Source organism: Muscardinus avellanarius, assembly GCF_963383645.1.
Source record: "Muscardinus avellanarius genome assembly, chromosome: 7".
NCBI classification, from domain to species: Eukaryota; Metazoa; Chordata; class Mammalia; order Rodentia; family Gliridae; genus Muscardinus; species Muscardinus avellanarius.
In genome coordinates, this window is record NC_137793.1 from 116,565,396 (window position 1) to 116,636,253 (window position 70,858).

The following is a 70,858-nucleotide window of genomic DNA, read 5'->3' on the forward strand; positions in this document are numbered from 1 at the left end:
GAAAGGCACACGGGTTACACGATGGCCGTTCTACAAAATGGAGCCTCAGTCAAGCTATTCCCTTCATAGAAAACATCTGATTGTATCCTCTCAGCCCTCTTCTATCACTGCGCATTCTGGGTGGTGCTTCCTACACTGTGTCTTCTACATCTCATTAGCTGCAGTGGTTTTTACCAGTGTCTCCCAGGGGTCCCTGTGCTAAAAGGCTTGACCACCCATAGCACTCTCAGGAGGTGGTGGGACCTCGAAGAGGTTGGGCCTACTTGGAAGACTTCCGTCAGCTGAGGGTGTGCCTTTGAGGCCACTGGCTCCTCCGCGCCCTCTCTTTCATTTCTTACACAAGGTAGGCAACTTTGTCCTCCATGAGCTCCCACCAGGGTGAGCTTCCACATCACAAGAGCAGAAGCAATGGATGAAGGACTATGGGATGAAACCTACAAAACTGGGAGCCCAGACAAACCTTTCCTCTTTTTATGTTGATTACCTCCGGGAATTTGTTACAGTAATGGAAAGCTGATTAATACATTAGCTCTTTTGACATTCACTGAGTGATTCCTGTATGCCAGGCACGGTGTCAGGTACCAGGGATAGCAGGAGAAGAAAACACCACCCTGCTCGTGAGGGTCACAGAGGATAGGGTGAAACAGACCTCTTAAAGAATATGTGTGTAAAAAATATGGGGTGAGCTTCACTGCCCTGTCTCCGTGGGACTGGGACACATCAATGTGTTCACAAAGCTGGGTGTACCACTGGGCTTCGGAGTCCTCATTTTATCAGTGTTCCCTTACATAGGCATGGTTAAGCCTTTGGCCCATGAGGAGACTGGATCTCCAGTTCCTGGAGGCTGAGAGGCTCAAGCCCCAGCCTTCCAGCCACAGGGGCCGACTTCCCAGCCTCAAGCCAACAAGGTGCATCCCGGAGTCACTCCACTCTTACAACAGACCCAGGGGCTCAGGAATAAGCAGACACTCCTGCCCACGGAAAGCTACGGTGTGAGGTGCTGCATGCCAAGACCCACCAAGGACAAGACCAGCTGCTCACAGTTCAGGATAAGTCATGCTGGGCAGGAAGCGCCATCCGCCACTGAGGACTCAGCGCTGGAGGAATAGATGTTCTCACTCTTTGGTTCTCAGTTTCCGCATCTGCATCCTCTTCTTCCTTCTCCCTTCTCACTTCTACTTTTTTTCTCCTTTTTCTTCCCTTATTGTTTTCCTCTTGATTTATCAGCCGTTCTAAAGACCATTTTAGACTAAACCCAGAAAATGCCAAATTTTAAGAGAGTGGGAGACGTTGGGGGGGATGGCGCGTCTCAGCGGAGGACGCCCGACCTACCGCAGCGTCCACGTGCCCACGATCGCCAGGTCTCCATGCCGCCTGCGGCGCGGGGCTCGGCTTTTCAAACCTTGGTGCTCCATTCTGTCAGCGTCTGTTGCCAGCCCCAGAGAACGCCGCAGCTGGACGTAGGAGGGAGGGGGACCTAGAAAGCACATTTCTCTGTCAGCAGCCGGCTGAAAACTCACCAGGATCTGCCAGAAAGATTGCCTAGTTCATGAATTAACATCAGAAAGTTAGCTCTGTGCAGCTACTTCTGGGATAGAAGAAATACAAGCTGTCTGGCTTGTATACACTCTCAGAAAATGCGTCGCAGCTTATAAAACAACGTGGAAAACCTCTTAGCAATGGCATGGCTTCCACGTTGTTCTTTTTATTTTTTAACTTTATGCCAAAAGATGTGCAATGATTAAGGCCTTTGGCTCTTGATAAAAAGCTCTCATTCATCAAAGAGTGTGAGCCTGACTTGATGTCACAGGCCTGGAATCCCAGTACTTGGGAAGCTGAGACTGGAGAATCAAAGGTTTGAGGCCAGCCTCAGCAACTTGGTGAGACCCTGTTTCAGAATAAAAACTAAAAGGGCTGGAGGTAGAATGCCCCTGGGTTGAATCCACGGTGCAAGAAAGAGTGTGTGTGTGTGTGTGTGTGTGTGTGTGTGTGTGTGTGTGAGAGAGAGAGAGAGAGAGAGAGAGAGAGAGGAGGAAGAAACTGAGGTGTCACTCGCTGATAAGGCACCTGTCTAGAAGACACAGGGCATTGGGTCTCATCTCAGCTCTGCAAAAGAAAGAAAAGATAAAAAGAAAACTCTGGTGCAAAGTGCTGAGTTCAGCATTGTCACGATCCCCAAGGTCTGGGTGTCCCGGGTGCCTTGAGGAGGGAGTGCGTGGTCCACCCACACAGAGACCAAGTCTCTGGCTCCTCTTCTCCAGTCCTTGAGTTCCCCTCCCCATCCTGTCTCCACTCCAGGAAGCCCAGGCCATCCTGCCCGGCTCTCTCAGGGAGGACACCGGCCCTGTGTGCACTCTGGCTACCTCCGCCTCCCTCCGGGCCAGCCCGGGCTCCTCAGTCGCCTTGCAGGCTTTCAGTGAGTGCATGAGCTGGGCTGACTGCAAAGGAGGCTTACCACCCTGCCCGGGTTCACATCTGACCCTGTGGAGTCTCTGAGACAGCTGTGTGTGTGTGTGTGTGTGTGTGTGTGTGTGTGTGTGTGTGTGTGTTAGAGGGGGCTGTGATACGGGCGCCGTCGTGCCCGGCTGGCGGTGGCTCTTTCTGCAGCAGGTCTCAGCCTAGCTGCGTTCCTCCACCCTGTCACATCGCCATCCCCTCCTTCTGCTTTGTCCTGGAGAGCACTTGGCCCATTTCAAACATCGTGAAAGCCTGTTCTGAGCCGGTGCGGGCAAGAGCAGGCTGCTGACTCCCAGTGCATGTAGACTCCTCTGTCAGAGCTGCACCGGTGCCCTGGAAGTCTTTGATTACTGGTATGGGAGCGGTGATGTGACCCTGCCATAATCCCAGTACCTGGGAGGCTGAAACTGGAGGATCGCAGGTTCGCGGCCAGCCTCAGCAAAAGCAGTCCTTCATCAACTTTGTTTCAAAACAAAACTAAAACAGGGCTGGGAGTGCAGGTTGGGCTCAATGTCCAGTATAAAAAAAAAGGGCGGGAGAGGAAAAGAAGGCTCACATCGAGGGAACACCTGGAAATGACTCAGCTCCTCATTCGCTCACGTAGTCATCAGGAGGAAAATTTGCTGCCTTCGAGGTAGAATACTGAGCCCCAACATCCAGCCCCCCAGTGCCAGGGTCAGCCCTCCCCGGGAGGCTGGGTAATGGAGTGGCCCAGGTCACATAGCTGGAATACTTCCCTGTCCCTCCTCCATTGCCATGGCGACCCCAGAGACCCCAGAGCCAGCAGGAGGGAAGCCCTTCCAGGGGCTCAACAGCGTCCACTGTCCTTTATCTTGGCCTGGGCAGCAGCCCTTTCTCCAGCTCCAAAGGCCTCCGGCGCTGGGGCTCTGGAAAGGTAAAAGGGGCAGCTGGCCTCACTGGGGCTGAGGGTCACACAAGCAGAGCTGCCATGAAGAAAATTACGAGCTGAATTAAACTTTAATTTGATTTTTATTTGGTTTCAGCAGCCAGTAGAGGCACAGCCATTTCCCAAGCCCCTCACTGGTTGGAGGGATGCTTTGAGAACATCTGATGATTCGCAACAGCAACAATAAAAGCCGACCTTTGCAGCGGAGCTGACTCCAGCAACCTGGAAGCACTGTCCCTGTCCCCACCGCCTGCTCTGCCCTCCCACAGAAGCACCCAGAATCCCACGGGCTCCCAATGAAGCTGCAGCCCTCCCACCAGGCTTGCTCCCCCAAGATCAGCGCGTGGGGCGGGGCCGTGAGAGGAGGTCAGAGGGACAGAGAAAGAGCAGGTGTGTTTCCTGTGTGAGGCGCTGGGGACTGAACCCAGGGGTGTTCCACCTCAGAGCCACACCCCTAGCCATTTATTAATTTTTATTTTTTTGAGACAGCGTCTTGCTAGGTTGCTGAGGCTATCCTCAATCCTGCAATGCTCCTATCTCAGCCTCTCAAATACTGGGACTACAAGCATGTGCCACCATGTCTGGTTTATTTGTCATTTTGAAATAGTGTCTAAGTGGCTGGGGCTCCATGCTGCTGAGGCTGACTTCCATCTGTGATCCTCCTGTCTCAGCCTCCCAGTATGAGGACTTACTTAGGGGTACGCTACTGGGCCCAGTGACTTTTTTAAAGGCACAGCCATACCATATCTCGTTCCTGTTACCCACTTTTAGTTCACGTTGTGTAAAACATTTGCTCATGTGATTACACATCTTAAAGACCTTGTTAGTCAGGCGACTTTTTGAGTATGTGTATTGTTTGAGGGGAACAGATTCAAACTGGTTCCCTCTTAATGCTCAAAGAACCCTCAGCCAGGCATGGTGGTGCAAGCCTGGGTCCAGTACCGGGGAGGTTGACACAGGAGAATTGCAAGTTCTGAGCCAGCCAATGCAGTAAAGCCAGGCTCTCAGCCACTTAGTGAGATCTTGTTTCAAAATAAAAAATAAGGGCCAAGGTGGTGGCAGCTGCCGAAAAGGACATGCATTCCTCAGAGAAGCCCTGGACACCAGATATTGGTTTAATATCTGATCGGGACAACTTAAGGAGACATTTCCAGCCGTGACTTCCTATCTAGAATACGGAGAGAGAGTGGATAATGGCGGAATTAGAAGCAAGATGACAAGGAGGAGCACGCCATGCAAGAAAACTGATTTTTGGAAGAACATCCCAGAAGGTATTAGAGAAAAGACCACTTCAGCCGCGCATGCTGGGGACTCTTAACAACATACCTTGTAAGAAAAATGATCCGGCCGGGCATGGTGGCGCACGCTTGTAATCCCCGCGCTTGGGAGGCAGAGACAGGAGGATCGTCCAGGTTCGAAGCCAGCCGCGCGCGCTGGTTTAGGAGACCCTGTTTCCAAATGAAAATGTAAAAATAGGTCTGGGAGTGTAGCCCGGAGGTAGAAGGGCTTCCAGGAACCCCAGTACCACCACCAAAAAAAAAAAAAAAAAAAAAAAAAAAAATTATCCGGACGTGGTGGAAGGAGCACTGCAGCACTGGGCGGGAAGCTGAGCCGCACATCCCGGGGAGCTCAGTGTGCTTGGCCGCCGCACTCCTCTGTTCTGTGCTGGGGTTTGTGTTGCGCTCAGAAGAGCAGATCCTGCTCTACGTGGTGAGGATGTGGCCTCCAATCTTGGAGGGGAGATAAAATTCATTGCTGCTGAGTGCTCGATCCCACAACCTCTTCAAAACACACATACTCTCTTCTCTTATTAAAAAAAAAAAATACTGGAGAGGGGCCAAGATAGTGGCAGCTGCAGCCAGGATTCAGGAGATGTAGACAAATCCCCTCCAATTCACCTGGAACTTTTGGAAAAAAATCCCCAGGAAGGGGACTGCTCCTGACACACATGCTTAAGAATTCTGGACAACATGTAAGGAAGAAGCTCAGCGGAGAACCAGGAGGAAGGCGGTGGCGGTGGCGGTGGAGGCCTGTATTTGGGAGAGGCAGAGATCTGATCCAACCCACCCTGCTGTTCTGAAGAAATTGCCCCAAAGGTAGAATGCTATCACCATGCATGCTCAGGAATTCTGGACAACATGCAGTGTGGGAAAAGTGTTTGGGAGAGAATTGAGATGGTGGAGGCAGTGGCCAGTATTCAGGAGAGGCAGAGATCTGATTCAATCCACCTTGATCTTTTGAAGAAATCACCCCAAAGGTAGAATGCTACCACCGTGCACGCTTGGGAATTTGGGACAACATGCTGTGAGAATAAGGTGCTCAGAAGAGAACTGAGGGCTGTGCGTGGTGGCGCACGCTTGTAATCTTGCGCTTGAGAGGCAGAGACAGGAGGATCGCGCAGGTTCGAAGCCAGCTGCGCACGCTGGTTTAGGAGACCCTGTTTCCAAATAAAAATAAAATAGGTCTGGGAGTGTAGCCCGGAGGGAGAAGGGCTTCCAGGAACCCCAGTACTACCAAAAAAATAAAAAAAATAAAAAATAAAAAAAGAAGAGAACTGAGATGGCTGTGGCAGCAGCAGCGGTGGTCAGCGTTTGGTAGAGGCAGAGATTCAATCCAATCCACCTCTTAATTTTAAAGAAATATCCTCAAAGGTATACTGCTACTGCCACACATTCTTGGGAATTCTGCAAAACAAACTGTATGGGAAAGGTATTCAGGAGAGAACCGAGATGGCAGTGGCGGTAGCGGCCGGTGGTGGTGACAAGAATTTGGAGGGGCAGACAGATCCAGTCCAGTCCACCTTGAACTTCTGAGGCAATCTCCCCAAAAGTAGACTGCTGCTGTCACACATGCTCAGGAATTCTGGACAACATGCTAAGTGGTAAAAGGGTTTGGGGGGTTTCAGAGGGAGCCCTGCATAGCTGGGATGGGCCGCCAAGCTGCGTGTTCTGGGAGTCATCAGCCCTCATGGCCACCGCGCTCCTCTGCGCAGAGCGGGAGGCCAGGGTGCACGTGGAGCAGCAGAGCCTGCTTTCTGAAGAGAAGCTGTGGACCTCTGCCTTTGGAGGGAAGACAAAATTCACTGCCACTAGGTATTTGGGGTCCCAGCTTTCGCAAAAGACATGTGCTGCTCTCTCACATTAAAAAAAAAAAAATCAAAGAATGCCGGGCGTGGTGGCAAACGCAGCGCTTGGGAGGAGGAGACAGGAGGATCACATAGGTTCGAGTTCAGCCTTGCTGGCTTAAGAGACCCTGTTTCCAAATAAAAATATATTAAAAAAAAAAAAGGTCTCCAGGAGTATAGCCCAGAGGTAGAAGGGTTTCCAGGAACCCCAGTACCACCAAAAAAAAAAAAAAAAAAAAAGGAAGAAAAAAGGGAACATCTGTAGAGGACCTGCTCATAGTGACACAGCAAGGCCAGTGCCGGGGCCTCTGAGGCCGGGATAGGAGCCTGCCGGGCGGCCAGGCCGGTGCCAGGGAGCAAGGCCGGGATCAGGGCTTGCAATGCTGCATACACAGAGAAGTATCACAGAAAATAAAAAATCAGATGCTTTCCCTAATATGCAAAAACTAGGAAGAAATGGGTTAATAGGAGGGAATCTGGCTGAAGACAGGGCCCTATGGAGGAGCAATTAAGGTGACCAGAGGGGATGGGAGCGGGGAGGATGGAATCTCTTTAAAACACATGATGTCCGTTAATCACTAAATCAAGCATGGAATGGAGGGAGGGGGAGGGAGTGCTATGGGGATTGGATAAAGGCTAATTGGATGATGTGTGCTTAGATATCCTCACAAGTCTTGTATTCCATTGTGATGTTTGACTACAATGCACCAATAAAAATATATTAAAAATAAAAAATAAAATAGGACTGGGGGTATAGTTCAGAATTGGAACACCCCAGTACCACAAAGCAAAAAATAAAAGAATTTTTATAATAAACTTAATAAACTTAAGTAAAAATAATTTTTAAAAATAAACTTCTATCTTAAAAACCATGCACTGAGCCAGATAAGGTGACCCTCACCTATAATCTGTTTCAAAAACAAAAAAAAGTGCTGGGGTGTAGCAATGTAGTTTAATTCCCAGTACCTTAAAGCAAAGAAATACACCAACAAAGCAAAACAAAACACCCTCCCCCAAACCATGCCTGATCTAACCAGGGAAAGAGGAAATACAACTTAAAGGCTGCAGAGAGAAAAAGCAGGTTTTTATCTTCCTCTCCAGTCCCCCAGCAATGATTTTTTTTCTTTTTAAAGGCTGTTTTCAGGATAAGGACAGACACTTTTTGGAACGAAGGAGTCAACTGAATTGTTAAATGAGGTGGTTTTAACTCGTGGCTGAAACAACTGTCTTGGAAGACAAAGTGCCAGAGAGTGGAAAGGTTTTATAAACTCCCAGAGCCGGTTTTGAACCTCAAACGCCAAAGGCAGGAAGGAAGCTGGGCATAAATGCACCCACCAAGGCCAGGGTGGGCAGGAATGCCTGGCCAACGGTGACCTCCAGAGATGGCTTCTGAGCGAGATAGGTTGCTCAGCCAGGATGTAAATCAGCGTTATCACTGCCGGCTTTGCAGCTCACTGGGCCCTGGGTTCTCGGTTTGTTTTGGTAGCTAGGTTCTTGGTGAAGGAAGCCGGGCATTGATTGATAGGCCGGCACCAGAGAGTGCAGACCTGAAAGCCAGAGGTGGGCACTGCTGAGCTCCCGGGAGCCACAGTCCTGCCCCCTCCAGGCGAAACCCTGGCCCGGGGCTGCCAGGGCCGAAGAAATGAAAGGAATAGGCGGGAAGGAGACTGGGGAAGGGGACAAGGTGCCTAACCTGAAAGCCTCGTGCTGAAGTTCCTTACTCCCCAAGCCAGGCGCCACTCCCAAGTTTCTGGGAGATTTACATCTTCACTCAACTGCTTGTGATAAACACTTGAGAAACTGACTTATCCCACCTAGAAACTGTTAAGCAGGAGAGAGGCCAGAGTCATTAACAAGACAACAGAAGCTGTTCAGAAGATCCTGCCAGACCAGGGCTACCCACTTACACGATAATTACCTCCAGCACCATAGCCAACACATGTGTGAATGGTTTAAGTGAAATGATAACAACCTGTGGATTAGACAACAAAGGCCCTCCATGCCCAGCCCTTGGCCAGCCCCCAGCCCTCAGCAGGAGTCCCTTAAAGAGCCCTGAACCCCAAGGTCTCACATTTCAGGTGGCCCACATTCTCCCCGGAAGGTGTATTTTTAAAATAAGTCTTGGTCGATGTCTCGGGTTAGTTTATAGTGAAATTCTTTTCCCTCCTTTAAGCCCCAGACCCTGTCTTCCTGCTCCTGAGTTGAGTTCCCTACCTCCCTCTGGTACCAAACCTTGTCTGTGTCCTGCCGCTTCTAACCTGGTGGGGGCAGAGCTTGGAATTGATCAACTACCCCCACCATCAAAGAATGGCTGTCAGAGAGTGAGGGGCGTGGTGGAGCACGCTTGTAATCCCAGCATCGGGAGGGGGACCGGAGGACTGCAGTTCCTGGACAGCCTCAGCGACTTAGCCAGGCAATCCACAACTCAGTGAGACCCTGTGTCAAAAGTAAAAAGACGGCTGGGCGTGGTGACGCACGCTTGTAAGCCCCGCTCTTAGGAGGGGAGACAGGAGGATCGCACAGGTTGGAAGCCAGCCTCAGCTACTCAGTGAGGCTCTCAGCAGCTTAGTGACACCTATAAAATAGGTCTTGAGAGAATAGCCCGGAGGTAGAAAGCACCTGGGTTCCACTCCCCAGTACCAACAACAACAAAGGTAAAAAAGACTTAAAAAAGAAAGTGAGTTGAATAGGCAGGACTACCTTTCCCATTTGGTAGAAGTGAGAGTTAAATTCAGTTGAGGGAAAACAGATACACTTTGCATCCTGCAGTAGGGCCGTGTGAATCGGAATCGGCGAGGGCCCCTGTGGCCCAGCTTGATGCAACCTGGCCTTCACCGCAGCGGAGGCCAGGTTCTGTGTTCCTGGAAGCTACGCAGGGTCTCCCAGGGCTTCAACATGCCCCAGACGGGATGCCCCAGCACACCAAGGGCCTGAGTCGATCACAGGACTCACAGGTCCCCCCAGCCCGGCCAGGGGGACTGTCCTTGTCTGTGTCCAGAAGGTGGCGATCTGAAGATATCTTGAGAATAAAAACAAAAGCAAAGCAAGGTAAATAGGGCAAAGCTGTTAGGAGCACAGACACTCAGAACCCGGGATCTTTAGCTCTGCCCCTGTAAGTGAACTACTCTGACGCATGGGAGTTCTTAAACAACTTCTGCTACGTAGCAGTGAGACACCGTGATCTTCTGTGTTACTGTTTTCTTTATAGTTTATAATCCTAAAAAAGTAAGAAAGTTAGACTCCAGCTCAAGGTTTTCCCTTCCTTCCTTCCTTTCTTCTTTCTTCCCCCCTCTTTTCTTTCTTTTCTTTCTTTTTTTTGGGGGGGGATATTGGGATGGAACCAAGGGGCATTCTACCTCCAAGCTACACCCTCAGCCCTATTTTTTATTTTTTTCAGGTGGTACTGGGATTCCTGGAAGCCCTTCTACCTCCGGGCTACACTCCCAGACCTATTTTATATTTTTATTTGGAAACAGGGTCTCTTAAACCAGTGCGGCTGGCTTCGAACCTGTGCGATCCTCCTGTCTCCACCTCCCAAGTGCGGGAATTGCAAGCGTGCGCCACCATGCCCGGCTATTCTTTATTTTGAAATAGGGTCTCACTGAGTTGCGGAGGGCCTCACTGAGTAGCTGAGGCTGTCCATGAACCATGATCCTCCTGTCTCAGCCTCCTGAATGCTGGGATGACAAGTGCGCGCCACCGCGCCCGGATGTTTCCGTCTTACTTTCTCTCTTTCTCCCTTCCTTCCTTCTTTCTTTCTTCTTTCTCTTATTGGGGATTGAACCCAAGGATACACTTTCAGCTCTTTTTATTTTTATTTTGGAACAAGTCTCACTAAGTTGCCAAGGCTGTCCTTGGATTTGTGATCCTCTTGTCTCAGCCTCCCAAGTACTGGGATTATAGGCTGTGCCACCAAGCCTAGCTCTCTGGGTTTTTTTGTTTTGTTGTTGTTGTTTTTGGTACTGCGGATGGAGCCCAGTGGCATTCTACCTCTGAGCTACACCCCCAGCCCTATTATTTATTCTTTATTTTGAAACAGAGTCTCACTGAGTTGCAAAGGGCCTCATAAGTAGTAGCTGAGGCTGTCCGCGAACCAGGATCCTCCTGTCTCAGCCTCCCAAATGGTGGGATTATAAGCGTGCGCCACCATACCTGCTCTGTGTTCTTTTGAACAAAGTACTGAAGTGTGTGTGCCCAGGATGCCCATGGAGGTGAGCAGGTTTAGCTGGAGGCTCAAGAAGGTTTTCTGTGGAAAATGTAGCTGCAGCTTCTGGATATTCCTGTTAAATTCATTATGGGGTGTGTGTGTGTGTGTGTGTGTGTGTGTGTGTGTAGGGGGTGGGTACTGGAGGTTGAACCGAGGGGCATTCTACTTCTGAGCTATACCCCTGGTTCTTTTTATGTTTTATTTGAAAACAGGGTCTCACTAGGCTGCCCGAGGCTGGCTTTGCTGAGGCTGTCCTTGAACCGCTGATCTTCCTCTTTTAGCCTCCCAAGTGCTGGGACTATGGCACTGTCCCAGATCTCACCCCTTGTGCTGTAACTTGGACTCTAGAAAGAGGAAGCTCCAGCTCATTAGCCGTATCCCCAAGCCACCCTCGCCTCAGACACCCAGGAATAAAGCAAAACAGGCACAGAAGGCTGCTTTTTAAAAATACACTCATCCCCAGCGTATATTCTACAGAGGAAATAAAAAATGTCCTTCAAGAAAGGACAGCCTCAGAAATTGCGTTCTGTCTGAAAATTAATTTTAAGATCCAGTGGCAGGGGTGGGAGAAGTCCTTTAGCATGCCTCACAAAAGCACAGGATAAGGTCAGCAGCTGGCAGAGACCCCCTCCTAGTGAGTTTGAGGCCAGGTGATGCTGAGGGGAGGCAGGGAGGCCCGCGGTTGCAGGAGAGATGTCACAGGAGGGCAGCAGGATGCAATAGCAAAGGGGCCCAGGGTGGAGCTGGGGCCTCCTGCTGGACGGGGCCCTCCACGCAGGGGTCGGGCAAGGGCCAGAGCTCTGAGGATCCCGGCCAGGGCAATGGGGAGCGAGTGAGCAGGCACTTATCAGGACGCCGGCACCACCGGCGGTCCGAAGCCTTGGACACCACCTGGCAGAGGGCAAACTGTGTGTGCACCTGGCCACTGGTAGACGTGAGGAGCAGGGAAGGGATTAAAAGTCCTTGATAGGCCGGGCATGGTGGCGCACGCTTGTAATCCCCGCGCTTGGGAGGCGAAGACAGGAGGATCACTCAGGTTCGAAGCCAGCCTAGCTGGCTTAAGAGACCCTGTTTCCAAAAAAAAAAACAAACAAAAAAGTGGGTCTGGTGTCGCGGACCAGTTCAGTCTAATTGGGGCGCGAGTCCACTCGCGGTCGAAAACCTCAGCAGAGATGGGGAAGGATGAGAGTGAAGTACTGCAGCCTCGTATCTGCAGCGATTCTTTCCCTTCTGGGAACTAAGAGTTCCTAGTGACGGCGCTCTCTAGAAAGAATCTGATGTGGACAAAGGCTTCTTGAGCCAATGACACTTTATTACAAGAACCCCGAAAAATTTATACCCTTCACCAGTAAAGTTAATAGTAAGAGAAAAGGAAGCGAATGCAATCACTGTGAAACAATAGTGAATGACACGTAAACAAAGGTAAAAAAAAAACTAGTCCGGCTTTCAGCTGGCTTTTGGCTTTCAAGAGATTAACTCCGGACCTTCTCCCTGATCTTGCAGACAAGCAGTTCCAAAGGGCAATCTTCCAGAGGAAACGGGCACGCCCAAGGCTTGGAGGCTTCTCGGGGAATCTTCTTTAACTTTCTTGGAACTTTCCATCTTTTGGGCTCAGTTCATATAGCAAGTGTGGGGAGATGTGGTGATTCAGGTGGATGTGATAGAGTTTCTTCAGGTGTTGGCATCTTACCTTCTAAATCTGAAAGCTTAAGCAAACTCACAACACAGTTTGGCAGACAAAACACCACAAACAACACCATGAAGTTCTTGGATTTAGTTGTCAGATGTATTTCCTTAACTGCTGAACACTCTTCTTTAGACAACAAGTCTGTTAAAAGCCTATTCATCTTTAATAATCCATTTCCCTGTCACAAACCCTCTGCAACCTGCTTCTAACTTTCTAATTCCTTTCTTTCCCAGTTGGGACGTTCTTATGATAAGCTCTTCCTCATGCAAAAATGCTTTTCTTACTCTTACGGTATTTCCTTTCCTTCATACATATATATATTTAGAACATCTGTCCTTTATTTTGTCATATTCATTTCTAACCATGCGGCCAGTCTCTCTGTCTCAAGGAATGCTCATACTGGGCGTAAAAGTCAACAATCTTTTTCCTTCGGCTCTATTGTATTTGGGCGACTAAGTTGTTCATCAACTAAATTGCTTTGAAGTCACACACAAAGTTTTATCTTCTCTGTCTCTAGGCAGGATCTCAAGGGTAAACAGAGTTACCTTAAACTGAGTTACCGGAGTTAATGGCTTAACCTAAGTTAGTGATAGGAATGAGGGTCGGAGACCATTTGTGATTGCTGCAGCTGGAATGCTTATCACAGCATCTGAGTTCTGGCCAGTTTTTTCATTACTATTGAGCAGAGCCAAGGGCGTTTAGACAAATTATTAGAGAATTTATTTCCACGGACTCAATTTCTTTCATAGTCCTGATCTCACATCACCGGAGCAATTCATATAGAGAGTTAAAAGAATACTAGAAGAATAAGAGTTATGAAAGAACATCTAAAAGTGGAGAGTACTTTTGGCCAGCGACCACACCTTCTCTCAGGGCTGTTTCTCACTTTGAGATTCTGCCTATGGACTGTATGAATAATAATAATGCAGATGCCGAGAGGGCGTGGCTTTTGCTGGTATCTGCAGTCTGGGAGTGTAGCCTGGAGGTAGAAGGGTTCCATCCCCAGTACCACCAAAAAAAAAAAGTCCTCGATAGGCGGGGGATGCGGATGCCTGCCTGTGATCCCAGTTCTTGGGAGGCTGAGGCAGGAGGATCACAGGTTTGAGGACAGCCTCAGCAACCTAGAGAGACCCTGTTTCAAAACAGGAACATAGGAAGGGCTGAGGGTGTAGCTCAGAGGTAGAAGGCCCTAGTTCAATCCACAGAGCCACAGAGAGGAAAGTCCTCGGACAGCCTCAGCTACCTAGTGAGGCCTCCGCCACTCAGCGAGGCCCTGATTCAAAATAAAGAATTAAAGAATAGGACTGGGGGTGTAGCTCTGAGGTAGAGTGCCCCTGGGTTCCATCCCCAGACCTAGAAAAAAAGAAAAAAGAAAAGTCCTTGATACCAGAAAGGAACCTGGGGCAGGCCAGGCAGAACTAGGCCTCGAGCTCCACTTGAACAGGGGGTAGAGGAAGTGATTTTCCTGACCTGTGCACTCAGGGCAAATGATGGGGGATACAGCTTAATTTGGGGACAGTCACGTCTAGCATTTCTCCCTGAGCTGCTGCAGGGTTCTGCTCACCTGTGATGTCATGGACAGTGGCTGTTCCCACATCGTGGGACCTGGGACTTCAGGGCAGTTTGTATATGTGACTATAAACATTGAATTAAACAAGTGAACATATTCTCTTACTATAGGAATGGTTTAGATGCCACATCTTTCTTTTCTTTTCTGTTTTTCCAGTACTGGGGATGGAACCCAGGGGCATTCTACGTCCGAGCTCCACCCCCAGCCCTATTTTTTATTCTTTATTTTGAAACAGGGTCTCACTGAGTTGCGGAAGCCCTCACTAAGTAGCTGAGGCTAGTCGTGAACCATGATCCTCCTGTCTCAGCCTCCCGCATGCTGGGATTACAAGCGTGTGCCACCACACCCAGCTGCCACCTTTTTCTTTCTGACCATGAGAGTAGCCCAGGTTCTTCTGTGTAGCGTGATGGAACCTCCACTCTCCCATCCCCCCAGAGGAGCGGCACAAGTCGGGGTGACCGAGGGCCCCTGCCTTCCTGGGCCGGCTGGTTCTGCATCTTCTCCCACCCCACCACACCTGAGCTTACCTCTATCTGTCTGCACAGCAATGGACGCCCCCTCCCCTAGACGCTTAGTGGAGTCCCCATGTCTGAGAGCTCACCAGATATGCAGAAGCAGCAAGTGGGGTGAGCGTCTGCTGAGATACAGTTAGGAAAAGTAACCGTAGGGCCAGGACGGCCCAGGCCAGGGGTGAGGCCAGGGGCAGGGCCAGGGCGGGCCTGAGGGCCAGGAGCAGTGCCCCACGCCAGAGGCTGCCTTAGCTGCGGGGGGGGGGGGCAGCGGCACCCCAGCCCCTGCCCGGCACAGGGTGGAACTGAAGGGAGTCGCTATGATCTGAATGTCTGTGTCCCGCCAAAATGCTACCCGGGTCCTAACACAAGAGCAGTACTGTTTACATCTGTTAACATGGCCTTAGGGCTCCAGGCCAGGGCGGCCTTGGATACCCAGGCTATCACTTCAGAGCTTTTATGTAGAATATGCGATACGTACATTGTATTCTCTCTGCCCCCTTTATTATTTATTTAGTTAGTTATTTTTGTACGGGGACTGAATCTGGGGTGCTCTACCTCTGAGCTATGCTCCCAGCCCCCCTTTTTATTGGAAGCACGGTCTCAATAAGTTCTGGGGACCTTGCTAAATTGCTGAGGCTCACCTTGATTCTGTGATCCTCCCACCTCAGCCTCCTAAGCACTGGGATTACAGGTGTGCACTAACATGCCCAGACAGGTTTACTTTGGGGTGTGTGTGTGTGTGTGGTGCTAGGGATTGAGCCCAGGAGCGTTCTACCTCTGAGTTATACCCTCAGTCCTATTTTATTATATTTTTTTAGTTGGAAGTAGGGCGTGCTATGTGGATACTAGCGTCACTAATTGTTGAAGCTGGCTGAGAACCTGCGATCCTCCTGTTTTAGCCTCCCTAGTTCTGGGATTACAGACATGCACCACAGCTAATGCTAGCACTAGGGAGGCCGAAACAGGAGGATCGCAGGTTTGTGAACAGCCTCACAATTTGGTGAGACCTTTGGCAACTTAGTATGACCATGTTTCAAAATAAAAATTAATTTTTTTTGCGGTTCTGGGGGTGGAACCCAGGGTCATTCTACTTCTGAGCGACACCCCCAGCCCTAATTTTTTAAATTCTTTTTATTATTGAAACATGGTCTCACTGAGTTGCAAAGGGGCTCACTAAGTAGCTGAGGTTGTCCATGAATCATAATCCTCCTATTGCCTCCCGAATGCTGGGGTTACAAGCAGGTGCCACTGCGCCCGGCCTCAAAAATTTAAAGAGAAAAAAATTGGGGGTGACTTGGAATGTAGCTCAGAGGTTCCCTGGCTTCAATCCCCCACCCCCCAAAAAAAAAGAAAGAAAGAAAGAAAGAAAGAAAGAAAGAAAAGGAAAAAAAAGTAGAGTCTTCTTGAACTGTGTTTTTAAGCAGTGTAGAAGGTGTACTGTAAAGGTGCTGAGCCAACCGGCTGATTTCAGAATAGACCTTCATTCGGCCATTACTCACGAGTGCTGAGAAAAATTAATTTCACTGGGGTCCTGGGGGTGAGCAGGCCTGGCGGCACTGACCCGCACTTATGAGGCTCATAAAATACTGATGTAAAAACAAAGGTGCCCATTTATTAATGCACATTGAGATTTATATCTACCAAGGTGGCCAGGTGCTCCTGACCCTTGCCCTACAGATTTTCTCTCTGAAGGGAAATGACCAGGGAAGCTCATTTGTAATCAGAAGTGTTCCAGGTGAGCGGGGGCAGACCGGGGGCAGAGCGGGAGCGGGCTTCGTCCTGGGAGTCACCTGCTCCCAGCAGCTGGCTCAGCGGCCGCGTCTCCACAGAGGGGACAAAGTGCAGGCAGGACGAGGACAGACCCATCTCTGACGGCCTGTCCTCCGATTTCCAACTCCCCTCCACTTAGCACCCACCTTTGAACTACAACCCCATCCCTTTTTTATTTTTATTTGTTTTTAAATTTTTGGTGCTGGGGATGGAACCCGGAGCATTTTTGTCTCTGAGCTCCACCTCCAGCCCTTGTTATTTTTGGAGCAGTGCCTCACTAGTTTGCTGACAGTCTAGCTACATTGCCGAGGCTGGCCTTGAACCTATGATCTTCCCATCTCAGCCTCGCAAGAATTGAGATGACCAGCGTGTGCTACTATGCCTGACTCCCCTTTTAATTTATTTTTGTGGGTCTGGGGATGGAACCCAGGAGAATTCTACCTCCGAGCTACACCCCCAGCCCTATTTTTTATTCTTTATTTTGAAACAGGGTCTCACTGAATTGCGAAGGGGCTCGCTAAGTAGCTGAGGCTGTCCATGAACCGCGATCTTCCCGTCTCTGTCTTGAATACTGGGATTACAAGCGTGCGCCACCACTCCCAGACCCTTTTTATATTTTGTTTTGAAACAGGGTCTCACTGAGCTGCTGAGGGCCTTACTAAGTTGCTGAGGCTGGCCGTCAACCTGCAATCCTCCCGTCTCAGCCTCCCAAGTATTGGGATCGCAGGCATACACCACTGTGCCAGGCCTACCTTATTTTGAAGGGTCCTTGACATTGGAGATGTGTGCAACCATGACATTTGAAATCCACAACACCCTTTCATTACTTCATGCCATACTCCTAATACCACATATGCTAGGTTATGGCCAGCTACACACAGCGGTAACAAACTGGCTTATTGTGAAATCGCTGCAGAAAACTGGTTTTTTTTTTTTTTTTTTTTGGTGTGTGTGTGTGTGTGTGTGTGTGTGTGTGTGTTACTGGGGATGGAACCCAGGGGCCTTCTACCTATGGGCTATACTCCCAGACCTATTTTATATTTTACTTGGAAACAGTGTCTCTTAAACTGGCTGAGGCTGGCTTCAAACCTGCACGATCCTCCTGTCTCAGCCTCCCCAGTGCAGGGATTACAAGCATGAGCCGCCACGTCTGGCTGCAGAGAACTGTTTAAACGTGGCTTAAGGTACCAGTTTGGGGTGAATCAATCTTTCTCGTTTAGCAGATTAGCTTTTGATAAACTGGCTTTCAATGAATTGGTCATTTGCTGACTTGCTTTCTGGAGACGTGATCTCTGATCAATTTTTTCTAATATTTATTTATGACTTAAAGGGTCTAAGTTGCTGCAGGTCTTCCCTGGCCTCGGTCCTCCCAAGCCTAGGGTGACAGGCATGTGTCACTGTGCCGAGATGATTTCTGATAAACTGATAGTCAACATTTCCTTAAGACCCTTTAGTTCGCCTTTGGTGAGGCTCCTGTCAACTCTTCCCTCACCTTGGGCACCCTTGGTCCTTAGGATGCGCCGACAGATCCCCAACAGCACCCTGCTCTGCTGCTCCCTCCGGCCAGCATCCCTTTTGGCGTCCTGAGAGCCGGTCCTTGCCTGAATGTTTCTTATCCATACTTAGCTCTCGGCTTCCTTCATGTTGCTGGCTTTCTCGTGCCATAGGCAGAGCTACACATGCAGCCCTCCCACAATGGGGCCGAGTTGCTTGGAGGTCACACTGCGGGGAGATGTTGTGGATGTGTGGGGACATTTTCACTTGTCACAATGACTGGAGGACCAAGGGACGTCCTGCTTCCTGAAAGGCACTGGGTGATCCCCACGGCTCCTCTGTGTCACAGGTGCCTTTGGAAACTTGTGTTGGTGAAAATCCTACAGATAATTATCAATTATCCAAGCCTAGCATGTAACTGTTTCACTTATAAACATCAGGGATTTCTTTTTTCTGGTGGTGCCGGGGATTGAACCCAGGGCCCCGCACATGCCAGGCGAGTGCTTTGCCACTGAGCTACGGCCCCAGCCTGAACATCAGGAATTTTTTGCACGGTCTTAGTATACACTGAATTTTCTAGGACTGTAATTGATGTGTGAATCAAGGGAGGGTGGTATTTTATTTTGTTTAAAACCTTATAAAGAGTTGTTCGGTTTTGGAAAAAACACGACTGTGACAGCTATACGTCTCCTCACACGGAATCGCCTCTATCAGCCAGTGTTTGCAGCTGTTGCGTTCACGAGGATGTGAGTATAGGCCAAGCACTAGACTCTACTCTGCCTCTAGGGTGCTCCTGCACTAGTGTTCACAAACTTTAAGATATTTTATTCTCTATGATTTTTCTTTATATTACAGTAGCACATATATAAAGTTATATGCATAACCCATATGTATATAATTAAAATTACATGCATAGGCAGGTTACACATCTCATAATGGCATTTCTACATAGTAACATGGCCGCAGGTGTGCACCACCATGCCTGGTCCTTGTGGGCGGTCCTTAGGTCTTTGGGGGCTGTCCTCTGGAAGGTGGTTCTATGACCCCCGAGCTCCTCCAGAGGACTGTACAAGAGGAGGCAGCCTGGCTGCTCATCCACGCCCCTCTCCTGGTTTGAGATACAACCAGGTGCGTGTGCCCACACACCTCTCGCCCTCTGGTCTGCACTAGGAGGTACGGAGCACATAAAGCTGTCTTTGCCATGCATGATATATGCAGTTGAATTGTGACCCTCCAGAACAGTGGGCTAAATAAACTTCTTTTCATTATATGTAGCCTGAGTTAGCCGGTCATGGTGGTACATGCCTGTAATCCCAGTACTTGGGAGGCTGAGACAGGAGGATCATGGGTTCAAGGCTGGCACTCAGCAACTTAGCAAGACCCTATTTGAGAATAAAAATAAGAAGCCTGGAGGGTGTAGATTACAGGTAGAATGCTTATGCTTCTGGATTCAATCCCTGGTAACTAACACTCTCTCTCTCTCTCTCTCTCTCTCTCTCTCTCTCTCTCTCTCCTTAGGTACTTTATTTTGGTCACCAAAAGCAGACTAAAACAAGGTGGTAAGTATACGCTGCAATGATAACCAAGAAGAAATAGCTAGAGAAACACACAAGGGACAGAGAGAAGCACCTGAGCGTTTCACTACAAAAAACCTACTAAACACACACACAAGAATATAAGAAATAAGAGACAAAATGCTATATAGAAAACGGCAAAATCACAGAAGTCAGTCCCTCCTCATCAGCCGGGGATTGTGGTGCACACCTGTAATCCCAGCACTCGGGAGGCTGAGACAGGAGCGTCTCAGGCTTGAGGGCCAGCCTCAGCAATTTGGCAAGACCCTTTTTCTTTTCTTATTTTTCCCCTCTTTTTCTTTCCTTTCTTTCTCTATCTCTTCCTTTCTTTGTTCCTTTCTTTTTCTCTTTTCTTTCTTTCTGTATAGGGATTGAGCCCATGGCCATTCGACCCTAGAACTACACCCCCAGCTCTTTTTATTTTTCATTTTGAAACAGGATCTCACTAAGTTGCTGAGGCCTCAAACCTGTGATTCTTCTGTTTCAGCCTCCAAAGTGCTTGATTACTTGCCCCCCCGCCTGGCAAAACTTTACAATTCTGTATGCATGAGAAATATCGGCAGTGACCGCCAGCGGTGTGAGTGCGGCTGGTCTTCATTTAATCTCGTTTTGTTCTGTTCTGTGCGCTCTGTCTTTGCTCTGGTGAACCTTTCTTTTTTCTTTTTTGTTAATGGAGGGGAGAGAAGTCAATGTTATTGAACGAGGCGTTATGGTCTATAGAACCCAGTTCACATTTCATTACCCACTTTTTCAATATCCTCTAATTGATTCTCCAATTGATTGTCAAGTGTTAGTTTCTTTTTTTTTTCCAACCTAGAAACTGTGTGTCTTACAGGAAACCCTTTGGAGACGAGCAGTTTCCTATTATTGTTCTCAGTGGGGTTTTCAGACCCACAAATCACCCTCTTTGAACAGTGGCCCCGCTCTCCACGGCAGAACACTGCAGACGCTACCAAGCATGCCAACATCCTTTGGCTGCGGCCTCCTGAAATTCAGTGATGGATCACCTCTTTTCTGGGCACTGGAGGCAGAGTACCTCAGCTAAAGAACAGCATTAGTGTGGGCCCACGTCGTGTGAGTGTGTGTGTGTGTGTGTGTGTGTGTGTGTGTGTGCTTTATTGGAAGTTGAACCCAGGGGCTTTCTAACTCTGAGTTACACCCCCAGCCCTATTTTATTTATCTTGAAACAGGGTCTCACTAAATTGCTGAGGCTGGTCTCAAACTTGCAATCCTCCTGTCTCAGCCTCCCAAATATCAGAATTACAGGCATGTACCACCACATCTGGCTTCTTCTGCCTCTTTTAAAGACCCTAGACCAGCGGGGCGTGGTGGTCCACACTTGTAATCCCAGCATTCGGGAGGCTGAGACAGGAGGATCGCTGTTTGTTGCTGAGGCTGGCTTCGAACTTGCTATCCTCCTGTCTCAACCTTTCAAGTCCTGGGATTCCAGGCACATAGGCTGTACTTCTTACTGGCATTTTCTATTGCATTAGGGACCAGGTTTCAGTACATGAGCTTTGGGGCGGGGGCACTGAGGAAAGGACAACTGACCCTAGCCGCCCTGGAGCCGGAGTTCTCCCACCTGTAAAGTTGAGATGCTGGTACCTGCTTTGCAGAGTTCTCATCCAGCAGCAGGGCTGTCTGGAACTTTTCTGAGTTGGCGTTCATTCAGGCTTTCCAAATGCGATTCCAAAAGGAATTCCAGGGCCCCTTCTTGGGACCCTGGGGCCAGAGGCCAGAAGCAACTCTCCTCTAAGACATGTTAATGAGCCAGTGATCCTTTGAGCCTGGGACTCTCAGTGCCATGGAGAGTCATGGCTGCTGCGCCCCTTCTGCCCATGCAGGGGGTGAGGTCAGCGGTGGGCAGCTGGCCTGGCACAGAGCAGGGCCTGGCCAGTGCTTACTCATGGGCTCTGAGCAGAGCTGCTCTCTCTCCCCTCCCTCAGACTCCACCAGCCTCTGCTCTGCCTGGAAGGGCAAGACGCAGGCAAGTGTGGCCACGCTGGAGCCCTGCAGCATCCCGTGGCCCCGTGGTCCAGGGAGAATGCTGTCTAACTTGGGCCCTGCAGTCGGGCACTGTGCAGAAGCGGGGCTGCTTCCCAAGCAGCTGTCCGAACGCTGCACCCCAACCTGGAGCTGCTACCGACCTGGAATTCCTCCCTGCTGGGAGTATCCTGTGCCTACCCCCTCATTACACCCTGGCCACCTTGCTTGCAGAGAAACAAGATTTTCCATCCAACAGACAACTAAGATTGGTTATCTGTGGAGATTCATTATTTATATTAGTCTTTTACCTATCTCTAAAGGGTATTGTTTGCCTTTATTGTTGTTAATTTTTAGGATTTCTAGTTGGAATATTAATATACCTTCAGATATAGCATTTGGAAATATTTTATCCCATTCTATTAGTAACTGTTAACTCTGTTTACATTGTCTTTGGATATACGTTTTTTATTTTTTAGGGAGTTTGTATACTCTTCTGTTGCCTGTGCCATTGAAATCATAACCAAGAAATCACTGCCAATTTCAATGTTGTGAGGTTTTATGACCCAGATTTTCTCCTAAATGTTTATAGTCTTCAGATTTATATTTAGGTCTTTTATCTATTTTGAGTTAATATTTGTATATGGGATTAGGTAAGGGTCCAATTTTATTCTTTTCCATGTAATTATTATTTTTCAACAATATTTAGTTAAAAGATTATTATTTCCACCACCAAATGTTCGTGGAAACCTTGTCAAAAATAACTTGACAATATAGGGAAGAATTAGCTCTAGGCTTTTATTTAACTCCAATGGTTTATATATCTGCCTTTAGAATAGTACTACACTGTTTCAATTATTGTAGCTTTATATTGTTTGAAATCAGAAAATATATATCTTCTAGCTTTGTTCTTTTTCAAGATCGTTGTGGGTACCTAGAGTCCATATTCCATATTAGGATAGATTTTTTTCTGAAAAATAAATATATAAATATAGGATAGTTTCACCTAAAAAATAGAAAAAAAATATTCTCTGGTAAGAAAGAAAGCAAAAAGAAATATTGAAATGTTATCTTTAAGTCATCAAAAGCTTGGTATCAGACAAATGAAACTGTTATGTGAGATTATCATTTTTAATTTTGGATAAATTGCTATAATACTAGATGTCAATCACTAAACCAAGCATAGGAGGGAGGGATAGGGAGAGAATGGGGTGGGGATCGGGTGGGGGCTGACTGGGCGATGTGTGCATGTATGTCTACAAAAGTATGTATCCCACTATGATGTATGAATACAGTGCACCAATTAAAAAAATAAATAAAAATTAAAAAAAAAAGAAAATGAAGAAAAAGAAGAAGGGGGGAGGGGGAGGGGAGGGAGAGCGGGAGGAGGGCAATTAATGTTCTAACCCTTAATTCTGTGTTCTCAAAACAAGACCAATTAACAAGCTTACAATACAGTCAGAGATGGCCCCCTGAGCAATTGCTCTGACATTCTGTCGGCGGGAGCGTGGGCTGTCACGGGACACAGGGCGTCCTCCACCTCTCAAAGCCTCCCTGCTACCTCATTCCCACGAGGAGCAGTGCGCTCCTGGCCCTGGCCCAGCAGTTTCCAGAATGCCCCCCCCCCCCCCCGGTGTCTCGCCAGCCATCCCATGCGGCCCTTGTGCGCCACAGTAGGGACAAACTGGCAGGAGAGGGGCTGTTATTAAGAAGTCAGCTTTGAAAGAAGAGAGAGAAACTTCCTAGTTCCAAATCTCCATCTTCAGAGAACTCGAAGGCAAGAGAAGCTTTTATAAGAGAAAAGGCAAATGGGGCATAGTGGCATACCCAACCCCAATCCCCGTACTTGGGAGGCCGAGACAGGAGGGTCACAGGTTCAAGACCAGCCTTTGCAACTTAGCAAGACTCTCGGCAACCTAGTGAGACCCATTTCAAAAGAAGAAATAATATAGGGTTAGGGTGTAGCTTGGAGGCAGAATGCCCCTGTATTCAATCCTCAGCACTACAAAAAATAGAAAGAAAGAAAGAAGTGCCAGAGAGGATGAAAGAGAGAAAATGAAAAAATACACATCTGCAGAATAGACAGCCAGAGAGCCTGCGAGTCCAGCTTCCTTGGTGCCCCTAGTGGGGGCGAGTGCAGAAAAACACATCATCGGAAAGTTGTTCTGTTGTTGTTGCTGCTGCTGCTGCTGCTGCTGCTGCTGCTGCTGCTGCTGCACTGGGGATTGAGCCCAGGGAGACAGTCAGATGGACAGACAGACTCTGAAGTGCTGGGATTGCAGGCACGTGCCACCACATTTGGCTAAATATTTAAAAATACTTATTTGCCACCTAGGTACTTTAATGCGGTCATTAGCTCTGTAAGAGCAAGCGTTGGACTCACTTGATGTCTGCTGAATTCCCAGGGCCCAGCATATGATGCTTAGCACATCAAGTGTTCCAGAAATGAGGTAACAAAAATAAAGGATCAGATTTAGAAGGGGTAATGAAGCAGATAATCCACGCTAAAGCTCTTAGCGTTGCGCTCTGGAACTCGGTAAACACTTACGTGTTGGCTGTTTTTCAATATGATTATAAAGCCGTACTCTTAACTACATTACCAGGTTGAGTTTGTAATAATAACAATTATAGCAACTGATTATTATGGAATCTATGTATTAATGTACAATTACTGAACGATGCTGCATGCCATGGACTGCCTAGGTACATTAAAATAATCTTACTTAATTATAGCACCACAATAATCCTGAAAGTTAGACAATAAAGTTTAGGTACCAAATTCCTACTGTGAAAAGCAGCCATTGATAAGCACCAAAAGCAGATATAAGAGCCGGGCATGGCACGTACACTCGTAATCCTGGTACTTAAAAGACTGAGACAGGAGGATTGCAAGTTCCAGGCCAGCCCCAATTTAGCAAAACCCCGTTTCAGAAACAAATAAAAAGAGCTGGGGTGCAGTCTGGAGCTAGAATACCTCTGGGTTCCATCCCTAGTACCAAAGCAAAAAACAAACCAGGTGCAAAGTGCTGTCAAGTTTAGAAGAAGAGACTGGAGTGTCTGGGTGAGATTTAATACAGGAGACGCTAGTGGACAAGCCACAGAGGGGGCGGGGCCAGCAGGGACACGGGGTGGGGGGGTGAGGCCGGATTGGCTGGCCGGGTGCAGATGAGAGGCTGAAGGAGGTGTGTGTGTGTGTGTGTGTGTGTGTGTGTGTGTGTGCGCGCGCGCGTGTTACTGGGGATTGAACTCAGGAGCATTCTATCTCTGAGCTACACCCCCAGCCCTATTTTATTTTTATTTTGAAACAGGTCTCTCTAGGTTGATGAGAATCTCACTGCTTCCCGAGGCTGTCCTGGGACCTGCGATCCTCCTGTCTCAGCCTCCCAAGTACTGGGATTACGGCCATGCACCACGAAGCCTGGCTTGAATAGTGCCTTTATAAACCTCCCCTTAAGCTACCTGAATTTGTGGGTGGCTTTTGTTACCCGCTGCATCTGTGACCTGCGTTCTGTCCCTCCACGGCCACCACTCCCCTCTGGGCCGCAGCTGGGTGAGGACAGTCTGTGTCCTGTCTCTGCACCGCGGGACCTGCGCAGGATCCTGCGGGCACTTCTGCACTGCCCCCTCATGTAGAGTAATCTTCCTTCCAGGGAATCCGACGGGGTTTTGCTAGATTGGGGCTGGCCTGAACGTGCAGTCCTCCTGTGCAGTGAACAAACCAAAGATTCAAACTTGGCCTCCTCACTTACTTTCCTGGAAAACGAAATCTTCTCTTATCAGTTGGTTTCATGTAGCTCAAACTATTCCAAAGGTTCATTCTTCTTGTCTTTTTTTTTCCTTTTGGTACTGGGATTCCACCTGTGAGTTATATTCTCAGGCATATTTTATTTTGAAACAGGGTCTCACTAAGTCACTGAGGCTGGCCTCGAGCTTGCAATCCTCCTTTCTCAGACTTCTAAGTGCTAGGATTACAAGAGTATGCCACCATGTCTAGCTACTAAGTGTTCATTTTTGGGGGGGTACTAAGTATTGAACCTAGGGGCTTTCTATCTCTGAACTATACTCCCAGTCTGCTTTATATTTTATTTTGAAGCAGGGTCTGGGTAAGTTGCTGTGGCTGGCTGGCCCTGAACCTGCGATCCGCCTGTCTTAGCCTCCCAGGTTCTGGGATCATAGGCGTGTGCCACCACGCCGGCTTTACCAGTGCCCGTTTGACCCGCTGGTGCATTCCTCCTTACCATCCCCTTCAGTAATCATCTCGTTGCCGACTGTGTCTCTCCGTTGGGTTTTTTGGATTGGTCAAGGCGTCTCCATTCTCTGCACTGCTCATGGCTGCCTTCAGATCCCACAGGTGCTGCAGCTCCAACGGAACTGGAGAAACCAGTCCAGCCATAGCTGTCCTGAGGTGCTCAGAATATTCTGCTCGCCTCTGCAACCCACCCTGGGTCTCAGGGCAGGAGGGCCTTGGGAGCAAAGGGTAAAGATGCCCAGGAACCTGGCCCATCCCCAGTGCAGGGAAGGACTCTGTAGACGGTCACTGCCCTATCTAATGGTCCTTCAAGACATAAATAGCAAGAGAGGCCACTGGATTTGTAAAACACACGGCCCGTCTCCTTGTGCTTGGCCTTCCTTCTTCCCTGGCTCTGTGTTTTTTCTGCCATTTCAAAGGGACGTGGCTCCCTGTGCCTTGCTCCTCTCGCCACGGTGAAACTCACCCTCGTTCTCCAGGGCTCTCAGGAGTCCCTCCCGGCTCTCCTCGTCCAGCTCCTGCTGCTCCCCCCGCCCAGGAGACTAAAGCCTCCATGACTACTTTTAGGAGCCGGTGACATTTTGTCTTGAGGCCGTGGTCTGGCTCATGAGAACTCACCTGTGTCTTTTGAGGTGAGTTTTCCAAAATATCCAAAGAGCTAAAACAGACCCAAGAAGAGATATTTTGCAACATACCAATTTATTGGAAAAGGTTAAAGGGAACAGCCTGAGCAGGGCTATGGCGGGAGAGGTCGGACTCGCTACAGGATGGAGGTCCTCTAACCGCTCGCTCCGGCCGGGCCTCTGGACAGAAGGTAGAGCTCTCGTGAAGCACACGTTCTTTTCAGGCTCACCTCTCCAGGCATGATCACCACAGACCTCCTTGAAGCAGCAGAGCTCAGAGGGCCCGGGGCGACGGGGCCCAGGTGACGGGGCATGGTGACAGCCGCACCAGCGTTCCACCCACCTCCAGGGCGCTTCTCCCGCCTGCGCTGGCTCTCAAGTGCCCTGCCGTGGGGAAGGTCCTCTCTGCACCCTGCTGCCTTGGCGGGCGGTAGCAGCACGTGCCTGAGCCCGGTGCTCAGTGCTCAGTGCTCCTTGCCCTGCCCAGCTCAGTCCTCCCTCCGTCTCTGCAGCTTCGTCCTGGTCTCTTCCTGCCGCCGCCTCCACGCAGCAATGATGGCTTCATCATCCATCTCCTCCTCCTCCTCCCCGTCCGTGCTTCTTCGATACTGGGCCCGCCGCCCAGACGCGAACCTCCCTTCTTCCTGACGCTCCGTGCTCCGTCTCTCTCCCCCTTCGTCAGACCTCGTGAAGTGCTGCGTGCACTTCCTCTTGGCTCCGAATTCAGAGAAGTCTGACTTGGAGGACTCCTCCACGTCCTCCCAGTCCTCCCAGTCCCGGGGCCTGGCCCAGCTCGGGCGCGGCTCTGGGGACTCTTCCCCACTGGGGGGGTCGGGGGTCCGACGGAAGAAGTAGGGCTCTGGGCTCTCCTCTCGGGAGCCTGAGGTCTCGCTGAAGGTGGACCTGGAGAACTGGTGCGTCTCTCTGCCCTCCCTGGTGGAGAAGGAGGAGGCCCGGGAAGCGCTCCGCACGGAGCCGCCGTCGGCCTCGCGGTAGGTGTCCTGCTCCTCTGCCTGGGACTTGGAGAACTTGTAGCTGGAGGATTTGGACTGGGTTTCCCGGAGCAGGGACGATCTGGTGTACCGCCCCCTGGAGCTTCCTGACCAGTCGCTCTGGGGAGGGGAGTCTTCCTCTGTCCCGAGGCTGCTCAGCCAGCTATCAACACTGCTGCCCACCCCTTTGCCCACTCTGTGGCCGTGTCTGCAGTGTCCCGAGGCAGCCAGGGAGGAGGAGGCGTCTGTCTCGGGCTTCTGGGAATCACTGCTGGAAGAGTACGGGAAGCTCCCGATGGCGCTGTCGGCGTCCCCGGCCCTCTCGCCCACACCGTCGTCGTCTTCTTTGACCTTCTTCTTTTTGAAGAGGGTGCTGCGTTTGTGATCTGAGGCCAGCTTCTCCATTTTGTACCCAGACATCTTCTCCCTGAGCTCCGCTTGCATTTCCCTCTCCTTCCGGCCGAGCCCCGCGAGGTCCACAGTGTCGGCGAAGAGGCTGTAGGTGGGCTTGCTGGTGGGCCTCCCCGTGCCCCCGCGGTCTTGGGCCCTGGAGCTGAGCGTGCTCTCAGAGGACAGCGTGGAGTGTGTGTCGGGGCTGGGTCTTGCCTGGTTCAGAGGCAGCGGCTGGCCACCCAGGCAGGAACCGCTCTGTCCACTGAGCATGGACACCTGGTCATCCCCCAGGCAGCTGCCCGCGGGTGCTGCCTTCCCGCTTGCGACGGACGGCGGGCGGGACAGGAGCAGCAGCTCGTTCTGCTTCTGAGCGAGGGTCTCACTGACCACGCTGGCGATCCAGTTCTGGATACTGGCGATGGAAATGGTGTCCCCGGGCCCCAGCGGCAGGTCAGGCAGTGGCATGGGGGAGTTGGAGGCCAGGTGGCCCCCTGCGCTGCTGGCAGCCTGAGACAGGTGGGAGTGGTGGCTTTGGCCACTGAGGATGGAGGCTGTGTCCCCCTCAGCACTGGCCGAGGAGGCTGTAGACCAGAATGCAGACAGGGGGATGCTCCTGCCGGTGGCCGAGCTGCCTGCCTCCCAGCTGGCCGTGGACTGGCTCTCCTCCAGCGTCCGCCTGCTCCGCTCCAGCAGCTCCAGCCTCCGCTGCCTCTTCTTGGCCGAGGCCGCGTCCTCTCCCCGGCTCATCTCCACCACCTGCTCCTTGTCCTCGCTTCCCACCTTTTTCTGGTGTTTGAGCTTCCAGGCCTGGTAGGCGGTCAGGTCGACCTCGGCGGGGCTCCTCTCCCTGGCGGCGGCCTCGGCAGGACCGTGCTCACCGCCGCCCTCCCCAGCCTCCGAGTCTTTCTTGTGAAATCCAAACTGGATCCTCTTGACCTTCCACCTTTCCAGGGCCGTGAGTTTGTCCTTGTTCCTGCTGCAGAAGTTGTAGAAGGAGCTGGCCTCGGAGGACACGCTGGCTTCGTCATCCTCCCGCGGCCGGCTCCCGGCCTCCGGGCCAGCCTCCTCCGCCTCCGGCCTCCGGCTGCGGGAGCGGAAGGCCCGCGCGGCCTCCTGCTCGATCTCCAGCAGCCGCTCATTCCACGCATCCCAGGTGCTCTCACTGGACACCGAGTCGGAGCGGCGCCTCGGCCCTGCGCCCTGGCCGCGGGCCTCCAGCTGCTGCCTCAGGACCCGAATGTCCTGGCTGAGCGCGCTCTCCGAGGTGCTGCAGCGGCTTAGCGTGCGCCTGCACCTGCGCCCCGTGGAGGGGCCGGCCTCTCCCTCCTCCTCCCCCTCCTCCCCCTCCTCCTCCCCCTCCTCCTCCACATCCCAGCGCTGGTGCCCCACCTGGTACCTCTCATTGCGGCTCTGCCACTCCTGGACCACCCTCCGCACGCCCTCTTCCCCGCGAGCCTCCCGGCCCCGCTCCCCCCTCCACTCCTCGGACAGCCTCTCCGCCTCCTCCTCATCCTCGTCTGCGAGGGCGCTGGGCTTGGAGGCCTGGCTGGCCCTGCCCGGGGAGCAGCCGCTCAGGTGGCTGGCCCAGTCATCTTCCTCCTGCACGGTCAGCGCGGGCACCACGGCGCCCATCGTGCTCCCTGCGGCCTCGGTGCCCTCCTCCTCCTCGTCCCTCTCCTCCAGCAGCTTCTCGTTCAGTTCCCGCAGCTGCTTGAGGAAGCCGTCGTTGGGGAGGATGGGCCGCTTCCTGCGCACGGCCATCAGGGCCTCCAGGACAGCCATGTCCTGGAAGATCATGAGGTAGGCGACCACCAGCGCCGCCGCACGGCTCACGCCCATCTCGCTGCTGACCAGCACTTTCCCTGGAGAGGCAACAGATGCAGAGACGTGAGGCTGTGGCGCTGCTCTGCTCTCTCGTTCTCTTTTTCTTTTTTGGTACCCAGGGGAGGTCTACCTCTGAGCGACACCCAGCCCTATTTTTTATTTGGAAACAGGGTCTCACTAAGTTGCTGAGGCTGGCCTTGAACCTGTGATCCTCCCGGCTCAGCCTCCCAAGTACTGGGATTGCAGGCGTGCGCCGCCAGGCCTGGATCGTGGTGGTTTTCTAAAGTGCTTTTCCACGTGCTGAGCTTAAGGAGTCTACTTGGCCATGGTGTTCACCCACACACAGGTCTCTGGAGGGATGGAGGCAGTTCCACGTCGCAGGTGTTACACACAAAAGCTGTCCCTGCTTCTGCAACACTGGAGTGCAGTTCTCTCTCTGCCCTCAAACTCTCCCCATCCGAGGGAGGGAGGGGAAACGAAAGAATTGGGGGGGGAATGGGAGGCCATTTCAGGCCAGGGATCGCACAGAGAATCTCAGTGATGAAAAGCTCGCCAGCCAGCTTGCACAGATCCCTTTCCGCCTCCTCCGTGCCCAGCCTCTACAGGTGCTCCCAGCCGCCTGGAGCTCACTGGCCCACACACGGATGCACGGCCTCAATTCATACCGGAAAATTATCTCATATGTTGGGGCATAGCATAACGCACTGCGGCGGGCACCTGGTGCACCTGTTCTGACGTTCCGGGTCAATGATGTACACATCTCTATGAGCCAGAACCTCTGTACAGAATCCTTAAGAAGATCACCATCATTCTTCCCTGAACGCCTCCCCGTGCCCGCAGCTGTCCCGAGTCTTTCAATCATTATCCAGGCATCAATGCCACTTTTTTTTTTTAACCAATTCTAGCCACTCTCCTCCAAGTGAAAAGCTGAACTTAGCACTTTCTCACTTTCTTCCTGAGGAGTCTGTGTCCAAGATGGAGCAGGGCATCTCAGGGTTGGACCGACTCCCGCACAGTGGAGTGGGGCCCACTCCTCTTGTTCTGGGCATGTGGCCTTCATTCATGCCATTTGGATTAGCCAGCTTTTTATTACTATAACCAAATGCCTGAGGCAGACTAATTTATAAAGAAAAAGTAGTTGGCTCTGGCTTATGCTTCAGGAAGTGCATCGTCTGGAGATGGCCCTCCTGCTGGCAGAGTCCCAAGGTGTGCACAGCATCAGACGGCGTGAGACAGGTTGCATGTGAGTGTGTCTGCGTACCCCTCCTCCTCCTCCTCCTCCTCCTCTTCCTTCTTCTTTTTGTTGTACTGGAGATTGAACACAGAGGCATTCTGCCTCCAAGCTACATCTCCAGCTGATTTTATTTCTTAAATGAAAACAGGGTCTCACTAGGTTGCTGAGAGCCTCACTAAGTTGCTGAGGCTGGCTTTGAACCTGTGGTCCTTTGTCTCAGCCTTCCAAGTACTGGGATTATAAGCATGTACCACCATGCCTGGCTCTTTCTTTCTTTCTTTCTTTCTTTCCTTCCTTCCTTCTTCTTTCTTTCTTGGATTGAACCCAGTGGCATTTTACCTTTCAACTACACCTTCAGCCATATATATATATATATATATATATATATATATATATAAATAGGTTATTGCTAAGTTGCTGAAGCTGACCTCAAACCCGCAATCCTCCTTTCTCAGCCTCCCACACACTGAGATTACGTGGTGTGCCACCATGCCTGGCTCTGTTTCTTCTTAAAAAGCTACAGGGACTCCATCATGAGGCTCCATCCCAGGGACCTCATCTAGCCCTGACTCCCCTCCAAGAGTCTGGCTCAGTTTCCCACTCTTAATGCCGCACGGTAGCTGCGTTTCAACACACGAAGCCTCCGGGGACGCTCAGACCACATCCAAGCCACAGACCTATCTAAGCCTGCCCTGTGGGTGACATGTCAGCAACTCAGAGCACCTTTTACAGCCACCGAAATCGACACACATCAAACACCTGCTCCTAAGTCCCGTCCCTCGCCTCACAGCATCTTTTAAACATAAAGGTAACTTGACGAACGGCCGCGGCTCTCTGCGGCAGCCTAGCCCGTTCTTTTCCGGTCAGCAAGTCTGCTCTCTGCTGCTCCCCTGCCCTGCATCCTTTCCAAGGACTTCACCTCTGCTCGATGGCTGTTTAGGATGCAGCCCAAGACCGGCCACCTTCTTCCTGGCTGCCATCAATCTACTGGCCAACGTTCTTGGGGGATGTTGGCTAGGTCAGCCGAGTCCTACTAATCATCTGAGATGGGAGGTGACTTTGTTTTCGTATCTTCGTGCCAGTTAAACCCCGTCTTCATCACACAGGAGGTCAGAGGCTGAGTGGGGGACCCGAGGCCCCCACTGCTGAAAGGCGGCGTGGCCCAGAGCCAGCAGCCACTAGAGGGCGTAAGAGGGAGGAATTAGAGGGCGCTCAGTATTTCCCCTCTTAACCTCCCACCAGCTCAGGGCTGCGCCATTCTTCCCTCACCAAGGACCTCCCCTTAACCACAGGGCAAGTCCACTGCCCCGGACCACGGACTCACACCCCTCCTCCATAGGCCAGCCGCCTTAGGACACTTAGAGCCAGGCATGGGGTAGCCGGTGCCTTTAATCCCGGTACTTGGGAGGCCGAGACTGGAGGATCGCAGGTTCAAGACCAGCCTTGGCAACTTATGAGACGCTCAGCAACCTAGCAGGACCCTGTTTTAAAGTAAAAAGTAAAATAAGGCTCAGAGAATCCTGGTCATCAGATGTTGTCCAGAGACTGTCTGTGGACCTACACTCTCGGATGTAAGAATGTAAATAACAACACTCCCCCACAGGTCACTGACACCCCGCCAGACGCCAGCGCTGGGGCTTCCTCTCCACCATCACTCGGTTAGGTCGGATGCCCTAGCCTCCTGGAGCAGAGTAAACCACAGAGAGAAGGCGCAGCGCTGGGACGGCACGGCTCCTCCGCGTGGAGTGGGGCCTTCCCGCGTAGGCGGTGCGGCCCGTGGCCTTGGCAGTCCTTCTGGACTCTGTGCTCCACCGACATCCTGGCCAGCAGGCATGGCGCACCCTACTGGCACCAATGCGGGCATCTGGACGGGATGCAGCCTGGCACCTGGGTTAAACGCAGGACACACAGCCCGCTCCAGCCTGGCGGCTCCCCGCTGACTGCCTTCACGTGGGTCCTCCTCCACCCGGCCTGGCTCTCCTGGTGGCTCGGCTTCTGGAATGAGTTCCAGCCTGGGCCACTGGCCCTGGGCGCTGCGGGAGGCCTGCGGCCCATGGCCGTGTCTGCACCTGTAACCTGTCTGTCTTCCTGCTCTGCAGGAAGGTCCCTGTGCGGAGGACCCAGGGAAGGGACACGAGGCTGCAGACATCAGGCTGACAGGGTCCTCCCCAAGGCCACAAAAGTGGGGGGTTTGTTTGTTTTTGCTCACGTGGTAAAAAACCAGTACTTGAAAGGCTGAGATAGGAAAATGGCAGGTTCCAGGGCAACCCCAGTAAAAAGCAGGGTCTCAGCAACCTAGTGAGAGCCTGCTTCAAAATAAAAACTAAAAACAGGGCAGGAGGTGTAGCTTAGAGATAGAATGACTCTAGGTTCAGCCTCTAGTACCCAAATAATAAATAAATGAGGAGGAAACACACACACACACACACACATATTTACACAGACACATTTTTACACGTGTGCGTGTTGTGTTTCCCATTAGAAGAATTATCCTGACCATTGGTGGTGACAGGCACTCCCTTTCCAGAAATTACATCAATATTATTATAACTTCTGCAGTACGTATCGAGTGCCAGGCGTGTGCTAAGTAAATTCCTTTAAGTGCATTTAAAGGTTTGGTCCCTCCCAGCAGCTCTAGGATGAGATGCTTGTATTTTGTACTACACGTAAGGCAACTGAGGTTCCGTGAGGTGGAAGCAGCCCAAGCACGGGGTACGGAGCCCAAGGCATCCTGGGTTCTTAAGCAAAGCCTGCACTCTAGCGGGCTGTGGCCGCTGCGCAGGCTCCAGCCACCCCGTCTTGAGGCTAGTCCACAGGAGAATTCTGTGGGCCAGGGCAGTGCAGCCACTCAGCTAGCGAGTGTCCTCAGAAAGGCTTTCCTGGCTGCCCACCTCTCTGCGGAGCGAGCCGGCCACTGGGCGCCTCATCCTGGCTAGGATCTGCCTTGCACGTATCCGGCAACTCCCTCCCTCCCTCCCTTCCTGTTTCCTTCCTTCCTTTCTCCCTTCCCTCTCCCCTTACTACAGTGCAAGAGTGCCCATGTTTCTCAACAGACCCTAGAACAGTGGGGCCCTTGTTAGGACACCAGCAATTACCAGATAAACGATCACCCTTGCTTCCTCCTCTTAGAGAAAACAACCTTCTTAAGACAGGTGCCCTCCAGATAACCAAGGGTTTCCCACCCGCCCGGGGCGGCAGCTGGGTCCCCTCACCTCTGTAGGTCAGCAATGCCTCGTCGAGGAACTCGGCAGCCTTCCGGAAATGCTGGGCGATGTCCACCTCTGGGAAGTCATCCACCTCCACTCCCAGGTACTGGATCTCCAGGCCAGTGTAGAAGTCGGGGCCCGTGTAGACGCCGGTGCCGTGCGCAGCGTTCAGGATGTGGGTGATGCCCAGCCTCTTCAGCCTCCCCTTGTTCACAGCCGCGCTCCTGGGGGAGAGGCGGGGTAGGCACCCTGCTCAGAACTAGGATGGCTCTAGCAGTGTGATGGGGGAAACTGCTTCCGGGTCAAGAGGGCACAGCAGGGCTGGTGCCTCCATCTCCCCTCTGGCCGTCTGGGGCTCACTGTAACCTTTATTAAAAGGGGCCAGCAGCCAGTTGTGGTGGCACAGACCTACGATCCCTGTACGTGGGAAGCTCAGACAGGAGGATTGCAGGTTTGAAGACAGTCTCAGCTCAGCAACCTAGTGAAACCCTATTTCAAAATTTTAAAAAATTAAAGAATTGGGGGGTGTAGATTGGAGGTAGTTGCCCCCAAGTTTAATCCTTAGTACAAATAATAATAATAATAATAATAATAATAATAATAATAACAATAAGGTGTGTGTTGGGGGGAGCCAGTGACTTGGCTGCAAGGAGAGAGGGAAAGGAGACCCAGCACAGGCCAGGTGAGCAGGGGGAGGACAAGAGCGTGTAGGGACGCTGTGGGATGACCCGAGACCTTGGTCGAAACCCCGTGCCTCAGGGATTACATTCATCACCCACGGAGGTGATAAGATGAGGTGGGCTGAACATCCACAAGCCATGTCTTTCAAAATCCTTCACACAGCTGGGCGTGGTGGCGCATGCTATAATCCCAGTACTTGGGAGGCTGAGACAGGAGAATCACAAGCTTGAGGCCAGCCTCAGCAACGCAGTAAGACTGTTTCAAAATGAAATATAAATAAGGGCTGGGAGTATAGCTCAGGGATAGAACACCCCTGAGTCCAATCCCTGGTAACACACACACACACACACACACACACACACACACGATCATTCACATGTGGGATTTTATCCTTACAAGAAGCGCAGGAGGTGGAAAGGACCACTCTTTTAACTTCCATTTAAGTTAATGGGAAAATGAGTAAATGAATGATAAAAATGAATAAAAATGATAGAATTTTTATCATTTAGAAATTTAAATGAAACCGGGCGTGGTGGCGCACGCTTGTCATCCCAGCATTCGGGAGGCTGAGACCGGAGAATTGCGGTTCGCGGACAGCCTCAGCTACTTAGTGAGGCCCTCTGCAACTCAGTGAGACCCTGTTTCAAAATAAAGCATAAAAAAAAAATTAGGCAGGGGATGTAGCTTGGAGGTCAAATGCCTCTGGGTTCTATCCCCAGACCCACAAAAAAATTTTAAATGATAAAAATGAATTTTATCATTCACGAGGTTTTAAATTTACGAGATGATAAAAATGAATCCAGGCACTTTTATAACTGCCCAAGACTGCGAAAGAAGACTGAACACGAGCTGGCTGTTTTGACTTCTGGTTCAGAGGTCTTTACTGTGGCCAGTACAGAGCTCAGTAGAGAGGCCTGGAGCACGGGGCTGCCCAGGAAGGGGCCTTTAGTTGGGGCTCTCTGGAGACGCCTCGTGACCGCTGACTTAATGCCTCTGAATCTGCAGCTCTACCTATTTATTATTTATCTTTTGTAGTGGGGATTGAACCCAGAGGCATTCCGCCTGAGTCATAACCCCAGTCCAATTTTATATCTTAATTGGGAACTAGGTCTCACTAGGTTGCCGAGAGCCTCACTAAGTTGCCAAGGCTGGCTTTGAACCTATGATTCTCCTGCCTCAACCTCTCAAGTACTGGGACTACAAGCGTGTGCCACCGTGGCTGGCTCTAGGATCTACTGCAGAGGACTGAGGAGGGAGTCCCTGCTGTCTCTCTGGGGGCCGCAGGTGCCCCCTTCACTCTGGGCGCCTGGGGCATTGCATGGGGCATCTTATAAAGCAGGCAATGGGTGAGCAAAAGTGCTTTCACAAGTTCGCCAACTCTAATAAAGGTGCAAGACCCCGAAGAGACAGGATGAGAAGAAGCTGCTTTTGCTTTGGAAATCACTGAGAAACTTAAGAAAATCACAACTTCCTTATTACAAAGACAAATGTCTGGAAAAAAGCATACAATTAAAAAGAAAATAAAAACCACTTAGAAATCTGCCTCCCAGCCGGGCGCGGTGGCGCACGCTTGTCATCCCCGCGCTTGGGAGGCTGAGACAGGAGGATCGCGCAGGTTCGAAGCCAGCCGCGCGCGCTGGCTTAGGAGACCCTGTTTCCAAATAAAAATGTAAAAATAGGCCTGGGAGTGTAGCCCGGAGGTAGAAGGGCTTCCAGGAACCCCAGTACCACCAAAAAAAAAAAAAAAAAGAAAGAAAGAAATCTACCTCCCAGAGAGAGCTTGTGTTAGCACCATATCACCTGTCTTTCTAAGGTGTGGAAAAGGGTGAACACACACACACACACACACACACACACACACACACACACACACCGTTTCTCGATTAGCATTCAGCATTCTTTTTTTATGGTACATTTTCTTTTCTGCTCTAATTTCCCTCACTCCGATGCGCTGAGCATGTGTTCACACCTGGGTAAATACCCGCATGCCCATCCGTTCTGTGGTTGTTAGGATGATTCTGTAGAGTTGGTAAGAGTCTGCGTCAGGAAGGGGGGCCCAGAGAAGACCCCGGAGGGGCAGGGCTACGCTGGAGAGGCCCGGAGGCTGGAGGCTGCTACCTCCAAAGCCGGGCACGGGAGCCTTTTCCAAGGCCAGGGCCGGGGAAGGGGCCGGGCAGCCTCCGTTTGAACAGATGCGGCCCTGAGGCCTTGGTGAGTGGAGGAATGCCGTCTCTCTGGGGCCAGGTGACAGGACACAGGACTACCTCCCCATCAACTCACTTCTCGGCTATGAAGATGTTGGGCCAGACCTCGTCCACCTCATTGCGGGGGGCCTCTTGGCGGTCTTGGACCAGGGCCCGATGCAGGTCTAGCACGCAGGGGGTGTTGTACAGGCTGGTGTCGTCCATCTTCTCCCGGACGCGGTTGTACAGGTCCTCCACCAGCAGCTGCTCGGCGGACTCCAGCATGCCCGGGCACTCTGCGTCTGCTCTGACCCCACGTGGCTTGAGCTCTGGAGGGAACAGGTGGCACTGGCACCAGGGGCTAGGAGCCCTCGGCCTGCGCTGGCCTGGGGACGCTTGCTCTTGGCCAGCTGGCTGCCCGTCTCTGAGCACCTGCTGATGTCAGCAGGACCCACCGGGGGGGTCTAAGAGGGACCCAGGGCCCCCGCATTGCCTGGACACTTGCAGCTGGGTCAGTCGCAGGCGGGCGTGGCGAAGGGAAATTGAGCCGTTTCCCTTCCTCCTCTAAAGCTGGCTGATGGTGTTTAGCCCCACGTCCTGAGCACTAGGTGAATGTCGATTCATACTCCCAAGGTGTGCAGAGTGCCCTGATGCTCCCAAGATGCTCAGAAGTCTTTACCTAACAAATAAGAGGTTCTTCCCCAAAACCAAATTCACTCTATCAGCTTGACTTTCTTACATATGGAATGCAAAAAATCCTGGGGAAAGTAAAACTCAGCAGTCATTTATGCGATATTACCTCCTAGTAGACACTTAATTAGCTTATGTATTTCATGGGTGGTCTCTTTCCCCGCAGGAGACCGTGGGTGCCTGTGATCCTCAGCCTTCCAGACCCCAGACAGGTGGCAAAAGTTTGCCAAAACTCCCATGCCAGTGTCCATCCGGGCCCCAGGGCCTTTCTGAAACTCCAAATAAACTCAAATTCTGACTGGTGCACATCTGGGGACCTGCACTTCCTCCTAGTGATACACATACTCCCTTAGTACTCGGCTTGGGCGGGGAAGCATTTTCTTTCTCTGAGGAGGTAGACAGTGGCGTGGAACAACGCTGTCCTCTCTCTCTCAGGAGCCAAAAATACTGAACAGGGAGAGAGGAAAGAGCAGGTGTGTCCCTGTTGGCTAGGACCTCTCCGCAGCTCCAGCTCCTCTCCCAGGCTGGGAGCTCCAGCACCAGTGCAGCCATATTTGGAAGAGGGAATTGGCTCAGCCCTGCAGTGTGCTCTGTGTGTGGAAGCCAGGCTCTGTGCGAGGCCTGGGAATCCTGGGGGTCCGGGCTCCATTCCTACCTCCCCTTCCTTCCGTCCCTTTTCTCAAGCTCCTGGTGCCCACCCCGCCCTGCATTCGAACTCAGCTCTACCTGTTCTCTAGTCTGTTTCAAAAGCAGAGAGGAGGCCTCTGCAAACCAGAGCTCCGTTGCTTAAAAATAGACGAAGCGTGTCTATTTTCTCCACCACCCAGATTTCTCCCTGGGCTCCCTGGGGTCTTACATCACGAATGTCAGCCTCTCTTCTTTCCCACACAGATGCCTCTCCTCTCCTACATGGAAGGAGACATCAGAGGACGCAGCCTCACCTCCCTCAGCTCCGTAGGCAGCGGGCTGCCCTCATTTCTTCCCTTTTCGGCTTAAGCACCAATGTCCCAGCACCCCTCCCTGGCCACTCCTGCTTTCCCTGGGCCCGGTTCACACTTTAGCCTCTGTAGGGACCACCTTGCCACAGTCTCAGTCAGCCCTCCTGTTTATTTCTATTGCCTGAGCTTTCTTCAGAAGATAGCAAAGCGCACACGCCTCTCCCGGCCCGCTCCAGATGGCCGGCATCTGCAGATTTTCAGAGAACCAAGGGTTCCTAACTGTACAGCTGTGCCCTCAGACCAAGAGGGAGAGGGTTAACATTTTAAAATATCACCTAATACACCTTCCTCTTTCTTTCTTTCTTTCTTTCTTTCTTTCTTTCTTTCTTTCTTTCTTGGTACTGGGGATGGAACCCAGGGGCATTCTACCTCCGAGATGCATCCCCTGCCCTATTTTTTTTTTATTATTCTTTATTTTTGAAACAGGGTCTGTCTCACTGAGTTGCAAAGAGCCTCACTAAGTAGCCGAGGCTGACTGCAAACTGCGATTCTCCTGTCTCAGCCTATTGAATGCTGGGATTACAAGTGTGTGTCACCATGCCTGGCTAATACATTTCTTTCCTATGTAAAAGTCTTATTTTTCTTTCTTTCTTTCTTTCTTTCTTTCTTTCTTTCTTTCTTTCTTTTTCTTTTTCTTTCTTTCTTTCTTTCCTTCCTTTCTTCCTTCCTTCCTTCCTTTCTTTCTTTTTTGGTGGTACTGGGGTTCCTGGAAACCCTTCTACCTCTGGGCTACACTCCCAGACTATTTTTTTTATATTTTTATTTGGAAACAGGGTCTCTTCCGCCAGTGCAGCTGGCTTCGAACCTGCGTGATCCTCCTGTCTCCGCCTCCCAAGCGTGGGGACTTATTTTTTCTTTCTTATGGCTGGTCAGCTACTAAGTCTAATGAAACTTAGGTTTAGTGCACAGGAAAGGGGAGAGTAGAAAATACCTAAAATTTAAAAAGGTATCTTTTAGCCAGGCATGGTGGTGCATACTTGTCATCCCAACATTTGGGAGGCTGAGACAGGAGGATCCTGGTTCAAGGTCAGTATCAGCTACTTAGTGAGGCTCTTTCCAACCCAGTGAGACCCTGTTTCAAAATTAAGAATAAAAAGTAAGGCTGGTGGTGTAGCTTGGAGGTAGAATGCCCCTGGGTTCCATCCCCAGTACCGCAAAAATAAATAAATAAATAAATAAAGCTCCCCCCCCCCTTTTTATGGTGCTGGGAAATTATCCCAGGGGCATTCTACCCTATAGGTACATCCCAAACCTATTTTATTTTATTTTTTTAATTTGGAAACAGGGTCTCGCTAAGTTGCTGAGAGCCTTGTTAAGTTGCTGAGCCTAGCTTCAAACCTGTGATTTTCCTTTCTTACTTTCCAAGTACTAGGATTACATTCATGGGCCATTATGCCCAGCTGAGCACCTTTCAGTTTCAAAATATCCTATAGAATCAAAAGGTTTTTTTTTTTTTTTTTTTTTTTTTTTTTTTTTTTTGTGATACTGGGAAGTGAACCCAGGAGCATTCTACTTCCAAGTTACACCCCCAGCTCTATTTTATATTTTATTTTGAAACATGGTCTCACTAATTTGTTGAGGGCTCACTTAATTGCTAAGGCTGGCCTCACAACTGCAATCCTCCTGTCTCAAGTACTGGGACTTCAGGCATGCGCCAGCAAGCCCCGGCAAAAAGTGCACCTTTCAAAGAGAAAATGGTGTCTCAGGACTCCTCAAGCTGGACTTTTACCATCAAGGACCAATGCCTCAGCCTGGCGAGGTGGTGCACATGTGTAATACGAGTACTTAGGAGGCTGAGACAGGAGGATCACAGGTTCAAGGCCAGTGCATAATAACTTAGCAAGACTGTTTCATAATAAAAAGTAAAAATAGCTAGAAGTGTAGAATGCCCCTGGGTTCTGTTCCTAGTCACACACGCATGTGTACACACACACACGCATGTGTGCACACACACACACACACACACATACACACACACTCCAGACTGTGGACCACAGGGTGATGGGTGGCTCAGAGCTGCCACAGGCTGGAAGGCCAGGGCGCCCTCACAGATGAGGAGGGATGGCCGCCACCCACTGTGTGTGCTGGGGCTCCTCAGAGAACCCCCCCTCTGGTGCTGAGGCAGGGACACTTGCCCACTCAGGGCCTTGGCCTGGCTTGGAGCAACACACAGAGAGAAAGAAAGAAAAACCCCAGGCAGAGGAGGCGTTGAGAAGCGGGCGTCACCGCGAGCCCAGAGCGGCCCCAGGGCAGGTTGAACTTGGGATTCTCTGTGAGGCGCAGGAGGGACGCAGATGTCCTCCAGCATCCCGGATGGGACCCAAAGGATGCAGTCCTGTGGTCAGGGTGGACGGGGAGCAGGACCTGTGGTTTTCACGACCACAGGCCAGGGGAGGGCCCTGCATGCCCCTGAACTGTGGGGCGCCCGAGAGAAGGAGGAACCACGATCCTGACAGATTGCTCCAAATCGGCCAGGAAAACACAAACACAAACAAAACAAACCCTTCCAATCGGGGGAGCGTCCTTGAATGAAACCTATGTTGTCTGCTCAAAATGTACAGGGTAAATACTAACTCCGCCTGACCCCCCACTTCCATGCCTCCTGGCCATGAGCGCTCTCCTTCAAAGCCGCCCATAGGCCCTGGAGATGCGGACCTCAGTCTGGACATCCCTCCCCACAACGCTGGGATACTGCTAGCCACTTCTGGGCTCTCAGGTTTGAATCTCTGCCGTCAGCCATACCACCCACGGCTCTTGAAGTTAACGGACAACCGAACAGAGGGTCTAGGGCCTCTAGAGAGCTGTTGACACCGGCATAAGGACGTCCTCTTCCCACCTACGCTGGCGACCGCCTTTGGCAGAGCTGTCTCCTCCCTGTGAGGGCGCACTGGGGAGCCCTTTACACCTCCCTTGGCCGTGAGAGCCTCAGATGGCACTGCCCTCTGCGCCCACCCCTGCGGGCATTACCTTCGTTGATGATCTGTTTGGCCGCAACAGCAGAGGAGAGGTGGATGGGCTCCATGAAGATGCTTTCCGTTTCTGCATCTGAGATGACAGAGAACCTGAGAGGAGAGGACAGGCTGTGAGATGCCCGGCGGCCCGGGAAGGGAGGCTCCTGGGAGAAGCCTGCATCTGGCCTAGGTGAGGGCCTGGCTTTAGTCACAAGTGGAAAACCACAGAGAAAGGAGGAAGCCTGCGGGCCCAGGGAGCCTCGGCAGCAGCGGTGGGCAGTGTGGCTCAGCTGCCGCTGCAGGCCAACCTCGCGCCTGTGTGTGGAGCCGGTGTTGAGCGCTGCGTTTGATGGGCTGGGGACGGTAGAGCCTATGTCCGAGTCTGGCCGCGCGCCCTGAGCTGTGGTATGCTCGGCTTTCTCCCTGTCCCGGTTCCTGGGCGACCATACCGCAGGAGGCCCCGCTGTGCCCGTGCTGCTGGACTGGCGGCTCGGCAGGCTGCTGCCTCCCTCTGTTTCCCGGGGCAGCTGCCTGCTTGTGAGGAAGAGGGCTGGTAAGAGGACTGGCACATCACCAAGCGGATGCCAAACACGCACGGACGCACGGCCGGATCCTGAGCGCGAGGCCAGGGGTCGCGCTGAGACCAGGGGTGCAGTAGTCCCCTGGACAAGCATCAAGGCTGCCGGGCGTGGTGGCGCACACTTGTAATCCCCCCACCCCCACCCCCCCACCCACAGCTTGGGAGACAGAGACAGGAGGATCACGCAGGTAAAAATAAAAAAAGTATAAAATAGGTCTGGGAGTATAGCTCAGAGGTAGAAGGGCTTTCAGGAACCCCAGTGCCACCAAAAAAAGAAAAACAAAACAAACCAACAACAACAGAATGTCAAGGCTGCTCTCTCCAAAGACCTTCGGGGGCGTCCTGGCCCTGAGGAGCCCGGCGTTGTGAACTGTGAGCCCCACCCAGTGGGTCCTGCTCTTCAGGTGGTGGGGTGAGCGTGGACATGCCTTAGATCCCCCCACGCCTCATGCCTTTCCAGTCCTGAGCCACCCCGCAAGTCTGACCCTTGCAGACCATGCACACGGGAAGGCCACGTGTCAGCCCTGTGAGCTCCGGCAGGTGAAGGGGCGCCTTGGAGCGGGACCCCCAGCCTTCCTGACCACCTCGGCTGGGGCCACGTGGACAGGGAGTTGCCCGGCCAAGTTCTGGTCACACTTCTAAAGACAAAAAAGGATCAGAGTAAAATTACTGTTTTTACTGATTAAGTTTGCAGCGGGTGGTGGAAGCAGAGTTATTCCAAGGGCTAAGGAGGAAGTGTGTGTGTGTGTGTGTGTGTGTGTGTGTGTGTGTGTGTGTGTAGGAGTACTGGGAATTGAACTCAGGGGCATTCTACCTCCAAGCTAGACTCCCAGCCCTTTTTATTTTTTTTGAAACAGGTTTTCAGTAGGGTGATGAAGTCCTGCCAAGTCGCTAAGGCTGTCCTCGAAACTCCGATCCTCCCAGCTCAGCCTCCCAAGTACTGGGATTACAGGCAAGCACCACCGTGCTCAGCAGCACAGGCTAAGGCGTCCTTCTATCCTGGTCACAGAGAACCTAATGACCATTGTCAGCTGACCCAAATACCCTGGATGGGAAGTAACAAATACGAAGGCCAGCGTGGAGAGGGCCTGCTATGCTCGGGCCAGGGGCCTCGGCTCTCAGAGAGCCGTGCCACGTAGAAGCAGAGCCCATTTTCTATTGTGGTGGGTCACATTTCCATGTCAACAGTGTTTATTGAAGGAGTTTACTATTTTATTTACTAATATTGCTCCTACTGCTATTAAACAAATCATTTTATTTGCTAAGGGTATAATGGAAATTGAGATTTGGGACAAAAGGAATCCACGCTGAGAATCTGTGCAGTGCCATGGGGATCCTCGGGCTTCCTCTTGGGCTCGCCCCTTTACACCCACCTCCTGCTCGGTGCTGGCCTTTCTTTGTTCTTCTGTGGCCTCCAGCGCTCCCGCTCTGAAAAGGCTTCCTCACATCTGTGCTCAGTGTTGCAGGCGACTGGCACAGCCAGGACATAGACACGGGCCCCCACCCGTCAGGTGTGTGAAAGACCCACGGGAACTCGGCCAGCGTCGCTGGAATCCTGGCTTGGGGTGGTCCACGGGGGAACTCCTGATGTTTCCGTGTCCCTAAATGTGCTGACTTCAAATTGCTTTTAAGGGGCAAGTACTGGGGACTGAGAATCCGTCCTAAATATACTTAAACTCTGAGGCTATGGTTTGATAGGGAAGAATTTGAAATTAAAACTTGAAAACAGAAACATTTTCCTTTCAGGCATACACATGGACTTTGGGCTGGAGATTCAGCCAGTGGCGGGAGACGCTCGCCAGACCCTGCCTGGCGCCCTTGGGAGAGTCTGGCGGCTTGCTGGGGAGACAGCGGGCAGGGAAGGGCAGGCTTCCTGCCCAGCCCCTCGGTCTTCCTGTCTCAGGCCGCCCTGAAGTGCCTGGTGGGGAGCGTGGGGTGTAGATTACAAACACTGTCTATGTGTCAGCTGCCGTGACAGGCGAGGAGAGTCTAATGACCACAAAACTAGCTGGCCACCGATAGTTTATTACGTCTAATAAAGAGGGTGCCAGGAGCACCTAAGGGGACCCTTGCTTTCTGTAGAGAAGCACAATTGCAGGGAAAGAAGGGAGGAGAGAGAGTGGAGCAGCTGGCCCTGCTGATGTCTGCGGTGTCAGCCTGAGGTTTTGATTTATGACCACAGCTGCACCCCAACCCGCGCCCTGAGATGAGGGAGAGGACCTCGCTCCGGCGAGAGCCGGGAGGGCGGCTGTAGAGGGACGGGCAGGAGGGGGCAGATCAGATCGATACCTCATCAGGGAGCAGGGGCAGCCGCTGAACCGCCTCGAGGGCGAATTGCAATAAAGGCCAGTGTGATGGGCTTCCGCGCCAGGACCGGCAACGCGCCGCTTTCTTTAAACCTGTGTTCTTCAAAATTGCAGACTGTAGCCCATTACTGTATCATAAAATCAATTCAATGGGTTGTACCCAGTGTCTGGGAAAAGAAGGGAGGAAAGAAGAGGGAGAGAGGAAGGAAGGAAGGAAGGAAGGAAGGAAGGACAAAAGGAAGGGAGGGAGGGAGGGGCAGCACCATCTGTGCTGAGGATAAGTGTAGTTTTGTGAAACCTTTTAAGATCTCTCTAAACATGTACATACACCCTGAGATGAAAATGGCCTGTCCCACAGCAGGTTACAGTCAGCAACATTTGGAAGCCGTTGGCTTAAACACTCCCAGGCTGTTCAGACTCCAAGGGCTTGGGTCCTAACACCAGACCGCCGGCAGCCCAGCACTCCTGCCGAAACAGCCCTTGGAAATAAATGGAGACAGTCCCAGGAGTGGGGAGCTTCTTTCCATTTGGCTTCTGTGGACAAGAATGAGGGTTCAGAGCTCCTTTTCACTTTGAAGTGAGTGCTCAGTCCCTTCCGAGAGAGCGGCCGCACACAGGCAAAGTGCAGGCACCGAGGAAGGAAAGAAGTCGGAAAACTCTCAGGAGAATGGCTTCTAGCAGGCCATTTCCAGCTGGCTTAGCGGAGCAGGGGCAGGTGGGGGAATCGCCGCAGGAAAAAGTGCAAGTGAGAAAGGGCAGAAGAAGCCACTTCTCAGGACACCCATGCTCCTTCCAGAGGCTGGCTGGCTGCAGGAGAGGAGCGGGGCCACAGCCGAGGGCACCCACAGAGGGGAGGGAGGCCGGCCAGTCGCCAAGGATCTCTAAGAGACTGCAAAGGCTGGGAAAATTCAGATCCGAAAAGCCAAAGCACACAGAGAAACAGAAAAATAAAAATCCTCAAATGAGAAATGAGAGAGGGCGAAAGAGAGCTTAGTGCCTTGACTTGGAAAGGAAGAGAAACCGGTGACAGAGAGGGGCCAGCAGAGGTGTTCAGGATGGCCGCTGTTAACCCTGGGGCTGGGGTCCACAGGGGATTAGGACAGGGAGAAGCCCCGCCTTGCCCCGCAGCGGGGAGGGGTTTCCATTTCAGCGCTGGCTGGAGCATTCCACAGGGAGACTGCAGGCTGGGAGATGGAGGGCTGTCTAGTTGCAGGTTTCCTCCAGCAAGAGCCACTCTCAGGGCCTGGCTATTATTTAAGGTTTTTGAGGCCAGCGCCGCCCTCAGGCACACTTCCCTCGGTCTCTGCTATCCCAGCCTCTCTGTCCACCTTGGGCAGGCTCAGGACCCGACTTGGAGAGCTAAGACTCAGCCTGGACGGTGTGCGGGCTTTGTCTCAGCCCCTGTGTTTGTGTCTCAGGCTGTGTTTGGGGAGGCCCTGTCCCCGCCACAGGGAGGAGTTGCACCTGGCAGGAGCTGGAGGTCAGCCCTCCTTTCTGACCCACCGCCCAGAGCTTGGGAATGTGGTTGTTCTTTATTTTAAGCATCATTATTGACTTGATGAAGCTGAACATCCCGAGAGGAGAGCTTCCTGGGTTTGGATGGGCTTCACAGCCAATGGCACGCTTCCTTATTTGAAAGGGGCGACGAGAGGGAGTGAGAAAAGATGGAGATTGGAGGCAGGCGATGCCCACAGCCAGCAGAGCCGGGGAGAGCCGGGCCGAGCCTCCCAGCGCCTGTGAGGCAGCGGCCTGTGCTCTCTTGACTCTGGGCTTCTCACCCCCAGTCTGTGAGAGTATATCTGTGCCGATCTTAAGTCGCCCGGTTTATGGTAAAGTGTTTCGTCGACCAGAGGAACTAATGCAAGAACCAGGAGCCCCGGTGAGGTGTCCGGCTCGTTGTATAACTCAATTTTAGAAAGACTCAAACCTTTGGCCAGAGAGATGTCAAGAAAGATGGAATGCCGGGCGTGGTGGCGCACACCTGTAATCCCGGGCTTGGGAGGCGGAGACAGGAGGATGGCGCAGGTTTGAAGCCAGCCGTGCACACTGGCTTAGGAGACCCTGTTTCCAAATAAAAATATAAAATAGGTCTGGGAGTGTAGCCCAGAGGTATAAGGGTTTCCAGGAACCCCCCCAAAAAGGAAACCACAAAAAAAAAGGAAAAAAAAAAAGAAAAAGAAAGATGGAATGACAGGCACTTGCCACCTGCAGGGAGGACCGCTCAGGATGGGGAGGAGGGAGAGTGGGAAGTGGTGCTCTGCTGCTGAGAATTCACGTTTGCTGTGGCAGAGTGGGAGAAATGAGACATGTTGAGAGTGCACATGAGACTCAGGTTAAATACAGTGTGTGTGTGTGTGTGTGTGTGTGTGTGTGTGTGTGTGTGTGTGACAGGGGATTGAGCCCAGGAGTATTCTACCTCTCTCTATACCCCCAGGCCTTTTTACTTTTCTGTTTCACTAAGTTGCCGAGGCTAGCCTTGAACCTGCAATCCTCCTGTCTCAGCATCCCCAGTCCTGGGATCACAGGTGAGCACCACCACACCCTCAGTCAAAATGTCTTGACATCACGAGCTACTGAAAGGAGCTGGTGGCCAAAGAACATTCTTTGGATGGAAAAGGGAAGAGAATCATCATTCATCATATGCCCAATAAGCCTTTATATTTATATCGTACTACTTAATCTCTACCACTGGGTTAAACTAGTATTTTTTTTTTTTTTTTTTTAGGTTCTGGGGATGGAACCCCAGAGGCATTTGACCTCTGAGCCACACCCTCTGCCCTATTTTTTTATTCTTTATTCTTTCTTTCTTTCTTTATATTTTTTGCGGGTCTGGGAATGGAACACAGGGGCATTAAACCTCTGAGCTATACCCCCTGCCCTATTTTTTATTCTTTATTTTGAAACAGGGTCTCACTGAGTTGCGAAGGGCCTCACTAAGTAGCTGAGGCTGTCCATGAACCGCGGTCCTCTGGTCTCAGCCTCCCAAGTGCTGGGATTACAAGCGTGCGCTACCACGCCTGGCTTTTATTCTTTATTTTGAAACAGGGTCTCACTAAATTGCAAAGGGCCTCACTAAGTAGCTGAGGCTGTCCGCGAACAGTGATCCTCCTGTCTCAGTCTCCCGAATGCTGGGATTAAAAGCATGTCCACCACGCCCGGCTTTAAACTAGCATTTCAATTTTATGATTCCGTCATTTACGCAAGCTGTCCAGGCTCAAGAGCCCAGCAGAAGACCCGAGCTCATTTTAGGTCTCGTGGTATCAATTAGTTTCCCACTGTCCCACACTGCCTCTTCCAAGAGGATCTTATTGATTTTATTTTACATGATTTTTTGAAAAACACTCTATTTGAAGTATAATTGTTACACAGACTACACATAATGAAGCCAGTCACGATGACGCATGCCTGTAGTGAGACGGGAGGATCACAGATTTGAGGCCAGCTGCAGCCACTTAGAGACCCTGTCTCAAAATTTAAGAAGGGGTTGAGGAGGTAGCTTGGTGGTACAGTACCCCGAAGTCAGTCCCCACCACATCCCACAAAGCGTCCATACTTAACACGTACATATTGGTTTTGACACAGGTATGTACGTGTCTGTGAAACCAGCCCTGTAGTCATCCAGGTGACTTGTTCATCACACCGCAGTGCGACCCCGTGCCTGGTCAGCCTGCGGAAGCCGGAGTCCCGTCTGTGCTCCCCGGGGCCCACCGGCTGGCTCCCTGCCACGATGGCCACGAGTCTGCTCCCTCTCGACTGCCATGTGATTGGAATCCTGTAGCAGCACTCCTGCCTGACTGCTTTGACTCCACCTACTATTTTAAAATTCATCTGTGTCGTCTCAAATATCAAAACTTCATTCCGTCTCATTGCTCTCCTGTATTCCCAGGTTTACACGTGGGTAAAACCACCATGTGTTTACCCAGGCCCGCGCTCATAGATTTCTGGGTGGTGTCTGGTTTCTGGGCAATTATAGTTAAAGCAGCTATGACCATCCATGTACACACCTTTATATGCACTGTCTTTCATTTCTCTTGGGGAAACACCTGGGCTATCTGGGTCATACAGGTATAGGGATATTTAAAGTACCTGGAAGACTAAGACAAGGATAGCTGGTTTGCGGCCAGCCTCGGCAACTTAGTGTCGTCCTCTGCAACTTAGTGAGACCCTTTTTCAAAATAAAAAATAAAACCAGGCAGGAGCACCTCTGGAGCTCAGAGGCGGAATGCCCCTGAGTTCAATTCCCAGTACCAAAAAAAAAAAAGAGAGAGAGAGAGAGAGAGAGAGAGAGAGAGAGAACTGACAGTCTGTAAAACAGTTGCAGCCCTGGCTGCACACGCTGCAGGCCCCGCCCTTCCCAGGCCCCACCTGGTGAACATTCGCTCTTGGCCTGCCCCAGCCAATAACTCCAGGAGCTCGCTTACACAACCAAGTGACAGCTTTGCACATTCTCCAGGGAATCCCTTTTAAAACACACACCAAACAGCCCATCCTCAGCCACCTCGCCTGCTGCTGCCTGGACAGCACATCCCGCGGTTTAAACGCCCCATAGCCTAATGACTGCTGGCTGCCGGGACGCTCGGCGCTCATTCAGGGACGCTGTAGCGTCACACTGCCGCCCGCTACTGATGAGCACAGCACGAGGTAGGACTGAAGGCGGCATACATTTAATGTTTAATTCGGGCGTGGTGGCGCACACTTGTAATCCCCGCGCTTGGGAGGCTGAGACAGGAGGATTGCACAGGTTCAAAGCCAGCCTCAGCTACTGAGTGAGGCTCTCAGCAACTTAGTGAGACCCTGTTTCCAAATAAAGTATAAAATAGGTCTGGGAGTATAGCCCGGAGGTAGAAAGCCCCTGGGTTCCATTCCCAGTATCACAAAATAAATAAATTAATTAATTAAATAATTATTTATTTTTCTGTTTTGATTGATCTCTGCCTTAATTTCTTTATTAAGGTCAGAGAAATTGGTTGTCATATACGTAGCCCAGCATATGGTCTATTTTGGTAAATATTCCGTGTGCCCGTGAGGATCATGTATATCCTGCAGCTGTTTGGGGTACCTATTCTGTGAATGGCCATTAGGTTAACTTTATTTATTGTTTTATTCAAACTTCCTCTCAAGTGGCTGGAATTATAGGTATGCACCATACTTTTTATATTCTCAATGGTTATTTTTTGAAAATATATTTGACTAAAATTGTGAACTTTAGTTTTCTTCAGTTCTGTTAACTGTTTGCTTTATATGTTTTGAAGTCGTGGTATTAGGTATTTAAAATGATCACGTCAGCCATGCACAGTGGACATGCCTATAATCCTAGTACTTGGAAGTCTGAGACAGAAGGATCGTCGGTTTGAAGCCAACCTCAGCAACTTAGTGAGAACCTGATTCAAAATAAAAATGTAAATATAGGGCTAGGAGTAGAGTTCAGAGAAAGAACGCCCTGGGTTCAATTCCCAGTACCAAAAATACAAAATAAAATGATAAAGTGAATTGAATATTGGATCACTATGAAGAGTCCCTCCTTGTCTCAAGTAATGCCTACCTTCAAAGCTAGCTTGTCAAATACCCAAACGGCTGTCTTTGGGAATCAGAATGGCTTGCTTTCTGTTTGCGTTCTCCGTTGAGGCAGCTTGTGTTTCCCAAAGATGGCTACACACCCCATCCCCCTCGCTCCCTTGACACTGTGACCTTGACACGTATTCTGCTGTGATGACAGTGGCCGTGTTGCCTCCCCTTCCTGGGGGCTTGGTGACCACAGTGTAGAGACCCGACACTGGACGGCTTCCGAATCCAGACCGTGGACCCAGCCCGCTTCGTCTTGCTCTCACAGGCACTCTCGGAGCTCAGCAGCCATGCTGAGAAAGTCCAACCCGACCCCACGGAGGGCTCATATGGCAAGTCCAGGCTGGGCGTTCTGCCAGCAGCCCCGGTGAGCATGGCACACGCTGCCCAACACGGGCGAGGGCCGTGTGGCACTGGCCCAGCTGCTGAGCCGCGGGCAGCCGAGGGCGCCTTGTCCAGTTACAAACAGAGGGAATGGCGTTTAGGTCTCTAAATGTTAAACTCAGGAGCAACGGTAACCGAAACGGTACAGCACAAGTTTTCTGTGTTAATCATTTATATCCTTTTGTGTGTGTGGTACTGGGGATGGAACCCAGGGACATTCTGCCTCCTAGCTACACCCCAGCCCTAATTTTGATTCTTTATTTTGAAAAAAGGTCTCACTAACCTCACTAAGTAGCTGAGACTGGCTGTGAACCTGCGATCCTCCTGTCTCACCCTTCCAAGTACTGGGATTACAAGTGTGTGCCACCACACCCAGCTTACAGCTTTATTTTTTATTACTATTTATTTAAATTTTTTTGGTGGTTCTAGGTATGGAACCCAGGGGCTTTTCTACCTCCAGGCTACACTCCCAGACCTATTTTATACTTTATTCGGAAACAGGGTCTCACTAAGTTTCTGAGAGCCTAAGTAGCTGAGGCTGGCTTCGAACCTGTGTGATCCTCTTGTTTCAGCCTCCCAAGTGCTGGGATTACAAGTGTATACCACTGTGCCTGGATTACATCTTTATTTTTATTTTATTTTTATTTTTATTTTTTTTGCGGGTCTAGGGATGGAACCCAGGGGCATTCAACCTCCAAGCTATAACCCCTGCCTTGTTTTTTATTCTTTATTTTGAAACAGGGTCTCACTAAGTTGCAGAGGGCCTCACTAAGTAGCTGAGGCTGTCCGCAAACCGTGATCCTCCGGTCTCAGCTTCCCAAATGCTGGGATTACAAGCGCGCGCCACCACGCCTGGCTTACATCTTTATTTTTAAGGCATGTTTCTTATAAGGCTTTTGGGTTAGACAATCTTTGCCTTTTTGTTTGTTTGTTTGTTTGTTTGTTTGTTTTGGTGGTACTGTGGTTCCTGGAACCCCTTCTACCTCCAGGCTACACTCCCAGACCCATTTTTATATTTTTTATTTGGAAACAGGGTCTCTTAAGCCAGCGAGGCTGGCTTTGAACCTATGCGATCCTCCCGTCTCTGCCTCCCGAGCGCGGGGATTACAAGCATGCGCCGCCACGCCTGGCTCAATCTTTGTCTTTTAATCGAGTATTTAGTATGCTTAGATTTAATGTAATTTTTAATATACTTGGGTTTACATCTACCATCCCATTTTATGTTTGTTATATTTTTTCTGTATTCTTTTTATCTTCTTTCCTTTTTTTTAAAAAAATTGATTTATTATTGCATTCTTACCCTATTGGCTACACGTTAGTTCTGCCCTCTACAGTAAACCTTTCTTATGATTACACTAGAAATTACAACCTACATTCTGGACTTCCCACTCAATTTACAGCTCCAGGTAACCCTTTAAGATAATTGTCATTAAGCTGAGACAGGAAGAAAGACATATATCAAGGCCGAAAACTATAGGAAAGAACTTGGGTATGACTCCTGACGCATGGAGTTGTCTGGTTTCTATAGATAAGAACTGATTGAGTTTGGGGAGGGATTGTATTTCTGACGAGACTCTGAACTTTCAAAAGGGCCTAGGTGGAATAAGTCTTTAAACGGCTCTGAGCCCCCACGTTCCATGAGCAAGACACAGTCTGGAAAGGCCTTCTGCCTTCGAGGAAGACACCCTCTTCCTCAAGCTAGAACCAAGGCGCACGACAGGCGGCTGCTCCCAGAGAGCTGGGGGTGGAACCCAGGGACGTTCTATCTCCGAGCTACACTCCCAGCCCTTTTTTTTATTCTTTATTTTGAAACAGGGCTTTACTGGGATACAAGAGAGACTCCAGATGATAAGGAGCCGGAGAGGAGATGTAAGGGTAGGATGAAAGAAGACTTAGGTTCATTAACAGAAATACTACCATAGACTGTGTGTACATGTGAATACATAGCAACATCAATCTGGTACTCTGTATTGGGAGGGAGGGAAATGGGGAGGGGACACCAAGAGTGTGTGCATGGATGTCATTGTCAACATGATTTACATTATGATGTCAGACTATAATGCACCAATAAGAGCACGCACACACACACACACGCGCGCGCACGCGCACACACACACGCGCACACACACACACACACACAGAAACAGGATCTCACTGAATTGTGGAGGGCCTCTCTAAGTAGCTGAGGCTGGCCACAAACCTGAGATCCTCCTGTCTCAGCCTCCCAAGGACTGGGATTACAAGTGTGCACCAGCACGCCTCGCGCAGCACTGCATTTTATTTATTATTTAGTTTTTACTCTTTTGTGGTCCTGGGGATGGAACCCAGGGGCTTTCTACCTCCAACTGCACCCCCAGCCCTTTTCAGTCTTTTATTTCTTGAAACAGGGTCTCGCTGAATTTTGAAGGGCCTCGCTAAGTGGCTGAGGCTGGCCACGACCCGCCACCCTGCTGCTCTGCCTCCCGAATGCGGGGACACAAGTGTGCGCCCCACACCCGGCCACAGCACTGCGCTTTAGAGGAGGAAGGGCTGTGGGCTCCACTGAGTGCAGGCCGTTAGCTGTGGATGTGCGTGACGGGCACGTGCCCTCGCTCCCAAGTTGCCCGGGCTGGGCTCGGAGTCGCCACCCTCCTGCCTCAGCCTCTTGAGTAGCTGGGGTTTCAGGGGGGCCCATTCTTCCTCTATTCTCATGAGTGAGGGCACCCGCCCTTGAGCCCCAAGAAGCAGGAGCCAGCGAGGCCCCAGGAGACTAAGGAAGGCTGAAGGGAGCAGAGCCGTAGCTAGCTAGAAACAGAGGGGCCTTGTGTTGGGCCTCCGTGCCCTTTCCATAGACGAGGAGACGCGGGCTCAAGCGTTGGTACTAGGGATTGAATCTAGGGACGCTTTACCTTCAAGCCACACCCCAGCTTTATTTTATTCTCTATTTTCAAACAGAGTCTCACTAAGTTGCTGAGGCTGGCCTAGACCTTGCAATCCCCCCGTCTCAGACTTCCAAATACTGGGATCACAGGCATGTGTCACCCGGCGCTGGCTAGGCTCAGGATTTTAAGTGACTCTTCACATCTGTTTGGAGACAGGGCTGTGATTAAGAAACAGGTCTCCACTGCCATTTATGGCACAAGAGAAAGGACAGGCCCACCCGCTGCTGTCTCGTCAAGCAGAGCAGCAGGACGTTTCTTTAGCCTCACGGTTTTCTTAAGAAACTTGTACAAGTTTGTCATTCCACATTACTACATACCTCAATGTTTCAAAGAAAAGAACGTCTTAAAGGACTTGTCCTAAAGAGAGGAGGAAACATGCATGCCGACGCCTTGGCGCCTGCCCCTCACCCCAGGAGTGCTGATCTCCTAGTTGAAAAGAGCCAGTGTAGCCAGGCATGGTGGTACACTGGCAGGCGGAGACAGGAGGATGGCAGGTTTGCAGCCAGCCTCAGCAACCTGTAAGGCCCTCTGCAACTTAGGGATGCCCTGTTTCAAAATAAAATAAAACAGGACTGGGGGCATATCTCAGAGGTAGAGTGTCCATGAGTTCAATCCCCAGTGCCAAAAAGGAAGGAAGGAAGGAAAGAAGGAAGGAAGGAAGGAGGGAGGGAGGGAGGGAGGGAAGAAGAGTTGGCCATGGGTGTGAACCTGTTTTCACTTTAGCCCAGGCCTGCCCTGGGATCCCCTCCCCTCCTGCTTCTTCTTGGCTCACCAGATCCAGCTGAACCCTAGAGAACCATGCCTGGAGGCAGACCTGCTGAATTCCCATCCACCTTTTGGGGTGCAGGCAGCATCTGGTCTTCAGGAAGTCTCCTTTGACCCCCAAGGCCACTTGGCCCCTTCCCTGCCCACAACTCAGAGCTTGCCACCCCCATTGCAAGCAGTCTGAGTGTTTGCCTCCTCCAGAAAGCGACACATAAAACGAAGCCCAGTGTCCTCTGCACGAGGCCCAGTCCTCCCGGCGGCTGCACACTCACCGGCTGGGGGAGGGGCTCCGGAGGTAGCGGGCCTGCACGGCCCTCACGCTGGCTTCGTCCTCCTCCCCTGGGACCACCTGCTCCTCCTCGCGGTCTCCACTGGTCGCCATGGCGGCTCTTCAAGTGTGGCAGAGGAAGGTGGGTAGGCGCGGGTCCCAGAGGTGTGGCAGGGAGGGGGTGTCTGCAAGGTCACCCTGTGGCCGGGAATGAGAAGGTCACCACGTACCGGTGTCCAGAAGGCAAAGCACCTGGGACGACTTGGACTGGACGCACTGGACGCACCCCCTGAGGGCGGAATCCTCAGTCCTCTCCCAGACGCCACAGGGACACGGCGAGGGGCCCAGAAGTTCACCCACCGCCGCCATAGCCAAAGAGGCTGAACAGATGTCCCCTGCCAGAAAGTTTTCTGTCGCGATGGCACGGTGTGCCTGGCGCCACCCCGCCACACACACACACACACACACACACCTCCTGTCCCCATGGGGAGAGCCTCTGTGGCCTTCCTCAGCACGCCTACCCCAGGCCACTGGGGTCCGGCCTTGGACTCAGGTACCACCCCATGACCCACCAGGGCCCCAAAGTCGCCGCAGCTGCCCCTGCTGCCCCTGCTCACTGCCCTGGATGGGCAGAGGAGGGGGACACTCACCGCCCAGGCCCAGGACCCCCGTGAAGTGGCCAGGAGCACCCAGAGACAGAGCGACCGCGAGGGACCAGGCTCTCTCGTCTTCTCAGAGGGCAGGACAGCTGTGAAGCAGAAACCTTAGCCACTCTCTAAATTTAGCCTCTGGCCCCGGGGCTGGCCAGCTCTGGGAGGAGGAATGCAGGCTGGGGACCAGCCCAAGGGGACCGGGTCTCACTTAACCCTCTCCCTGCCGAAGCGCAGCGTGGAGGCCTGCACAGAGTCTCCACTGGGCTCTCCCTCTCCCCACCCTCCGGCATGGGGCTGCCTACTCAAGTCCTTCCAGAAATACTCTAAATCAACAGATCTAGAAGGACAGACTTACCGCAGCCCCACAGTGGCTTAGAGAAGTCCTCGGGGGTAAAAAAAAAATAAAAGGAAAAAAACCCCAGATATATAGAACGGGGAAGGTCTTAAAATGGAGACAGAAATACTGAGTGCATCGTGGGGCGACTGATGTTTCTTCCAACAGAGACGGCTCGACACGGTAAGCTAGGTGGTAGCGTCCCCTCTTCGCCCTTCCTTCCCCATGCTCACAGCCCCCGGTGACAGTCAGTTGATGACCACGGGTGACATTAGAATTCTGAGTTTCATAAACTTCAAATGAGCTCAGAACCCACCGCACCTCACCACACCCCTGCCCCACCCAATGGTCAGAGCCCAGCCAGGGACCTTTCAGGTCACCCCTCACCCCACAGCCCTGCAGTCCCCTCCACCCACCCGCTTGGGATGTTTACTGATGACCTACTGCGGTCAGGCACTGCGCTGACCAGCGTTGGGAAGGCGGATAGCCCAAAGCCTCTTCCCCTCCCCGCTAGATGGAACGGTGTCCGGCACTTGTATCATTAGAAATTGGCCGAATGAATGAATGAGGTCACAGCTTATTAGGAGGAATTATTAGCTCACAGTTTATTAGGAGGAATGACACACAGACCTAAAACAGCTCCCACATAGGGCGGGATGCGGTTAGGGCCCTACCGGAGCTCTGTGTGGGGCGGGACTCCTGGCTGAAGGTAGGAAAGGCCTCTGCGCCCAGGTGAGCGGCTAGTGGACAGCTAGATGAGAGCAGCTGAGGCAGGAGGGCAGGAATTCTAGAGGGGCGCCCTGGGCAAAGTTCCGGCCTAGGACGGGTGAATTCCTGGTGTGATGAGACGTCTAGCTTAGTCAAGGCAGAAATTCCATAGTGTGGGAGGCAATGTTTGGCTGTGCCCGGGAACAAGTGCTGGACACCGCGGTGAGGTTACGGAGCCGCGGCTCACCTGTTCTGAGCGTGGCAGGGACCCGGGCGGAGCACGCACCCTCGGGACAGTTATGCAGGCCGACTAGCAGCGGCCCTGTAGCGTGCTGGCTCCAGACAGCGGTGCGTACCACAGGGGACTTCAATAAGGTGGCTACGGAAAACGTAATAGAACGAGATGATAGCCAGGCCATGTCGACCAAACCCAGTAGCCTCGAAGCACCGAGACAATAATATACGTAGAAACACACCAAGAAATGTTGTCTGCGTGTATGGACGGATCGTCTTGGGTCTCACAGGTGTGTCATTACTTTGCACGAGTAAGATTCAAAAAAAATAATTTATATGGGAAATTCTGAATCCATAACATGTGGAAATGTTTGGGGAAGGCACTTACAATGCTTTCCACAGCCCAAAATTAGTTTCCCTGATATACAAAGATTTTCTAGAAATCAACAACCTAATAGAAATATGGGCAAAGACTTAGACTTGGGAGTGATCACACAGGGACTGTTGCAAGCTGCTACACAGAGGCTGGTCGTGTTATATGTACTGGTAAAATTAAAAAAAAAAACTAAGATAATCTTTTTTTTTTTTTTTTTTTTTGCGGGTCTGGGGATGGAACCCAGGGGCATTCAACCTCCGAGCTACACTCCCTGCCCTATTTTTTATTCTTTATTTTGAAGCCGGGTCTCACTAAGTTATGGAGGGCCTCATTAAGTAGCTGAGGCTGTCTGCGAACCGCGATCCTCCAATCTCAGCCTCCCGAATGCTCACTAAGATAATTTTGTTGAGTGAAAAATAAAACCTCACTGGAGCAGGGTCGCCATGGCGCCATGTGCGCACACTCTGCACATGTGTGGCACAGCCACAGTGGCTCCTGGACAGCTGTGCTCCCCAGTACCCACTACTCTCTAGGAGTAAGAACAGACTCTCACTTTGCCTGGGACTGCGGGGATCCCAGAACAGGGGACTTTGGGTTGGAAACAGAACAGTCCCAGGAAAGCTGACACTCGGTCACTTGGCCCCAGCTGGTCTTTTAAATGCGTGTTTGCCGCTTTGGCGGCCAGGTGGTAAAGCCGGGGCAGGACTTCCTGACCTTTTCACAGCCCCGTGATGGGGTGCGGTGGGGGCTGAGAAGAGGCGCAAAGCAGAGGAGCAGACCGTACCGGGTCTTGAGGTACTCCGGCAAATGTGGGCAGCACCCTTCCCTTACTAGGTCGGAACTACCTCTGAGACCATTTCCCCCTTACTGGAACAACTTCCTGTACACCTGCTGGATGGGGAGAGGGCAGGGAGGTGACCGGCCAGGGGAAAGTAGAGCAGAGAAGCGCCCTGGGACCTTAGTCAGTGGAGTGGGAGCCCGGCCGCCCGAGGTGAGCTCACTGCCAGTCCAGCGAGGGGCGTGGCTTGCGGGCCAGGCCAGGTGGGCAGGAGGAGGGAGCTCTGCGGGCACTGGGCTGGGTTGGGCCGAGGCTTCAGCCAGTCTGTCCAGTCTTGTCTGGTACTGCCAGTGCCAGGCCGGGCAGGGGGCCGACGGACCAAGACCCCAGTGGGAAGATGTGGCCGGTCCTGTGGATTCTGTGTGCCGGTGAGCAGGTCCATCCCATGCAGCGCCCAGGGGTGGGTAAGACACAGGCTGAGGGCCACGGGAGGCTGTCCCGGGCCCCAGGCTCAGCCCAGCGGCCCTTGGCTTCTGCTGGCCACACTGGGCAGAGCTTCAGGTTCTGAGGTTCCAGACCAGTGCCCGCATCAGAATGGTTCTCATTTGCATGTCAGTAGATAAGATCCCGGCCCACTGCTGGAGCAAAGAACGCCAAGTTCCCCCAGACCATTGCTCCCACATCAGATAGGATCGGGGGTCGGACTCAGGTCTGACCAGGGAGACAGTCTTCTAAGTCAGGATGGCCCTGGGAAACCCGGGGTGTGGGTGGACATCCGCTCACCAGCTAGGATTTTAACTGTTGCCTTGAAACCAGAGGAAGACACAGTGGCAAAAGTGTTAACCTCTGTTCACATAAGGGGAAACTGAGGCAGGGGGACACTGAAAGGTGCCCGGCATCATGCGCAGGATAGGAAGACACTAGATCTAAAAGGGCCCTTCCTGAGGCCACAGCTCCTGGGCCTCCTGGGCCTCCTGGGCCTCCTGGGCCTTTGGGAACTGAAAACTCTGAAGAAGGGCAAAAACAGAGGTCGGTCTGAATCCAGGGCTGAGAAGCCGAGGCGTGTGGGTCCCTCGCGGTGGGAGAGGCTGGCGTGGCGGGCTCGGCGTTGGCGGCCTGGGGAGAAAGTGCCGTGGAGACGGGGCTGGGAGGGGAGTCTGGGCAACGGGAGGACATTTGCTTACCAGCTTGCAACGTCGAAACTGCTATGGGTGTCAGGGTCTCCAGTACTGGGAGGTGGTGAGGGCGATCTGGGAAGCTCTGGGCCCGGGAAGCATTGGCTCAGCGTGCCCCCCAGCACCCACAGCCAAGCCCAGGGGCACCCGGGCTACCCCTGCACCCTTCTCCCAGGCTGCCTGGCTCTGTCTCCCACCCTTTCTACAAACCCAGCCTTGGGGCCTTTGAGCCAAGAGGAGGCCGGTGCTGAGCGAGGGCTGGCTCAGACTGTGCGGTGGTGGAACCAGGGAAGATAACGTAGCTGAGGCTCTGCCGGGGGCCATCGGCCTCCCTGGATGTCAGCTGTGGTGGCCGGGTTGGCTTATTTCTTGACAGATGATGCTCTACTGAGAACGTCACTGTGTGGGTGCCCTGGGAGGCGGGAGGTGGGGACGAAGTCTCAGCCATTGGTTCAGACAAGAGGAGGCTGAAGGAAGTGACAGTCCACTCCAAGCTGGCCCAGTGGTTCCCTGGTCACCCGGAGCTGGAACTCCCCTCTGTGCCCTGTGCCCACGGTGACCTCACCGCTCTGTAGACTGGTGGCCCCCATGCGAGTAGAGCAAGTAGGACTGGTTAGGGGGAGTCAGAAGACAGCAGCTCAGACAGCTCAGAGCCAGGCGGCCTTAGCTCTGCGTGACTTTATGCGGTGGGACACCTGCCTCCTCCTGGGCCAGGCATGTGACCATGTGACCCCTGCTGAGCCGCCCGGAGGAACCAGTTCTGGGCTTGTGTTCTCATGCACGGGTACAGCGTCTTCCATCCTTGTGGGGCTTCCCGGCCCCACTGGCTCAGCCTAGAATCCCTAGCCCACCTCCCTTTCTTCCCCCATGCCTACTCCAAGGGGAAGGCGCTGACGGTGGGCAGCTTAGGGTGCAGGGGTAAAGTGGGCCAAGGGGGTCATCTGGCCGTCCCCGGCCCCAGGGAGCACGGAAGGCTTCAGAGATCAAATCTGAAAGCAACCAGGCAGCTCTCCCACCACACCCTGGCAGAGAGGCCCCACTTCCACCTCGTGCCCAGCCAGGCCCAGGCAGGAGCAAGAAAACCCAGAAGGCTTCCCGGAAGAGGCAGGACCTGAGTTGGGCTCTGGAGGACCCACTGGCCTGTTCCCCTCGCCTTTCTGACTGTGCCCGCTCCGAGACTCTGCTGCTATCTGGGAGGAGACACGGAGCTGATGAGACCCACCTGGGCTCCTTGAAACTCAGGGAAGCAGGAGCTGTCACACAGGGTCAGGCGGAGGTGATGTAGGTCTAGGTATACTATGAGATTAAATTCAACGTTAAACCAACTCAAGTTGGTCTGCGCTGCTGATCAGGAGCCTCTAAGCAGGGCTGGAGAGGCGCTTGTGCTCCCAGGGCTGGCCCAGCCCCTCTCCTCAGCAGAGAGGACAAATGGCTCCCTCCGCCGGCCCCCTTGTGCCTGGCCTGGGGGTGGAGGGGTGACTCACAAGGTCTCTTCTGCCCTTCGCACCTTCTGGGTGGTGATTACGGATGGTAACTGAGTCGCACACGTAAAGGGCTTAGAGCAGTGCCCGGCGCCTTGGAAGGCCTCAGTAAACGCTGGTGATTAGCGCTGCTGTTATTCGCGTGGGCGAATGTGGCTACGGTGAATCCAGGAGGCTTTAGGGCCCAGTCACCCGTGACCTCTGATCTGGCCACACATGCCAAGAAACGGAGTGTGAGGTCACTGCCAATGAGCCCTGAGCTGTCGCCACGAAGCTGCACCCAACTCTTCCCAAAGGCCAGAGAAAAGCTCTCCTACTTGTGCACAAAATCAAGGCTTGTCCACTCTGGGAAATGTTCAGCCACCAGGCTCCATGAAAGAGCCAATATGATGGAGGTGCCGACGTCTGAGAAGATGGACGTGAACAAGAATCCTTCAGGAGAGCGCCGGGGCGTCACCGATCCCCTGCCCGAGACCCACCGCACACGTACACAGCCCGCCTTCCTACCATGACAGGAAGCTTCCTTGTTTTTCTAAATTAGATTAGAAAAATTTAGGAAAGCCAGACATGATGGCACATGCCTGTAATCCTAGTACTCGGGAAGCTAAGGCAGGAGGATTGCAGGTTCAAAGTAACGTAGCAAGACTCCGGCAGCTTAGTGAGAGTCTGTTTCATAACAAAACAATTTTTAAAATAGGACTGGGGTAAAGCTCAGAGGTAGAATGTCCCTGGCTTCACTCTCCAGTACCACATACAAAAAAATTAAGTAAGTAAGAGTTTTAGGAAAGTACTGTATACTCAGAGGAATAAAGGAATCCATGATTGCAAAATATTTCACCTGCTGAGAAAAAAAATGCATTTCTTTTCCCATATAAAAAAGCTTCAATCCACCCTCGAGTGCTGGAGCCATGATGGTTTGGATAGGAACTAAGACCCCAAGTTGCCGAGCGTTGGAGGCCGGCCACACCACGTTAGGATGCTCCCCGCCTGTCCCTGTTGGGGGCTCAGTCCTCAGCAGGAGGATCCCCTAAACTGCTTGCCGTCCACTGGGGCGCCGCATCCCTGAGGGTTCCTTGGGCTTGGAGACCCCTGGGGTCTTCCCTGCAGGACGTCTGAGCTCGGGGTCACTGCACATCTAGGCCCCGGGCAGTGGCCTGGCCCGGGCAGTTTAAAAGGCTCGGCCTCAAACGTGCCTCTGATGAAACTCAGATAAGAGAGTGCTCGCTGTGCCCAGCCGGTCTTGCCCCAGAGCCAGGGCCCAGCCAGCCTGCAAGGGCCACTGCTTGGGGGCAGCCTGCCCTCCACCTGCCCCGGGGCCCTGGGTCCTGCCCACTGTAACCCACGGCCACCTTTCCCCGGGAAGCGGAGACCACCTGCTGCATCTGTGCTTGGAGCTGCCCGTGGGACTGAAATGTCCTGGTCCAGTCCAGAGGGGAAAGAGAGTGAGGAGTGGTCAGTCTAAAAGGGGAAGGGGTGGCAGTGGAGGGTGGTGGCTGTTAGCTCCGGCTGTCCCCCAGAATCCCTGGGGAGTAACGCACAGCTTCCACCCCACCCCAACCTCCTGAATCAGAACCCGAGGGCAGGACCTGGGCTGTTCTCTGATTTTATCTTTTAATTGGTGCATTATGATCATATTTTCTCTGATCGAGAAAAGTTACCCACGTGATGTGTGTGCAGTCTGGTTTAGAGTTACAACTAGAGCTTGAAGGCGAGGCGGGCTTGACAACCGGCGGGCCCCGATACTCTGCGCTCGACTCTAAGCTCGGTTTTGAGTCCTTCGGCTGCCTCTGAGTTACCACCCACCTCTGACTTGGTGCCTTGACCAGGCGGCCCAAACACAGGCATCCTCAGACTTGGCTGTGTCCGCAAGCCACCTGGGGGTCTTGTTGAAACACAGCAGGTCCCAGGCGGGGCTGAGGGTCTCTGGGTGTGACCTGTGCCCTCGAGGCCCGGCCAGGCTCTTCGGTCACCCAGCTGCACCGCAACTGTGATGCCTGGGGTCTTGGAGCCTGGCCAGGCAGGTCCGGCAGCCCCCCTCCCCTGCTGTGCTCCTCCCGCATGGGGCCTGAGCCGCCTATCTCCTGTGCAGCCCCGTCCTGCGCAGCCAGAGCGCCCGACGCTCAGCCCCGGGACCCTCTTGTGGTTTCACTGAGTCCACAAGGAAGGCTTTTGTCACCAAGCATGCTGCTGCCTGCCCATCTCTGTCCTCAAACCCCGCCTCCCTCCTGGGCAGAGTCCCACAGCCTGCAGCCTGCAGGGCTTCCCAGCTCAGCACAGAACACTCCACGGTCTCGGGCAGAGGCCAATGAAGACTTTAGTGCCCACACCGGGGCCTTCCCCAGCCATTCCTGCTCATCCAGGAAGGGAAGCAGGGCCTAGCCGTCCTGTTATATTTCTTTCTTTTGTGTGTGTGGCACCAGGGATGGAACCAGGACACTCAACCTCTAGATTACATCTCAGCCCTGTTTTATCTTTTGTTTTCAAACAGGGTCTCGTTAGATGGATGAGGGTCTAACCACTTGCTGAGGCTGTCCTTGAACCTGAGATCCTCCTGTCTCAGCCTCCCAAGTACTGAGGTCGTAGGCCTGCGCCCCACGCCTGGCTCACTAGTACATTTCTATTGCTATGTACGAAACTATTCTGAATTTGGTGGCTTAACACGATAGGGCCATTGATTTTGCTGCGTTCCTTTGTGGGTGGCAGGCGTGCCATCCTGCTGCAAGAGGGCCACAGCAGGATGTGCCCGGGGCGGCAGGACGGAGCAAGTATGCCCCTTTACCTGACTGCCTGTGTGTTTGAAGTAACGGTGGGGGCTACAGGATCTCACAGGAGGACTCACCCCCCCCCCCACGCCGCCTGCACCAGGGGACATGGCACACCTGGCTCTATTCCATTTCTGGAACACACCACGCCTTGCGGACCCTGCCCGCCACCAGGCCTCCTCCCCACCCGCCCTCTTCCCCCATTCCCTCCTGGTTCCTCCTGCCCATCCTTCAGCCACACTGGACAGGCCCTTCCTTGTGGAAGTCCTCTGCTCTGTCCTCTGAAGGCCCAGCGCTCGTTACCAGGGTGGTTTCCCACTTATTCTGCGATTGTGCATTTATTACCCTCTGACTCACCCAAGGCCACAACAGCAAATGGCGCCTGTCTCAGCTGCCACTGACTCCCAGGCTGGGCAGGGAGCGAGCTGGGACACGGGAGCCAGCCGCGTGCTGGCTGTGTACTTACAAATAAGCTCCTGCCCTGTCCACCCGCTCCAGGAAGCCAGCTGGTCACTGTCCCCGGCCCCTGCCTTCCCACCTCCCTGTCTCCGGTGTCTCTGCAGCCCCCGAGCTCATTCCCCTCTCTCAAATCGTGCCTGTCTCGCATCGTATCCCAGACTTCGGTGGATACATGGGATAGTTGGAGTAGGGGTGCTGGCACAGGCCTGCGATCTCAGTACTTGGGAGGCTGAGATAGAAGGATCACAGGTTCAAGTCCAACCTCAGCAACTTAGCGAGACCCTCGAGAACTTAGTGAGACCTTGTTTCAAAATAGAAAACGGGCTGGGTGTAGCTCAGCGGTAGAATGGCCCTGGGTTCAATCCCTAGTACCACACACAAAAAGGGGGCTGGCTCGGGGAGGACTCATCCTGTGGGCCGAAGGAAGAGTCGCCCCCTCCCAGAGAGCACCTGCGTGTTAGCAGAGGCGCGGCCTTTGCTCAGAGCGGGGACAGGGGACTGGGACGGCTGGGTGGAGGACACGCCGCTGCCGGGTGGGCGGGCCTCTTCCCAGATTGCCCTCCCTGCCCAGGGCACCAACTGCCATTTGCGGTTCCCTGCCCTGCTGCACGGTGACCTTTGGGTTGCTTCCTCCTTCCCTCCCCTGGTGAATCAGGGCTGCCAGAAACACCTGGCAGGTGTAGACATGCTTCAGACAGAGCTCCCGGCAGGACCGGCGCAGTTGACTGGAGAGGAGGAGCAGATGAGGACCTCGCCTCGCAGTGCCCATGGCTTCCATCCACTGCACCCGAGTCACGGTGGCACCTACACGCACAGACCCACGTCACCGCGAGAACGGCTTGCGTGCGGGGCGCGCCCTGCGCCAAGGAGCACCAGGGCTGAGGGGCTCACTAGGTTGCTGAGTCTTACTAAGCTGCTGAGGCTGTCCTCAAGCCTGTGAGTCTCCTGCCTCAGCCTCCACCTACCAGGATTCCAGGAGTGCGCCACCACGCTTGGCTTGGCATAGTTCTTAAACACAGGATGACGTCTCACCTAGAAAATGTGTGCCTCGGGGCATCAGTCTCTTTCGACCCTTTGCAAGTTTACAAATAATATCTAAATCGCTCTACATTTGTACAAGTTTTTTTTCTTTATGAGCTCTGTTATCTGTTCCTGTCTCTTCCTTCATAAATCTATTAACATGAAATGATTTTCACTCACTGTTGTACGATCGCTAGCATTGATCCGTTGTGTAGTTACGATCATTAGCAATTACCGTTCCTTTCTGACAGCTCGCCCGTGGCGGTGCTGGGTATTTGTCTCTTGTGATTAACTTCTGCCCGAGGTGCGCCTCACCAGCAGGCTGCGGGCTGAGGGCGGCAGTGCTCAGAATGAGAAGATACACGGTAGTCACTGCCGAGCACTGGTTAGGAGTTACGGGCCCTGATCAAGGCACACACTTCGTGTCGCCGAATCCCCACACAGCCCATTTCCCAGCGAGGACTGAGTGCGCAGAGAGCTTAGGTAAATGCTCGGGCTGTGCATCTAACCAGAAAGCAACTGACACACTGGCCGAGGCACTCTGGCCCCAGAATCTGTGCACTTAGACTCTGCTACGCTCTGACACGGCCGTGAGCAGGTCGGTGTGCACGCGCCTAGAGAGGGGCAGATATGGGCCAAACACTAATGGGTGCTCTGAGCTAGAGGAGGGGGAGTTGGAGCAGGGAGGAGCAGGATGTGGCCTGCCGGAGGGTGTCGGACCGTCTGCCTCTGAGCCTCTTTCATTGCTGCCTCTGGCAGGCCTGGCCCGACAGGGGTGTGTGGCACCTGGGAGCGCCAGGTGAGGCTGCCAGGCGAGGCCAGGGTGGGTGGTGTGGCCAGGGGAGGCTGCCAGGCGAGGCTAGGGTGGGTGGTGTGGCCAGGGGAGGCCAGGGTGGGTGGTGTGGCCAGGCGAGGCTAGGGTGGGTGCTACTGCCAGGCGAGGCCAGGGTGGGTGGTGTGGCCAGGCGAGGCCAGGGTGGGTGGTGCAGCCAGGCGAGGCCAGGGTGGGTGGTGCGGCCAGGCGAGGCCAGGGTGGGTGCTGCGGCCAGGCCGTCCCCAGCCCCAGTGAGTCTCTTACTGACTTCCACGATGTTTTCCTTCTGTGAGCAAATACTGTCTTTAGAGTTTGGGGAAGAGGGTCGGTTGTGTGTATGAGCCTTGCCGACATCCAGAGTCTCTGCCCTGGTAAGAAGACGATGTTCCGGGCTTCCGTCTTAACTCCCAGAGCAGAGCAGAGCAGAGACCTGGTTCTGTGCTCGGGACGCATTATTAAGTACTTGACAGTGGACGGAGTAGACCCGTCCAGGTCCCAGGGCTCTCTCCGAGTGTGCGCGATGCGTGTGATGCTCCGGGCAGAGGCAGGACGCCGCCCGCTCTGCAGGCAGGAGCGAGCACTCTGGGGTCCTCCCCACTGGGACTGCCTCTGTTGGACTGACTCGTGGGGACAACTTGTTGGGATGGAGCAAGCGGCTCGCCCCCCACCCCGGTTTTGCCACCTGTAAACCAGGGGTCACCAGTCTCTCCTACTAAGGCCAGGTGAGAATGGGTGCTAAAATGCCCCTAAACATCTCTGCGGTGCCCACCAGGTGTCATTAGCACACAGGGACCAGGAGACTGAGTCCTGGCTCCCTGGTGACTCGTCCTCCTTCCTGTGACCCTTGGCTCAGCGCCCTTGAAGCCTGACTGAGCAGAGGCTACACAGCCGTCTGCAGCGTGACTTGGCCTCCGTGATTTGCTAGTGAGTGAGCGCCGTAGGCTGGGCCACAGCATGGGGTCAGCGATGGTCCCAGGCAGCAGTCCCTTAGTGGGCAGCTCTGGAACCAGGCATTGGTCCCAGAGGCTGGAGAGTGGACACCCGAGGTCAAGGGTGGAGAAACGGGCCCAGGCGTCGGCTCACGGGGGCCCGGCTGCAGCTGGGGACTGGGCGGGTGGGCCTGGGGGCCCAATGAAAGCTAGTAACGATGAAGGTGAAGTCTTTCCTGATGGCTGAAGAGGTGGGAAGGAAGAGCAGTGGGGATCCTGAGGGCCACGTGGCATGGGCAGAGCACCCCTGGGGGCGCTTTGGCACCCAGGAAGCCGGCGGCGGCTGGCGGCTCGGTCTGGCCACCGTCCCTAATTCTTGCCCATCTCAAAGCTGTAGGTTTTGCTTTACGGGACACAGTCCCTCGACGGACTGCGCCATCCCAAAGTGCGAGTGACCCCATACCGCGGGAGCTATTAGCATTTTTTTCTTTCTTTCTTGATACTGGGGATTGAACCCAGGGGTGTTCTACTTCTGGGCCATACCTCCAGCCCTTTTTATTTCTTTTTTATTTCGAAACAGAGTCTCAATAAGTTGCTGACAGTGTTGCTAAGTTGCTGAAGCGGGTCTCAAACCTTCTTCCATCTCAGCCTCTCAAGTACTGGGATGACAGGTGCAACTGAAACCTTGGTTAGACGTGCTGCCCTCAGAGCTGGGCGCGGAGGCCAGTCCTCAGCGTTGCCTTCTTTAGGGTGCAGCCGCACGACAGGAACCCTCAGAAATACTTGCTCGCACCCCCACACCACACCTGCTGGTCACTCGCGTCTTTAGCTGCGTCCTGCCGCCCTGGGCGTCTCCTAGGGCCTGCCTCCCGACACCAGCACGGAGTCCCATTTGTCCTATAGGACATCATTTCTTTCTTTCTTTCTTTCTTTCTTTCTTTCTTTCTTTCTTTCTTTCTTTCTTTCTTTCTTTCTTTCTTTCTTTCTTTTTTTTTGTCTGGGGATCGAACCCAGGAGGGTGGTGCACTCACCAGGCAAGCGCTTTGCCACTGAGCTACATCCCAGCCCAGGACATCATTTCTATCTCCCTTCTCTGTTATTTTTTTCAGACACAGTGTTAAAAATGTTTTTAAATCATCAAATGTCATTTTTTCTTTTGGTATTGGGGATCAAACCCAGGGGCTTTCTACCTCTAAGCCACATCCCCAGATTTATTTTTTATTGTAAAATAAGATCTCACTAAGTTGCAGAGGGCCTCCCTAAGTTGCAAAGGCTGTTGAAATTGCGATTCTCCTGCCTATCTCAGCCTCCCAAATACTGGGATTGCAGGTGTGCACCACCACGCCTAGTGTCAAATGTCATTTTCCAAACGCACAAACCGGTCTTGACCCCATAACCTCCTTTATCTACTGCAGCCCCTTTTCTCCTCCCCCTTTCCAGCAAAGGTGGTCCACTGCCCTTGTCCCCTGGCTCTGGAACCCACTCCACTGGGCTCTGCCCCCCACATTCCCACACGCCGAGGCCACCTCCATGGCTGCACCAGTGCCCGCTGGCGCCTCAGGTGCCTGGCCCAGCAGACGAGCAGGACTTGAATGCTGTGCCCTCTGCCCTCACGAGACACTGTCTGCCTTGCTCACTCCCCGCCATGGTCCCCTCAGCAAGCCCGGTGTCCCTGGGGGTCAGGCACAGGTGTCTTCCTTGTCTCTGTGAGTGCCCATGATGCCCACACCCTGTGGCCTTCAGTGATGGAGATCTGGACACTCCCAGAGACGCCTCCTCCTCCCCACACTCCTCCGCAGAGCGCCGCTCTTACTCTGTGTGAGCCTGGCGTGGTGGCGCACGCTTGTAATCCCAGTACTTGGGAGGCTGACACAGGACGATCGCAGGTTTGAGGCCATCCTCAGCTACTTAGTGAGACCCTCTGCAACTTAGGAGACCCTGTTTCAAAATAAATAAAAAATGGGGCTGGGGTATAGCTTGGAGGTAGAATGCCCCTGGGCTCCACCCTTAGTCACACACACACACACACACACACACACACACACACACACGACAACCCTGCTCCCCCTTCAGCTTCATTAAAGGACAGTCCTGCTCTTGCAGAGACTCAGGTCAGATCCTTGTATTTACCCCGATTCCCCTTTGCTCTGAGTCCAAATCCCATCGGCTCTGCCTTCTAAATGGTTTCCTTTGGGATCACTCCTCACTAACTACCTTCACCCCCATCGCCCGCATTCAGGTTGCCAGCAGTGCCGCCTGGACCACGCATGGCCTCCAGCACGGCTTCCTGCCCCCACTCTCGTCCCCCACCCCGCCTGTGGCCCTCGCATTAGCTCAAGTGTCTTTTAAAAAACCATGTCAAATACCTCCAGCCTGCATAACCTCTCCAGCGGCTTCCCACATCATTCAGAGCAAAATATAAAGCCTTGAATAAAGGCCACAAACTCAGCCCCATCGAGACCCCACTCCTCCCCTCCTCCCGTGCAGGAGCCTCGACCCCGGCTGTCCTGGTGCCGGGGTCTGCCCGGCCGCTGCCTCACTGCCCACCGCTGCCCCAACAGTCCTCACACAGGCGTCTACCCATAGGGCTCCCTGTGCCACCATCTAGGGCTGCATAAGCAAGCACCCCAAACCCAGAGGCTTCCGCCAGAACAGCCCCTATGCCTCCAACGCCCTCCGCTGGGCTGGGGCGGCAGTGGCTGGGTGGCTGGGTGTGCTCCTTCTAGCAGGAGTCCCGTCACCTCCGCCCGTCTTCCCATGGGGCTGCTGGGACTTCTGGGACTGGAACATCAACGGGTCCCAGGGTGAGAGCCTCAAAAGGACCAAAACATATGGCCTCCACGGGCAGCCCCGGAGCTGCAGGATGCCACCTCCAGCCCAGGCACAGGGGCCGGGGAGCACACCTCTTGGTGGAGAAGTGTCCCCACTGCACGCAGGACACCTTCATGGAGCCTGTGGGGTCGGGGTGAGGCCACGCTCTTGTCTTACCTTTTTCTGATAGATGTATATAAAACCTCTCGCCCTTGCCTTGGTTTAACCTTATTATTACAACTCGCTAGTGTGTATACATTCTCTGTAAAACCTTTAAGTAACTGAAAACCATCACTGTGGAGAAGACGGCAGGCGGGTCCCCCGAGAGCTTCCCGCGCCGACCACTAAGAAATCATATCTACCCCCAGTCTGGGAGGTGTCAGAAACCATATCTACCCCCAGTCTGGGAGGTGTCAGAGCACCGTGTTACTGACCACGAAGCTGCCGCTTGGGTGATGGTCCTGGCTAGCGTGGCCAAGGGCTGAGGACCGGGCAGGGTCCCGAGGTGCTGAGCGGCATGTCCACATCTTTTACTCTTCCCTCCCGTGTCCCGCTTTCTTTCCAGTCTGGGCGGCTGTGGACGCCATCACTGTGGAAACCCCGCAGGACGTTCTTCGGGCTGCCCGGGGAAAGAGCGTCACGCTGCCCTGTACCTACAGCACCTCTGCCGCCGACCGGGAAGGGTTCATTCAGTGGGATAAGCTCCTGAGGGCCTACTCGGTAAGGCTCCTTCACTGTGGGGCATCCTGGGGATGGGACCACCTGCCATGAGCTCTCAGAAGGCAAGCCCAGGAGGTCTCCCAAGGACAGCTGGCTAGAGCTGGGCGTGGTGGCCCAGTTTGCAATCCCAGTACTTGGGAGGCCAAGACAAGAGGATCGCGGTTTGCGGCCAGCCAGCTACTTAGTGAGGCCCTCTGCTACTTGTTGAGACCCTGTTTCAAAATTAAGAATAAAATATAGGGCTTGGGGTGTAGCTCGGGGGTAGAATGCCCCTGGGTTCAATCCCCAGTACAAAAAATAAAAAATAAAAAAAAAATTGGCTAGAATTGATTTAGCAAAAAGTAATAAAGGGGGAAAGAGACAGGAGGATCTCAGGTTCCAAGCCAGGCTGTCAACTTAGCAAGGCTCTCAGCTACTTAGTGAAACCCTGTTTCCAAATAAAAACTAAAATATGGCTAGGGTTTGATGACAGAATACCCCTGGGTTCAATTCCCAGAATTACAGAAAAAAAAATTTAAAAAAAAGGAAAGAAGGACAAAAGGAAAGAAGTGATCAAAGGAGCCCACACGGCCGCGGTCATCGAGGCCGTTGGGTTGGGTCAGGGTTGAGGTTGGGCGCCGCCTGCCTGCCTCTGGCTCGGAGACCGTGGAGGGCAGTTGCAGACAGGCGACAAGAGAAGAAAAAGGGAAATCCTAATCTACTGAGGAGCACTTACGGGGCCTTAGTTTGGGGTCCCGGGCCACACCAGGCCTCTCCGGGAGGCAGAGCGCCTTTCCCCGTGGTACGCACAGCAATGGTCAGGTGCGGTGGCACACCCCGGTAATCCCTGTACTTGGGAGGCTGAGACAAGAGGAGCTCAAGTCTGAGGCCAGCCTCAGACCGGCCCGGAGGTGGCAACCATGCGGGGCTTCTCCCTCCTCCCAGGAGAGGGTGGTCACCTGGCAGTTTGTGACCAAAAAGTACATCTATGGAGAGCGTTACGAGAACCGCGTCAACGTGTCGGACAACGCCCAGCTGTCGGACGCCTCGGCCACCATCGCCCAGCTGACCATGGACGACAACGGCACCTACGAGTGCTCCGTGTCACTGATGTCAGACCTGGAGGGCACCTCCAAGTCACGCGTGCGCCTCCTGGTCCTCGGTGAGTGTCTCAGAGCCCAGAGCCCGAGGCGGCTCACCCTGCGGGCCTGCTCAGGGCCGGCCGCCCCCCTCCCTGTGCACCTGAGGGCCCCGGCTCTCCACAAACGGCCGAGGCAGGTCCCTGCTCTGTCCATGCTTCCTCCCTCACCGGCTCTTCATGACAAATGCATGAAACAGAAGAAACAGGGAAATCCTAATCTACTGAAGAGACACTTACGGGGCCTTAGTTTGGGGTCCCCGGGCCACACCAGGCCTCTGTGGGAGGCAGAGCGCATTGTACCTGCGTACCTGTACCACTGTACCTGTACCTGTGTGGTACACACAGGTCAGGTGGGTTGGCACACCCCTGTAATCCCTGTACTTAGGAGG

At 52.7% G+C, this 70,858-nt stretch overlaps 1 protein-coding gene across 1 annotated transcript; it reads right to left on the reverse strand.

Annotated features, from left to right (window-relative positions):
- Window positions 1-26,645: 26,645 nt before the first annotated feature.
- On the reverse strand, window positions 26,646-54,209 carry STYXL2 (serine/threonine/tyrosine interacting like 2; the record flags this gene model as incomplete). The annotated part of the gene is made up of 5 exons (XM_080698252.1): window positions 26,646-29,404; window positions 33,813-34,030; window positions 36,768-36,999; window positions 41,326-41,420; window positions 54,100-54,209. 5 exons carry the CDS (start codon window positions 54,207-54,209, stop codon window positions 26,646-26,648), a joined length of 3,414 nt encoding a protein of 1,137 aa, XP_080554378.1.
- Between the last annotated feature and the right edge of the window lie 16,649 nt (window positions 54,210-70,858).